At 37.4% G+C, this 72,089-nt stretch overlaps 2 pseudogenes; both read right to left on the bottom strand.

Annotated features, from left to right (window-relative positions):
* Positions 1–21,295: 21,295 nt before the first annotated feature.
* On the bottom strand, positions 21,296–21,805 carry LOC113929400 (annotated as a pseudogene).
* Positions 21,806–24,192: 2,387 nt separating this feature from the next.
* On the bottom strand, positions 24,193–24,982 carry LOC113929330 (annotated as a pseudogene).
* Between the last annotated feature and the right edge of the window lie 47,107 nt (positions 24,983–72,089).

The raw sequence follows: 72,089 nt of genomic DNA, 5'->3' as shown, positions 1-72,089 counted from the left end.
GTCCATAGTCTCTCATGGTTCATCTCCCCCTCCAATTTTCCCCCCTTCATCTTCCCCTTCCTGCTATCTTCTTCTTTTTCTTTTTTAACATATAATGTATTATTTGTTTCAGAGGTACAGGTCTCTGATTCAACAGTCTTACACAATTCACAGTGCTCACCATAGCACATACCCTCCCCAGTGTCTATCACCCAGCCACCCCAACCCTCCCACCCCCCACCACTCCAGCAACCCTCAGTCTGTTTCCTGAGATTAAGAATTCCTCATATCAGTGAGGTCATATGATACATGTCTTTCTCTGATTGACTTATTTCGCTCAGCATAATAACCTCCAGTTCCATCCACATCGTTGCAAATGGCAAGATTTCATTCCTTTTGATGGCTGCATAATATTCCCTTGTGTATATATATATATATATATATACACCACATCTTCTTTATCCATTCATCTGTCGATGGACATTTTGGCTCTTTCCATAGTTTGGCTATTGTGGACATTGCTGCTATAAACATCAGGGTGCACATACCCTTTTGGATCCCTATATTTATATCTTTCGGGTAAATACCCAGTAGTGCAATTGCTGGGTCACATGGTAGCTCTATTTTCAACTTTTTGAGGAACCTCCATACTGTTTTCCAGAGTGGCTGCACCAGCTTGCATTCCCACCAACAGGGTAGGAGGGTTCCCCTTTCTCTGCATCCCCACCAACATCTGTCATTTCCTTACTTGTTAATATTAGCCATTCTGACTGGTGTGAGGTGGTATCTCATTGAGGTTTTGATTTGGATTTCCCTGATGCCGAGTGATGTTGAGCACTTTTTCATGTGTCTGTTGGCCATTTGGAAGTCTTCTTTGGAAAAATGTCTGTTCATGTCTTCTGCCCATTTCTTGATAGGATCATTTGTTCTTTGGGTGTTGAGTTTAATTTCTTTATAGATTTTGGATACTAGCCCTTTATCTGGTATGTCATTTGCGAATATCTTCTCCCATTCTGTCAGTTGTCTTTTGGTTTTGTTGACTGTTTCATTTGCTGTGCAAAAGGTTTTTATCTTGATGAAGTCCCAATACTTCATTTTTGCTCTTGCTTCCCTTGCCCTTCCTGATTTCTGTGCATTGATTTTATATCCTGCCACTTTACTGAATTTCTGTATGAGTTCTAGCAGTTTTGAGGTGGAGTCTTTTGGATTTTCCACATAAAGTATCATCTGCAAAGAGTGAGAGTTTGACTTCTTTTTTGCTGATTTGGATGCCTTTTATTTCTTTTTGTTGTCTGATTGCTGTGGCTAGGACTTGTAATATGACGTTGAATAGCTGTGGTGATAGTGGCCATCCCTGCCATGTACCTGACCTTAGGGGGAAAGCTCTCAGTTTTTCTCCATTGAGAATGATATTCGCTGTGGGTTTTTCATAGATGGCTTTTATGATATTGAGGCTTTTATGATATGTACCCTCTACCCCTACACTCTGAAGAGTTTTGATCAAGAAAGGATGCTGTACTTTGTCAAATGTTTTTTCTGCATCTATTGAGAGGATCATATGGTTCTTGTTCTTTCTTTTATTGATGTATTGTATCACATTGATTGATTTGCGGATGTTGAACCAAACTTGCAGCCCAGGGATAAATCCCACTTGGTCGTGGTGAATAATCCTTTTAATGTACTGTTGGATCCTATTGGCTAGTATTTTGGTGAGAATTTTTGCATCCATATTCATCAAGGATATTGGTCTGTAATTCTCCCTTTTGATGGGGTCTTTGTCTGGCATGGGGATCAAGGTAATGGTGGCCTCATAAAATGAGTCTGGAAGTTTTCCTTCCATTTATATTTTTTGGAAGAGTTTCAGAAGAATAGGTATTCTTCTTTAAATGTTTGGTAGAATTCCCCTGGGAAGGCATCTGGCCCTGGGCTCTTGTTTGTTGGGAGATTTTTTGATGACTGCTTCAATTTCCTTAGTGGCTATAGGTCTGTTCAGGTTCTCTATTTCTTCCTGGTTCAGTTTTGGTAGTTGATACATCTCTAGGAATGCATCCATTTCTTCCAGATTATCTAATTTGCTGGCATAGAGTTGCTCATAATAAGTTCTTATAATTGTTTGTATTTCTTGGGTGTTGGTTGTGATCTCTCCTCTTTCATTCATGATTTTATTTATTTGAGTCATTTCTCTTTTCTTTTTGATAAGTCTGGCCAGGGTTTATCAATCTTGTTAATTCTTTCAAAGAACCAGCTCCTAGTTTCCTTGATCTGTTCTACTGTTCTTTTGGTTTCTATTTCATTGATTTCTGCTCTGATCTTTACTATTTCTCTTCTCCTGCTGGGTTTAGGCTTTATTTGCTGTTCTTTCTCCAGCTCCTTTAGGTGTAGGGTTATGTTGTGTATTTGAGACCTTTCTTGTTTCTTGAGAAAGGCTTGTATTGCTAAATACTTTCCTCTTAGGACCGCCTTGGCTGCATCCCAAAGATTTTGAACAGTTGTGTTTTCATTTTCATTTGTTTCCATGAATTTTTTTAAACTCTTCTTTAATTTCCTGGTTGATCCATTCATTCTTTAGTAGGATGCTCTTTAGCCTCCATGTATTTGAGTTCTTTCTGACTTTCCTCTTGTGATTGAGTTCCAGTTTCAAAGCACTGTGGTCTGAAAATATGCAGGGAATGATCCCAATCTTTTGGTACCAGTTGAGACCTGATTTGTGACCTAGGATGTGATCTATTCCGGAGAATGTTCCATGGGCACTAGAGAAGAATGTGTATTCCGTTGCTTTGGGATGGAATGTTCTGAATATGTCTGTGAAGTCCATCTGGTCCAGTGTGTCATTTAAAGTCTTTATTTCCTTGTTGATCTTTTGCTTAGATGATCTGTCCATTTCAGTGAGGGGGGTGTTAAAGTCGCCCACTATTATTGTTTTATTGTCGATGTGTTTCTTTGCTTTTGTTATTAATTGGCTTATATAATTGGCTGCTCCCATGTTAGGGGCATAGATATTTACAATTGTTAGCTCTTCCTGTTGGATAGACCCTTTAAGTATGATATAGTGTCCTTCCTCATCTCTTATTATAGTCTTTGGTCTAATATCTAATTTGTCTGATCTAAGGATTGCCACCCCAGCTTTATTTTGGTGTCCATTAGCATGGTAAATGGTTTTCCACCTCCTCACTTTCAATCTGGGGGTGTCTTTGGATCTAAAATGAGTCTCTTGCAGACAGCATATCGATGGGTCTTGTTTTTTTATCCAATCGGATACCCTGTGTCTTTTGATTGGGGCATTTAGCCCATTTACATTCAGGGTAACTATTGAAAGACATGAATTTAGTGCCATTGTATTGCCTGTAGGGTGACTGTTACTGTATATTGTCTGTATTCCCTTCTGGTCTATGTCACTTTTAGGCTCTCTCTTTGCTTAGAGGACCCCTTTCAATATTTCTTGGAGGGCTGGTTTGGTGTTTGCAAATTCCTTTAGTTTTGTTTGTCCTGGAAGCTTTTTATCTGTCCTTCTATTTTCAGTGATAGCCTAGCTGGATATAGTATTCTTGGCTGCATATTTTTCTCTTTTATTGCTCTGAATATATCATGCCAGTCCTTTCTGGCCTGCCAGGTCTCTGTGGTTAGGTCTGTTGTCAATCTAATCTTTCTGCCATTGTAGGTTACAGATCTCTTCTCTCGAGCTGCTTTCAGGATTTTCTTTTTGTCTCTGAGACTCATAAATTGTACTATTTGCTGTTTGGGTGTTGACCTATTTTTATTGATTTTGAGGGGGTTCTCTGTACCTCCTGGATTTTGTTGCCTGTTTCCTTCCCCAAATTAGGGAAGTTCTCTGCTATAATTTGCTCCAATTTACATTCTGCCCCCCTCTCTCTCTTTCTTCTTCTTCTGGGATCCCAATTATTCTAATATGGTTTTGTCTTATGGTATCACTTGTCTCTTGAATTCTGCCCTCGTGATCCAGTAGTTGTTGATCTCTTCTTTCTCTCAGCTTCTCTATTTTCCATCATTTGGTCTTCTATATCACTAATTCTCTCTTCTGCCTCATTTATCCCAGCAGTTAGAGCCTCCATTTTTTATTGCACCTCATTAATAGCCTTTTTGATTTCGACTTGGTTAGATTTTAGTTCTCTTCTTTCTTTTTTTTTTTTTAGTTCTTTATTTCTCCAGAAAGGTTTTCTCTAATATCTTCCATGCTTTTTTCAAGCCCAGCTAGTATCTTTAAAATCATCAACCTGAACTCTAGTTCCGACATCTTACCAATGTTCATATTGATTAGGTCCCTGGCAGTCGGTACTGCCTCTTGTTTTTTTTTTTTTTTTGAGGTGGTTTTTTCTGTCTTGTCATTTTGTCCAGAGTAGAATAGGTGAATGAGAGAACAAAATGCTAACAGGGTAACAACGAGCCCTAAGAAATATAAACTAAACAAATCATAAGAGACCTGAAACTGGGGGAAAAGAAAGTGAAAGAAAGAAAAAAGAAAAAAAAAGAAAATATAAAAACAAACAAACAAAAAAACTGAAATATGATCAAATATGATCAGGCTGGTGCATAGATCAGTGCCACACACTAGATTTTGGGCATATTTTGGTCTGTCAGAAGTAAGTACCTCCCAATATTTTAAAGAAAGAAAAACTTATAAATGTACAAAAATAAGGGTAAATACGATGAAGGGATGGAATACGACTGTAAAGATGAAAATTATAAAAGATTTTCTGAAAGGAATTGATAAGAAGTTGGTTGAAAAAAGAAAGAAGAGGAATTAAAAAAAATAGGAGAGAATGTGATCAGGCAGGAGCCTAGAACAAAGCCATACACTAGAGATTTAGGGTATATTTTAGTCTGTTAGAAGTAACTGTATCCCAAAATTTTAAAGAGAGAACAATATATATATATATATATATATATACATATATATATATATATATATACACATATATATATATGTATATATACACACCAAAAATAAGGTTAACTACTGTGAAGGGATAGAATATGACTCTAAAAATGAAAAATAAAAAAGATTTTTTTAAAAAAGGGATTGATAAGATATTGGTTGAAAAAGGGAAAAAGAAAAATTCAAAAAAAGGAAAAGAAAGTTTAAAAAAAATTAACTTTGAAAGACTAATGAATCATGGGAAAAAAGCCATGAATTCTATGTGCAGTATTCTCCTAGTGCTGGAGTTCTGTCATTCTCATTGATCAATAAACTTGGTCTTGGGTAGCTGTTCTTGCTGATCTTCTGGGGGAGGGTCCTGTTGCTGTGGTTCTCAGATGTCTTTGCTGGCAGCAGAATTGCCCCGCCCTTGCTGGGGCGGGGTAAGTCATCTGCTCGGGTTTGCTCTCAGCAGCTTTTTTTCCCTGCAAGCTTTTCGTACAGCTTTGGAGGAGGAGAGTGAAATGGCAGCCTCCCAATCTCCACCCTGGAGGAGCCGAGAACTCGGGGCCCCACTCACTCCTCAGTGAGCCTGCAGAGAAAAGCAGTCAATCCCTCCCATCTCCCCAGTCTCTGGCCACACTCCGTGCTCACCCGGCCTGTGACTGAGCATTTCTATCTCTGGCGCACGACCCCATGTGGAGTCTCCAAACCCAGCAGATTCCTGTGGTGTACTCCTGCGCCGCTCCTCCCGGGGGAGGAAGAGGAGTCTCCCCCATCTGCCGTTTGTTGGGTCCCTGTAGGAGGAGGATTGGCCCAACTGTGCCGTGGATCATGGTTTATGGCAACACCGAACTAAGAGCCCACTCCTTGGCTCTGTCTCTGCAGCCGGCTTCCTCGCTCTGATACCTGGGAGTTCTGCCACACTCAGGCACCCCCGGTCTTTCTGTGACCCCGAGGGTCCTGAGACCACACTGTCCCAATGAGGGTTCCACCCCGTTTAGCCACCAGAGCGACATCCCTCAGCAGAGCCGACTCCTAAAAGTTCCGATTTTGTGCTCCGCAGCTCTATCACTTGCCGGTAGCTGCTGACGGAGGCCCTCTCCCCCGCTGTCTATCCTCCCGAATATCACCTCGGATTCACTTCTCTGCACAACCTACCTTTCAGAAAGTGGTCACTTTTCTGTTCAGAGAGTTGCTGCTATTCTTTTCTTTGATCTCCTGTTGAGTTCATAGGTGTTCAGAATGGTTTGATCCCTATCCAGCTGAATTCCTGGGACCAGATGAAATTTAGGTCTCCTACTCCTCTGCCAACTTGCTCCTCCCCCCGAGACTTAATTTTTATAACAAATATTGGTCTCAAGTGTTTTTTTCTCTGGCTTACTGGAAATCAGATTATTTTGAACCATTTCAGCAGGGCCTACAGCCAAGCTCACATAAAGCACACCTGAGCTTGGCTGCCAGCTCAGAAGGTGAGCCATGGGTTCAAAGGGAAACATGGACAGCACTGCTTTTCCTATATATAATAAATACTCTGTGCCTCTAAAACCTGAAATGTCATTTCCCCCCCTTTTGTATCTGGAGAGCTGCACATTCTTGCTAGTTGGTTCAAAGGTCCTTTCTACAGTGCTTTCTGTGCTTCTCCAGGCATCATCCTTTGTGTTACTACAATTCAGTGTTTACACATCTATTACAGTGCTTCTTACAGAATTTTGTAATAACTAATTGATGTCTATACCTATAATGATAACTATCTACTTCACCGTTGTACTATGAAGTCCATGAAGGCAGAGGCTTTGTGTTTTCATTTCTGCATCCCCAGCAGCTGACAGTGACTTAGCAGGCCATAGTCTCTCTCAGCTTCAGTCTCCTCATCTATAATGTAGAAAGAATAATTTCAGTCTTGAAGGGTTGTTGTAAGGATTAAAAATAATACATGTACAGTGTTGAGAAAGGAAAACCAAGAGGAACTCAAGGCTAAGAAAATGCTTAGTAATCATATTCTACTCTGGGTGGTCATATTTTTTCAGGCAGCTTTAGGAGCAGAGAGAGCGTCTGCAGAGAGAAAATGAATCAGACCTGCAGAGAGAAGCAGGAATGGGAAATGGAGTGAGGTCATCCATGGCTCTCCCTACAGCTTTCTAATTCTAAGTTCCAGCCTTCCTGAGGTCCACTTGCATTCTTTAGTATTAAAGGAATGGGCTTAAAGCATAACATGTTCAAGAAAGGAGTTTTTATTATTTGTTAAGTGATGAATAGCTTCCAAAGAGAAGAACGGAAACAGAAGTAGTAAACTGGGAGGAGCTTATATCAATGATGTTTATATCATAACTTTTGGATGTCTTATGATTATTTATTATGAGATGCCCAAGGGTTCCCTGAAATATACCCACAAACAAAGTGTGCTGGTCCTGTCCACACTCTAGATTGTACATTATGACTTCTAGTAAATACGCTCTGACTTGCCAGCCAGACTGCAGGATCCTAGAGAGGGGAAATTTATCTTCTTCCTTTCTATTCACTACAGAGCCTAACCCACTGTTGAACACAAAATTGATACTCAGTAATTTTACCAATATTTATTCAATGAATAAGTCCAAGTTTAATTAAGCCCTGATACATGCATGAGATTGTTATATAAGATAGACAAGAGACCAATAAATCGAAGATGGACATTTAAGCCTCTTCTCACTCTGCATACTCCTGCTGGGTGATTCAATACATACCCAAAGTTTCAACCACTATATAGGTACTATGGTGTTCACACCTTCATCTCCAACCCAAGCCTGTAGTTGTGCTCCAAAGTCTCATTTCCATTGCCTGCAGTAGCTGAACTTAATGGCCTACAGGCATCAAACACTAATCTTCAAATATCTCCACATACCATGTTTTCCTCCAAACTTGTCTGACTAACTGCATACCTGGACTCAGAATATGGATTCCACTACCTGCTACCCAGTCTACCTAGCTAGAAAACTGCAGTTCATTCTTGACTCCTTAATTTTCTTTCCTCCCTACTCTTAGGAGAGCAATGTGGCACACATAAAAAGACATAGGCTTAAAATCCTGACTGGCCTAGATTTTGGTTCTGCCACTTATTAGTTATGTGATCTTGAAAACACTACTGTCCTGTGATTCATTATCTTTATTTATAAAGTAAGACTATTAATGCCTAACTTAGAAGAGTGTTTAACAACTAGGTATAATGTACACAGAGTTGCAGACTCCAACCCCCACTGAGTGCCTGGACATGAGTTTATTGAGTCATAGAGTAGACAACGGCTTGTTTATTTCTAAGTCCCCACCAGATTTGTGCTATTTGAGAAGGGGATCCTAATACTTCTCTCTGATACTTTGAATTGACCGAATAGTAGTATAGTTTTTCCTAAAAGCTTTGAAACTACATGTTAAAATAGAATCAAAGACACAAGAAACAATGGCAGAATAAATAAGAATCTATCTTATTAGGTTTTACCTGTATTGTTCGTATATATTTGGTATATATATAGAGAGAGATAGATAGCACCTATTTTTTTAAAAGCATTTGCAAAAAGGTAGAGAACATTATAAAAAAGGAAAATTATGCTATACTTTTCAGAGTGGAAGATTACTGAATATCTTGATAGACAATCTAAATCAGACAGAAATCCTGTACACAATCAAAAACATGGTTAATATGGAATGTTTGGGCTGGCTAGCTGGGGGACTGGGACAGCGGAGAAAAGCAGAGCCAAGAATTGCATTTTTGTGACTCACTGCTCCTACAAAAATGGTGGCTTCTGAGAAATACAATTTAAAAGAAAATACCTATAATAAAATGTGTGGTGCCATACCAAGAATAACACTCACTTAGAGGGGGAAGCCCTCAATTAATTTTACTTAGAGAACAGAACCTTGAAATCACAGAATCTACCTAAAGATTTCAGGAGGTTTATGTAATCTTATTTGTTCATTTATTGGTTCATTCATTTACTCGTTCAATAAATATATATTAAGTGCCAACTACAAGCCAAGGCCATGATAGGTATGGTGGCAAACAAAGCAGACACAATTCCTATATTCAGGGAGGTTAGACTTTAACAGAAAAGACAGACAATTAAACAAGCAAAAACAATAACATGTAATAACATGTACAGAATATATTGTCTATTGAGCATTATATTAGAGTGGTTTGGAAACAGATGGGAAGAGCACTTAACCAATCTGGGGTTAGAAGGAAAGGTGAAGAAGTGAAAAGATTATCAAGTAGTGGGGACAATTTATGCAAAAACTTGAAGGCAAGAAGTACCCAAAATGGAGAAAACTTAAAGTTCAAGATGAAACAAAGATTAGGCTCCAGAGGGGGGTGGAAGTCAGGATATGAAAGATCTAATTTTTTTTTAATGAACTGAATTGAATTTACATTCAATAAAATGCATACATTTAAGGTCAAAAAAATTCTGACAAATGTATACATGTGTAACCTACACTCCAATCAAGATATCAAACATTTCCACCTCCTGGGAAAGTTTGCTAGTTCCCCTTTGTAGTCAGTCATCTCCTCTCTTGCTCCCCTCACTTTCTGACTCAGGTAAAAACTGTTCTGCTTTTAATCACTTTTATAGTTTGATTTTACTTATTCTACGATTTCATATAAGTAGAACTTTTTCATATGATTTTTTTTTTTACTCAGCATATCTGTGAAATTCCTTCATGTTTTATGTATCAATAGTTTCTTTTTTTTTTGCTGAGCAATATTTGATTTTATGATGTACTATAATTTGTTTATCCACTCATTTACTAGAACTCATTATTATTTGGGTTGTTTGGCCACTGTAAATAAAGTGGCTATGAACATTTATACTAGTCTCCTTATGCACGTAAGTTTTCATTTATTTTGCAGAAATATCTAAGAAAAGATTTGCTAGGTCATATTATAAGTATGTTCAACTTTAGAGAAATTGGCAAGTTGTTCTTAAAAGTGGTCATGCCATTTTATATCTCACCATAAATGTGTGAAAATTCTTGTTTTCCATCCTTGCCAATACTTCATATTATCAGTTCTTTTAATTTTAGTCATTCTATAGTTATGAAATGGTATTTCATTATGATTTTAATTTGTATTTCCAGCAATGACCAGTAATGTTGAACATCTTTTTACATGATTATTGGCCATTTGTATTTTGTCTTTTATAAAATTTGTTTATTTCACTTGCCATTTAAAAAAAATGGGTTGATTGGGGGTGCCTGGGCAGCTCAATCGGTGAAGTCTCTGACTCTTGATTTCAGCTCAGGTCATGATCTCAGGGTTGTGGGATTAAGCCCCGGGTAGGGTTCCTCCTTGCTCAGTGGGGAGTCTGCTTGAGATTCTCTTTCTCTCCCTCTGCCCCTCCCCCTGCTTGTGCTCACGTGTGTGCATGTGCACATGCTCTCTCTCTCTAAAATAATAAATAAATCTTTTTAAAAATTGGGTTTATTGTTTTATCATTAAGTTGTAAGAGTTCTTTATATTCAAGTGCTTTATCTGTCATATGTGATATGCGTACTTTCTTTTAGTATGTACCTTGCCATTTCACTTTCTTGAATTTCTCCTTTGAAAAAGAATTGATTTGAATTTTTGAGGAAGTCCAATTTATCGATATCTTCTTTTATGGTTACTGGTTTTTCCATTTTCCTATGTTTGCTTTTACAGATATATTAATCTTTGCATTTAGATATACAATCCATTTTGAGTTAATTTTGTATATGGTGTGAAGTAAGAGTTGAAATTCCCATTGAATTACCTTGTAGAAAATCAATTCTGTTTCTATTGACTTCTTTTCTTGACTATATATTACATTTCTGTTTCATTTTTGATTGAATACTAGATATTTTGGATAGTGCATTGTAGAGAATTAGGATTCTACTATCTTTCTCACTTTCTTTTTTGCAACAAATTCAATTACTGGCTACTCCCTCAGAATTTGTATGGGTTTGACTTTATGCTTTATTAGTGAGGAACTGTAGAAAGCCAAAGGTATTTTGCCAGGCCCTCTAACTTAGTGGGACTCAATCTCCAAACTCAGTTGCTTTATGGATCTTGTTAGAGCTTGGTATTAGAATTTCTTAGGACAGTTCTACAGTAGGCTTTACTTTAGGGTATGGTACTTATTCCTAAGATGCCTTTCTGGTGTTTCAGTTGGTTGCCAGGGGTGTTAAAGAGGCTTCAGAGAAGATCTCTCTACTCTAGCAAGGCTGGAACTTCAATGTCTGCAGGTATTGCTTCACCTCCATGATCTCTGTTCAGCTCTCCAACTTATAGCAGTTGGTAGCTATTGAGCCTTGGGTGATTTGTCCTGAACATATACACACAGCTTACCCTCAGTCACGGGCATCAGGTCCATCACACAGATTTCTGGGACAGCTCCCTTCTCTATGATGCCCCACCCACCACGTTCTAACTGCTTCAGTAATTCAGAACTGGGCAATTATGAGACTTACTTTGTGAGTTTCCCTCTTCAAGGATCACAGACTTAAACTGGCTGTTGTGCACTGCCTAAAAAGCAGTTGCCTGACACGTTTCGTACAGTTTTAGAGAAGTTTATGGCAAAAAGTCTAGCTTGGTACCATTTACTCCATGACAGCTGGAAGCTGAAACTCTATTTAGATATTTAAGCAGAGAAGCAGAGTATCCTATTTGTACTTTAGAAGGATCACTCTGACTGTAATCACAAGTAAATTGGTGGGGAACGAGATTAGGGGCAGAAACACAACATGTGGCAGCGGCACAAATCTTGGGGAAAAATTACTTCTTTAATAAATATATATTTAATGCTCATTACATTCTAGGCATCATTCTCATTTTAGTATTAACTCACTTAATCATTACAAATCCTGTCATATAAGTATCATTATTATCTCCATTTTATAGATTGGAAAACTAAGGGACACAGAGGATAAGTAATTTGACCAAGGTACATAGTAGAGCTGGAATTGAACCTAGGTTGCCTGACTCCAGAGTCCATGATCTTTAACATAAACAATGCTATGGTAAAGAAGCCTAGACTAAAGTAGTAGAAATGAGCAACCTTCACTTCAGACACTAATATCAGCAAACATTCTGGGTTTCTAGTGGGAATAGAATAATAACTCAGGCATCTTGGAGGATAAGGAAAGGGATTCAAAGCAAAAAAAATTCTAGCCTACAATCTAGGTAAAGAATCTCAAAAAGACATAAAATCATGAAATTAAGTAATTGTGAAATTAACATACTGCAGGGGAACTCCTGAAGGGCTAAGCAGATGTTGAGGAAAGTGACAATTGCAAGGAGAGGAAAGACTATAAGTTATAAAATCAGTCTGTTTTTATATGGATTACATTTGACAAAAGTCAGTCATAGTCTTAAGAGCAACAACTAGCAAGTCTCTGATGAGAGCTTGCCTTATAGTTTATGAAAAGTCATTTGTCTCTGAACCAACTTCCCCAGCCATAAAATGGGGCTAAAGTTGTAACAATCAAAAGCATACAACACTGAATTAATTTTCATTAAAAAAGGACCATGAAATTCTCTGTGAAAATGAACTTTGGTGCAACTGCTGAGGGAAAGAGCTGAAATGAATTAGGAAATAATAAACTTATAATATGAAAAAAATGATGAAAATTTGCCATTCTTGGGTCAAAGAATGAAACAAAATATCTCTTATTTTGAAATAACTCTATTTGAGAGGTCAGAAAAAAATGGCAGCTAAGGCTAAAATTAAAATCTTCAGAAAGGTTGTGAGCTCAGAACATCTGGGTTTAGGTCAACTTGTCATGTGTACCAAGTTAAGGATGTCTTCTGAATTTTGGTGATAAAGAACCATTAAGATTAAAACATGCCATGTTGGGGTTAATATAGAGCATGAAATCATCCATAATACCTGGCTTGCTAAAATGTAACATGGAGGTCGTTGGGGGTGAGGGAAGTTTTCAGAGAAGGGCGCAGGCCCTTGGAATGCTGAGGCTGAGTGACTTCTTTGCCTTAGGAATGTGATGGGAATTGCCTTCCCCAAAGCTTTCTTAGCCCAAACAGCCGCCCTGTGATCTAAGAAATGTATGCATTGTCCCCTAGACTATGTTTAGCAGAACTCGCTTAACCCGAGAACACAAAGATTAGCATAGCAGATTAGCATATTGTATCTTTCCCATAAACAGATTCTCCTAGTTCCAGTAAGACCCCTTGTCACAGATCACATGCTTGAGAAACAGTGATAAAGATTTATGATTATCCTGAAGGACCAGTAAAGGCAGGAGCAAAGAAGAGCAAAACGTCTTCGTTTCTGAACATTGACCCCCTTGCCTTTTCCTCTCTTTCACAGCAAAGTTTGGAGTAATCTTTCATCCACCGGTACAGGGATTGCTGGCCATTTCCAGCAATGCCATAAAAATTATGTTTTTAAAAGTGCTGTTCACATTCATCTGTAGAAAACTGTGGCCTGCTGATCACCCAAATATATGACTTAAACCATCTGCTGCTTCTGCTGATATGAAAGAGAATGATATAAATGCCACTTACAGCAGTGATTGGTTTGCTGGGGAACTGATGTTCTTTATTAGTGTTTTAATTTGGGATAATTGGGAAAAGTATGCTTCAGGGATATTCTCAAAAAGAGTTCCACTGGCATGTCTCCTGGTAAAGATGGGTTTACGTGGAGGGTCACTAAGATGATAATAGCATGCCTAGTATGAAAAGAGAATGAGATTCACCACATTTATAGATTTCCAACTCTACTCAAGATATACATGCAATCCAGAGCTTCACATAAGAGACAGTGTAATAAAAATAGCACATATTTTGGTGAGAGATTAATCCAGATTAAATTTTGTTTATCTAATCTTGACCAAGTTATGTGAATTTTCTGAACTTTGGTTTCTTCATCCATTAAAAAAACTTCAATGACAGTAGTGGGTTGAATGGTTGTCCCCACATGTCCATGTTCTAACCCCCACAACCTATGAATATGACCTCATTTGGAAAAGGGGTGTTTGCAGATATCATTATGTTAAATATCTTGAGGCATGATTCAAGATTTTCTGAGTCCAATGATGAGAGTCCTCATAAGAGACACACAGAGGAGAGACACATAGGGAAAAGAGAAGGCCATGTGAAGATGAAGGTAGAGACTGGAATTATTCCACAAGCCAAGAAATGATTGAGCCACATTAAGCTGAAAGAGCCAAGGAAAGATATTCTGCTTAGAGGCTTCGAAGAGAGCACAGTCTTGTAGATCTCTTGGTTTCCATGATTTGGCCTCTAGAACTATGAGAGTATAGGTGAGTTTTAAGCCATCCAGTTTATGGTAATTGGTTATAGCAGAAAACAAATACAATGACCTTACAGGATCTTTGTAGGGAATGGCGATAGACCAGTACATAGCCCAAGTAAAGGTTTAATAAATATTAACTACTATGGTAACAATACACAATACTTTAAACACAAAGCAATGTTCCTGAAGTTACCGAGTTTCCCAACATATATTTTTTTTTCCTGCCACAAAAGGCCATATTTATGATGGTTCATCTTGAGGTATTGAAGGTATACATGGTCACAGGATATCTCATGGAACTTACTTTAATATAAGTTTATAAGGTGGGTGTCCAGGTTATTTCTAAGGATGTTCAAAAGAAGCTAAGGAATCTTTAAGTCTAGGGATATCAAGAAACTTCAATTTTCTTGGCAGCTAAGAGAAAATTCATATGCAAGAAGAGGGCTACCTTTATTAAAGACAAGATTTTAAAAGCCCATTTCAGAGGAGAAGCTGTGCTTCCAGCACCTGAATGGAAACAGATGTGTTTTAGGTAAGACAAAAGGAAACACTTATTGATAACTCCAGAAAAATGAAGAAGGAATGAACTGGAAGCTAGAAAAGTCTCCAAGCTCAGAATCTAACCCCTCCTCCATAACCATCTTTAGGAAAACTACACACAATGAAAAATATGACTTGAGTGATTTCCTTCCTTCCTCTTTTCCACCCCTCCTGCCTTTCCTCCCTTCTTTCCTTCCCTTGTCTATTGTTCTTTTGGTAAAAAGTGCAGAGAGACTGGTCTTCAAATCCAGAGTAACATAAAACCAAGAGAGTGTTTGAAAGTAAGTATGCAAAGGCAAAATGATACATGTGTTAATTAGTCTTCAAATTTAGGGTACAAGGGGAGGATGTGTGCAAAGAACTGCTAAAGATTAAGCTGAAGTTTTGATGTTCATTTTCTCTTTGTAAATCTCCATTCACCAAACACACAGTTCTGTACTGAAAACATTTTATCCATAAATTTCAAGATACCTGAAATGGAAATATTTTTCTGAGGTGGAAAATTAACTTCTGAGGTGGAAATATTTTTCACATTCAAAAATCTAGTTATAGAATGTATTTTTTTTTAGGGAAACATATATGTCTTGAAAGATGGTTATTTTTAACTAAGATTATTGCAATTGAAACATGGTTATAATTGGTTAGAATCAGTTGTAGTAAAACCAATTGATCCACTTTGTGTATGTCCAATAAATGATTGAATTATCAGCAAAATTATATTCTATATGTAATATGACATCTTTGAAATTTCTTTTTTTAAAAAAGATTTATTTATTTTAGAGAGTGGGGAGAGAGTGCATGCGAATGGGGGGGGAAGGGCAGAAGGAGAGAGAGAATCTCAAGGAGACTCCCCGCTGAGCATGGAGCCTGACATAGGGCTTGATCGCAGGACCCTGAGATCATGACCTAAGCCAAAATCAAGAGTCAGACACTGAAGTGACTGAGCCACCCAGGTGCCTCTTGAAATTTATTTCTTGATCAATCTATGGGGACTGATCACATCAAATACACATCATATTATTAGAGAAACAGTACATGCTAAAATGTCTCAGTCTGTGGTAAATAAAACACAATTCAGGTGATATAGGGTTAAATATATATTAGAATTGGGAAAGGTGTTATGGCAGAGCAGTAGATTTGAATTAAACATTGAAGAAGACTGAAGACTATCAGCAGAGTTAAATTTCATAAAGCAAGCTAGTTAAACTCCCAGGATTGTAAAGATGAGGATAGGGAAGGGAGAAAGGGATATTAACATTCTCTTGCCTCACTGAGGACTATATTTGGAATGAGAACTCACATGTTTGAATACAAAAATTATATTCAGCATTCACTTATCAAATGTGGGAAATGGCAAATGGATGAATGAAGGCCTAGCAACTATCTAGAGAGAGAGAAGAAAAAAGAATAGGAGGTATATTCTCTGATACACTTAGGCTCACAAGCAAGGAGCTAAACTGCAGTGGTATACTGAGAAATTGGAAAACATTTTAAAATGAAAATGTAGCCTCCTTAGTTTGAAATTTTTGCCCGAGTGGGTAGATTGGTTACTCTGGACCCTTTGGAGACTTTTAAACATTCCGAAATGCCTCCAATGGGTGTAGAATGCCAAGAATGTGCACAAATTTGGTATTTAAAATTCTAGACTTGCATTTGCTAATCCAATTAAGTCTAGCTTTGCCAGACATAGAGGCTGATCTCCACTTCGAATCATGTAGTTGAAACAGAAAGACTCAAAGAATGTCTGAAGAAAACACCATTTTGAGGCCTACAATGACTGTAAATAATTAAGGCCACTAACATTTCTTTGAAATTGATTATTGCTACTACCTTCAACCTCCCCCCCAAAAAAAGATTACATAAAATGAACAAAATAGGTAAGAAACTGTCAGTGTTGCAAATGTACTTTATTTTTAGAACGTTTTTATGTTATATTCATACCTTTATTCATACATTCCCATTCTTCTCAGAAGCACCTACCTTATCTATTCCACTTAATTAAACCATCAACTTTTTTGTTCAAGTCCATTTCTAGTATTTTTTTTCTATTTCTAATGAAATCTTTAACTCTCTCATATGATAGTGTGTGTACCTTATCATCCCAACAAGATGGTAAGCACCCTAAGAGAAGAGACCATATCATATACTTCTTTAATATCCTCTTGATGCCTAGTACTGTCATGTTAGACCCTGACTAATGTGTTGATTTGATTTTCATGAATTCAATTCCTATCTAGCATTTTTATATTAGCAGATGTTACTTTGCACTATTAGGGAATTTGCTTTATAGATAGACTGTATATGGAAATTGAAGCTCTTTAAACAAAGGTAGAAAGATAGGTTTGTTTCTTAAAATTCTGAAATCCTTAACTTCCTGTCAAACATGGCATATTGAACACATATTTAATCCCTGCAATGTCCAGAAATCAATACAAAGAAGTTTCTAAGAAGTATAAACCCCACAAGAAGAAAGAGTGAAAAAGATAAAGAAAACAAGAGATTTAAACATAATTTTGGAAGATGGAAAATAGGTAATTGAGTGGTCTCTAATTTAACAGAGCAGATAAGTTAAAACTTAAGTCCCAACAGCAAGCAATGCCAAATAAGAGCAGGATAATTTATGTTGCAAAATCTAGAAATGGTGAGAAATTAGAGACACAAGATATCTATGAAAACAGGGAATGTCCTAGAACGAGATTAGCTGAGAAGGTGAATAAAGTCTGTCCCTTCATGCTAACTAAACACCAGAATGTAATAACAAATTAGAAATCAAATATCAAATTTCTCAACAGCGTAAAAAGCTAGATGATAACAGAGCAATGCCTTTCTAACTAAGGGCAAAAAAAAAGAGAGCTCTGTAACCCAGAGTTCAAAACCAAACTATGGTGGAATAAATATATTTTCAGATATGTAAGGTAAAAAAAAATTACCTTTGATGACATCTTTCTTAGGAAGCTAATGGAAGATATGGTATAACAACAACAACAACAAGACCCAAGAAATATGGGCTATAATATGAGAGAGCTAAAGGGTATTATTTCTGGGATGATGGTATAATGAAGTGCTAGAAAGATGAGGAAGTCCAAGGGTGACAAGAGCCAACAGGTCTAGAGAACACCCTGTCCAGATTGGAGCAAAAGTACAGAGGGTTCTAGAAGGGATGGCTTTTCAAGAAAACAAATTAAAAAAAAAAAAGAACTGACAGTTTACCTGATGCATTTGACCATATTAAAAAAAAAATGTAGGACTGATTTTAAAATGCATTTGGAGAGTTGGAAAAGAACTAATGATATAGGTACACAGGCAACTACAAAAGAACCAAATAGGAATAAGAAAGAAAGAAAGAAAAAGAAAGAAAGAAAGAAAGAAAGAAAGAAAGAAAGAAAGAAAAAAAGAAAGAAAGAAAGGGAAATGAGAAAAAAGTTATATAAGCAAAGAAAATAATCATAGTATACAACATGGTTCAACAATATTTTCATGGCTATAATAATATAAACACTGAATACTGACCCATCCAAAAACTGATAAAACTATATAGGGAAAAGGTGGAAGGGAAATGAGAACATATAAGTAGCCCACAAGAGAGATACATGATAGAGTTGTATCATTACATTCTCTGGAGGAAATTAACAGATAATATCTAAAACTGGAAAAAAAAATCCAGAATGGCAGTATAAACATATTACTTAGGTATACTATAAACAAAGATAAAAGAATTAAAAGTAATTACCATAGGAGAGCAGGAGTCAGACGTAGGAAAGGGAAAGGAAAAGAACACCATTTCTTCTATAAACTTGTATCAATATTTGTCTTTTAAACTATATATATGTATTACTTTGGAGAATAAAATTATGTTACAAAACAGTAAAATCAAAGAAAAGAAAAGCAGAACAAAATTAAGAAACAAAACATAAAATTTTGAAATCTCCAAATATTGAATATATTATGATTTAGACTTATAGTAAAATAATCCAAAGGTTAGATGGGTTTCTTTAAAAGGAAGGAGGTTTTCCTGATTTTTATAAATTGTCAGATTCCTGGCATTTCCAGAGAAGGGATACCATGATAATCAAAGTTCTGATCTAACACATAAACCAGATGACACTACGCCCAAAGCCTGCAGTCCAATGATTTTCTTACATGGAGTCAAGCCACAGTCCTTGGAATAACCATCACCATTCTGCAAGAACTGCACCCCAACCTCCCTGACCTCATCTCCAAATCCATCCCCTTGCTCATTCTACTCTAGCCCTGCAGTATTCCTTGTTTCTTGACCATACCAAGCACATTCTGCTTCAGGGCCTTTGCATTTGCTGTTTCCTCTGCTTAGAATAATCTTCTCTCAGATATATCTGTGGATCTCTCTTCATTTCTTCCAGATCTCCTCTATGACAGAGGAATTCCCTGGCCATTTTCTATAAAATAGTACTTCCCACCTCCCATACATACGTATCTCCCTTTAATACAGTTTTATTTTTCTTCAAAGCCCTTTATCACCACTTGGGCTGATAAGAATGCCTTGAGGGTTGGAGTTGAACAAATACAAAAAAATGAGAGAACTCCAGGGAAGCAAAGGAAACAAAGCTGAAGAGGCAAGCATGACAAGAAATGTTTAAGGGACGGTGAAGAGACCCATCTGACTGATACGGGAATTACATTTGAGAGGTGAGGATGAGACAAATTAGTAAAACAGTTGTGGTCCAGTTCTGGAGAATCTTTATGTCCTATATAATGAGATACATTTGGAAGTTTTCAATCAGGATTTAATATGAAAATATTTTAGTGATATGAGCTGGTACTAATAAATAAGACAGCTGGTACTAATAAACAGGACAGGAAGGAGGTTGGAAGCCTAGCAACCAGTTAGCAGGCAATGGCTCAGGTAGAGATGGTGTCAAATATAACAGAAAGGATGAAAAGAATCAGGACTTCATGACTCCCTACAAAAAAAGAAAAAGAAAAGGGATTAATCAAAGAACTATGAAGTTTAAACTTTGGTTTTATTAAGAAAGTAATGATGCCAAAGACTGGAATGAGTATGTCAAAAGATAGAGTTATTTTTGATGAGAAAGTTGAAAGTATGGTTCTGTCTTAATTGTATTTTGGGATGACACTGAGGTTTTAAAGAGGAAATGATGAGCTGGAAAATACAAATATAGAAAAAAATCAGGGCTATCAATTCAGATAGGGAAATTTATCTGTTTAGAAATGATAATTATAGTGAGAGAAGACTTCTGAGAAAGACTGTAAAGAGAGTAGAGCATTTCAGATTGCACCCTGGGAAATGTCACCTTGGGAAACAGGGCAGAAAGAAGAGCCAAGAAGGCAGAAAAGAAGTTGTTGAAGAAGTGAATGAAAAAATAGGCCACTGTAATGTTGTGGAAGCTAGAAAAAAAGGAAAATTTCTTAAAGAAGGTGATGCTATGTGGCTTCAAATGCTGCATAAAAGTCAAAGGGAATGACTGAAAAAGTCCTTGAGGTAATCAAGTTTTAAGATACTGAAAAAAAAAGAAAAACAAAAACAAAAATGAATTGCTGCAGACCCTTAACATTTTCTAAGACTTTATTTCTCAGGTTTCCATGATAACATATTACTTATCAACTCTAAAAATTAGGGATTTTGATGTCTACTTGATAGAGTTGTTAGAAGAATTAAATACGTTACTATACTAAAATATAAATGGCAAATCTGTGTTCAGATCAGATTCTAGACAAGTGGATAGACACAGTCATTAGATAAATATTCTGGTTATCTACTGTTTTGTAATAAACCATCTCAAACTCCGCAGCTGAAAGGAAATCCAAATGTTTCATTATGATTCTCCCTCATGAGCCTGGGGGTTGATTGGGCTCAGCTAGGCAGTTTTTGCTCAGGGTGTCTTATTTGGTTATAGTCAGACAATGGCTGGGGACTGGAGTCATCTTACGTATCTGGTAGTTAATGCTGGCCTTTGGCTGAGACTTCAGCTGGGATACTGTTCAAAACACCTAGACATGGACTCTCCATATAGCCCGGAATTCCTCACAGCATGGGGCTGGGTTCCAAAAGAAAGAATCCCAAGAGGAAAAGAGACAGATCACCTTATAGCATTTGGCCTTGGATATAAGGTGATATCATTTCTGCCATATTCTATTTGTTAAAAGCAAGTCATTAAGGCCAGCCCTTATACATGGGAAGAATTAGATTCCACTTCTTGATGGGAAGAATAGCAAAGAATTTATAGATATATTTAAAACTACCACAGTAAGTGACTTTCTTTTTTTTTCCCCAGGAATGCATATTTATTTATTTATTTTTATTATGTTATGTTAATCACCATACATTATATCATTAATTTTTGATGTAGCGTCCCATGATTCATTGTTTGCATATAACACCCAGTGAATGGGGCACTGGGAGTAAGTGACTTTCTCTTAACCACAGCCTGGCATGTTTTTGTTGTTGTTGTTGTTGTTTTGTGGTTTAGGTTTTATTTTATCATCATAAACTGAACTCTGCAATCCAGCTAGACCTGGGGATAAGGAACCATGGAGCCCGCAGAGATTCTGGCGTATTTCGAGCAGGTAGGGGTGGAGGGGTGCTCTCCCCAGCTACAGAAGGAATGGTCTGGTAGTTAAGATAAAACACAGGTCAGATTTATTAGATCTGTCCACAGTCAGCAATGGTGATCTTCTTGCTGGTCTTGCTGTTCCTGGACAGCAATACTCTCCAGCAATACTGGACCCAAAGCACTCCATGGCCTCCATGATGTTCATGCCTTCTTTGACCTTGCCGAAAACCACATGCTTGCCATCCAACCACTCGGTCTTGGCAGTGCAGATGAAGAACTGGGAACCATTCATGTTGGGTCCAGCGTTGACATGGACAGGATGGCAGGACCCGTGTGCTTCAGGATGAAATTCTCATCATCAAACTTCTCCCCATAGATGGGCTTGCCTCCAGTGCCTGAAGTCCCGCACATAAATCCTGGAATAACCCTGTGAAAGCAGGAACCTTTATAACCAAATCCTTTCTCTCCAGTGCTCAGGGCATGGAAGTTCTCTGCTGTCTTTGGAACTTTGCCTGCAAACAGCTCGAAGGAGACGCGGCCCAAGGGCTTGCAGTCCACGGCAATGTTGAAGAACACAAGAACACGGTGGGGTTGACCATGGCTGGGCTGCGAGGGCGGCTCCGGGGCGGTGGCATCTGCAAGGCGCACAGCCCTGCATGTTTAATGTAAATTCATGCCTCAGCAGGATTATCAACTCTTACAAAGACCTTGGAAAATACTTATGAATATCTGAATCTGTGAATATTAAAACTATATATTCAAAGTGTTTACTATATTTAAAAATACAATATTAAGGAGTTGTTGAAGCTCCTTTCTGTTCCCTCCCCTCAGAGGTGGCAGTCTGACCATGAGATGTGGAGGTGGAAGCATGCCCAAGGGCCAAAGAGATGGCAGAGAAGCTGAAAAAGAAACATGAAGCTGAGATCTTGAGGACGTGGCTGGTATGGTTGGAAGACTGGTTAAATACAGGTGAAACTCAGCATGTTAGTAAATATTTTGAGGCTAGAGAAGGGATTTACAAATATAGAAAGCAAGAGTGTTTGAAAATTTTTAGGTCAGTGTGTTAGGTACTGGCTGGGAACTGAGAGTATTGGTGTGCTAGTGGAAACTCATTTTTTAACACACACACATATACATACACATACACATACATAGGTAGTTGTAAAAGCATAGATATATGTGGATGTAAATACATATACAGATACTTTTCCTACCTCTTTCTGCTGAGTGGATCTAGCAACAATACCATCCCAATAACAATAAGCACATTAAACACCAAGATCATCAATTCTAAACATCATCTTTTCCTAAAAGAACCTAGACCTTCTTAGAGAAACAGCTAAATTTCAGTGCTGGGGAAAGAAAGTATAAAGTGAGCCTGGGAGAGCTTGTTATGCCAGAAAAAAAGTCCCTAAAAGAAAAATGCAAGCATGTCAAGTGACACAGATATCAGTTTAAAGTGGCTGTCACAAACCAAATCTGAGACAATTTGAGCACCAAAATAATGATAGTAATGTAAATATGAAATCCATTGAAAAAACAAGAATCTATACATCCGTACTGATATAAATGAATGAGAGAGAAGGGATATAATGGTTAATATTATGTGTCAACTTGACTGGGCCACACGGTGCCTCGATATTTGGCCAACCATTATTCTGGGCATGTCTGTGAGGGCATTTCTGGATGAAATTAATGTTTGAATTGGTAGACTGAGGACTGCAGATTGCTCTACCTAAAGTGTATGGGCTTTATCCAATCCACTGGAGTCCTGACTAGAAAAAGAAAAAGGACTTGGACTGGAACTTACACCATTAGTAATCAGATTCAGGCCAGAATTATACTATGAGTTCTCCTGAGTCTCCAAGCTTACCGAATGCAGATTGCGGGACTTCTCAGCCTCAGTAACAACATAAACCGATTCCTTATGATCTCTTTATATCTCTCTGTGTGTGTGTGTGTGTGTGTGTGTGTGTGTGTGTGTGTGTGTGTGTGTATCTTGCATCCTATTGGGTTCTGTTTCTCTGGAGAACCCAGATTAAAACAGAATTTTAAGGATGATTTTTCTGGGTTGATTCGAGGCTTTCCAGAATCGCATCTCTAACCTGATTAAATTTAGAGACACTAATGATTCTATTTCCAGAAGTAAAGATGGCACTGATAGTCCATGATACTATTGGTCTCCTAATCAACCATTTATAAGAAGCAAGAAGCTGAGAAACTGTGCATATTATACTTTTGAACATTTCTGGAAAACCGAGAAATATATTGAGATTTCTGTTGCTCCCAAGTAGCTGGACAAAATAGTGAAAGAAAAGGATGAACTCAGGGATTCAAATTCTCAGCTCAGGCATAAAAAGCTGAAAGTTTCTTTGGGTGGTCTGAAAAGAGATCCCTATCTCCAATATTGCAGGACTGAGATTGCTGAAAATAAAACACATAATCGCATCCTGCATCTGGCTGAATTACACTATAATTTGAACACCCACTCTCACAGGGTGTTTACTGTTAAAGTGGGTACACTGATGGGGAAAGAATGGGATCCTGTAAGTTGGAATAAAGATGTGTGGGAAGATTGATGAAGCTAGGGACATTTAGCCCCTAAATTCTGATGAGTTTTCTTTGGCAGTGGAAGAAGCCTCTCCACCCCCTCACAATCAGGAGAAATGGCCTCCCCACCCCTGTAGTAGTGGCTTCCCCACTACTAGTGGTAGGAGCAGCTTCTCCACCCACTCCACCCTCACCCTGCTCTGAGTGGATTAACCCTGCATTGTGTGAGGAAATTGTAATGGCCTCCTCTGATGTAGCTGCCATGCAAGACAATGCTGATTCTCCTCATGATCCACTCCCACAAACCCTCTTTGTTTTTTGACCTATAACTAGACTCATTTGTGTGTGTGTGTGTGTGTGTGTGTGTGCTGTATGACCTTTAATTAAGTATAAAGACTTCCAATCATCTTCCAATCACATCACGTCAGGGACCATTTTACCCACTGCTCTGTTTGGCTGCCAGTCTCTTGTCTCTCTCTTCAGCAATGGTAAGGCAGATACCCTTTCCACAAGCAAAAGAAATCCATCATTTGTTGCCATTGCCAATAACAAAAATGTTGGAGAGTCAGGTGGCAAAGCTGTTGCCACTGGCATCTTTCACATGAACTACATCAAAAGAACCAGGGTGTCTCTCTCTGTTGGTGATCACACTGATTCTTCCCAGGTTAGCACCTCCAGTTACCATACACAGATTACCAGTATCAAACTTGATTAAATCAGTAATCTTTCCAGTGTCCAAATCAATTTGAATGGTGTCATTCACCTTGATGAGGGGATCAGGACAGCAGATGGTGTGAGCATCATGAGTCACCAGATGAGGGATTCCTTTTGTCCCCACAAAGATCTTTCTCACTTTGCACAACTTATACTTGTCCTCCTCAGGTGTAATCCAATGAACAGCAAAATGACCCTTGGTGTCATAGATCAGATGGAAATTCTCCCCAGTCTTGTCAATGCTGATGACATCCATAAAACCAACAGGGTAAGTTATTTCAGTTCAGACCTTGCTATCAAACTTAATAAAATGCTGCACAGATCTTCTTTACTTTATCTCCTGTTAGGGCATACTTAAATCTGTTCCTTAGGAAAATGATGAGAGGGAGACATTCTCTCAGCTTATGGGGACCAATAGATAGATGAGGAGCAAACACACCAGTCAGTTTATCCAGCATCCAATGCTTCGGAGCTGCTACGTGCTTCAGATGCTTCTTGGGACCACAAGCCATGGCTGCACTAGGCACGAAAAGAGGCTATAACTAGACTCATTGCAGCAGGCCCCTAAAGGTGAGGTATGAAGTATAACTCATGAGGAAGTATACTATATTCCAAAAGAACTACTTACGTTTCCTAATTTATGGAGACAGAAATTTGTGGAGCATGTGTGTGAAACAATATTGAGGGTGTGGAATAATGTTGGAAGGAACATAAATTTGGATCAGGGTAAATTTATTGATAAAATCTCACTAAGCAGAGATTCTGCATTTAATGTTGCAGATTGGGGATTTAGGAAAGACTCTCACAGTTTGGTTGGCTGAAACATGGACTAAAATGCGGCCTATAGCAAACAAATTAGAAATGCCAGACCTGCCTTAGTTTAATGGAAAAGGATTCAAAGCCTTAGCAAAATTGGAATGTTGGAGTAAATTTGTCATTTAAGACCTACTCACTCACACTGGGACGGTTTTAAAGGTTTGCCTTTCACCATTACTGTGAGAAATAAATTGTTAAGGAGAATCCTGGCATCCTTGAAGAACTCGATGATAGTTCCTCTCTATAGGTTAGACCTTACAATGGGAACTAGTCACTGAATTGGGAAATCAAAATGCAATGGGAGTAGTTGAGTTTCAGGCAGGTAGGGGCCAAGTAACAGCACTCAGTCACCAAAGACAAGGTTGGCATGGTTATGATAATGGGTGACAGAAACAAAGCAGCAATTAGAATAGTCTGATTTACATAAACCTATGGCATTGAGTATTTGATTGTGGTGTTCCTAAAAGTGGAATAGATATTAAAAAAAAAAAAACTAAATTCTACTTGATCTGTATAAGCAGAAAAATTCCAGGTCAAGTGAACCAAAGTTTAACCTGAACATAAAAACAGAGTCACAGCCCCTCAATCAATTCCCAGACTTGAGCCAGTTTACTGACCCAGAGGCTGAATGAAGGGGAGGCCGGACAAAAATTTACACTTGTAATATTTCTTCCATCCCTCTTCAAAGGGACCTACAGCTTTTTATCAGGGTAGCTCATTGGGGAAAAGTAAATAATCAAGTCTTTCTGGACTATTGGACACTGGCTCTGAACTGACATGAATTCCAGGAGACGTAAATGTTATTGTAGACCACCAGTCAGCGCAGGGGTTTACGGAGATCAAATGATCAATGGAGTATTAGCTCAAGTCCATCTCATAGTATGCTCTGTGGGTCCTCAAACCCATCCTGTGGTTAATTCCCCAGTTCCAGAATACGTAATTGGAACAGACACACTCAGCCACTAGCAGGATTCCCACATTATTTCCCTGACCTGTGGAGTTAGGGCTATTATTGTGGGAAAGGCCAAGGGAAGTCTCTAGAACAAAGTGGCCATGGTGGCAGGGATGGAGGTTATGCATGGGCCACTTACCAAGGTCAACCTGGCCACAGCTGCAGCTGAGTGTCCAATCTGCCAGCATCAACAACTAACACTGAGTTCCTGATACGGTGCGTGGCAGCTTGATTACACTGGGCCACTTTTATCATGAAAGGGGAGCATTTTATTCTTACTTGAATTGACACTCTATATGGATTTGCCTTCCCTGCATGCAATTATTCTGCCAAAACTACCATCCATGGATTTACCGGATGCCTTATCTACCATCATGGTATTCCACATAGCATGCTTCTGATTAAAGAACTCACTTTAAAGCAAAAGAAGTGTAGCAATGGCCCATGTTCATGGAATTCACTGGTCTTACCATCTTTCTCACTATCCTGAAGCAGCTATTTTGATATAATGGTGAAATGGCTTTTTGAAGACTCAGTTACAACACCAGTTAGGTGGAAATACCCTGCAGGGCTGGAGTAAGGTTCTCCAGAAGGTTATATATGCTCTGAGTCAGCATCTAGTATATGGCTCCAGGAGTCAAGGGGTGGAAGCGGGAGTGGCACTTCTCTCTATTACTCCAAGTGCCCCACCCACTAGCAAAATTTTTACTTCCTCTTCCCATGATATTATGCTCTGCTGGCCTAGAGCTCTTAGTTCCAAAGGGACAGGTGCTTCTATCAGGGGACACAGCAATGATTCCATTCAACTGGAAGTTAAGACTGTCATCTAGCCCCTTTGGGCTTTCTCATTGTGAATCAACAGGCAAAGAATAGGCAGTTACTGTGCTGTTTGGGGTGACTGATCCTGATTACCAAAGAAAAATTGGACTGTTAGTCCACAACGGATATAAGGAAGAGTATGTCTGGAATATGCAAGACTGCTTGGGGCATTTCTTAGTATGACCATTACTTATGAGTAAGGTCAATGGAAAACTATAACAACCCAATCCAGGCAGGACTGACTAATGACCCATACTCTTCAGGAATGAAGGTTTGAATTACTCCACCAGGTAGCAAACCATAACCAGTTGAAGTGTTTGCTGATGGCAAAGGCAGTGGACTGGGTAGTGGAAAAAGTTAATTATAAATATCAACCATTACCATGTGAGCAGTTATAGATATGAGGAATGTAACTGTCATGAGTTTTTCCTCCTTATTTTATTATATATTTGTATATAAAATCTTTCTTTTCTTCCTTCTCTTATGCCCTTATAAGATTTATTTTTATATCATAGCAATTAAGTATTATTAACTTTGTATAGTAATACTTTGTTAAGTATTGTTTTTTTTTAAAGATTTTATTTATTTATTTGTGAGGGAGAAAGAGAGAGCATGAGCACAAGCAGGGGGAGCAGCAGGCAGAGGGATAAGCAGGTTCTCTGCTGAGCAAGGAGCCCAATGTGGGACTCCATCCTAGGACCCCAGGATCATGACCTGAGCTGAAGGCAGACGCTCAACCAACTGAGCCACGTAGGAGTCCCCTTCGTTAATTATTGTATTTAAATTACTCATTATCAAGGAGAAGATTAAACATCACTCAAAGACTCTACCTCCTCTTCTGAGAAAGGGGTTAGTGTGGTTTTGGTTGTGTGCAGGACAGGTGTACTATGTTAGGTGGGATTTTGACCTTGTTATTGCCTTTATTTGGAGATTCAGTAGAGTTTAAGGAGATTTGCCTGGGTTCCAAGTTGACAAGGGTTGGACCTAATGATGGTTAACTTTATGTGTCAACTTGGCCACAGTGTGCCCAGATATTTGGTTAAACATTACTCTGGGTGTGTCTGTGAGGGTGTTTCTGGATGAGATGAACATTTGAATCAGCAGAATGGATAAAACAGACTGCCCTTCCTAATGTGGATTGGCTTTATCTGATTTGTTGGAGGCCTGATAGAACAAAAAAAGGCAGAGAAGGAAGGATTCACTTTCTCTGCCTCTTTGAGCTGGGACATTGGCCTTCTCCTGCTTTTGGATTCAGACTTAGACTAGAACTTATACTATTGGATCTTCTGGTTATCCAGGCTTTGAACTCAGGCTGGACCTTATCCCATTAGCTTTCCCAGTTCTCAGGTCTTTAGACTCCAACAGGAACAATATATACCATTGGTTCTTCTGGGTATCCAGATTGCTGACTGCAGATCAGCAGACTTCTCAGCCTTCATAACCACGAGTCAATTCCTTGTAATAAGCCTTTTTACGTGTATTTACTCTTGTCTTAATCTGTTATTTGTTATAACAGAATACCATAGACTGGGCTGCTTAAATAACAAATGTTCTGGAGGCTAGGAGTCTGAGATAAGGATGCCTGTATGGCTGGGTTCATGGTTAGGGTTCTTTTCCTGGTAAAGTCCTCACATGCCCTTCCTTGGTGTGTGCACAGAGAGACAGAGATCCCATGTCTCCTCCTCTTTTTATAAGGGCACTAATACCATCATGAGGGCCCTACCCTTATGACCTAATATAACTGTAATTACCTCCTTAAGGCCCCACTTCCAAATACTATAACAATGGGGATTAGGGTTCCAAGATATGAATTTTGGAGGGATACAAATATTCAGTCTATAGCAGCTCTGTTTCTCTGAAGAAGCCAGACTAACACAAAGGAATACCTTACCCTATGATGCCAAATAATAAATATAGATTTGCAACATAGTGGTGGTTTATTCAGAAGAGATTCTTGAGTTAATACTAAGGTTTCTAGATGGAGCTTTGCTTTAGAAAAAGATATTAACATAAACTTAGAATGCCTCTTCAAACCCCAAATACTTGGAGGAATTATCAAGGGGGGAAATGGTGACTTTACAGTGGAGCAAAGTGGCAGACAATAACCTGCTTGATGAGGGATGGGTAGGTACTGTGCATACCCCTAATGTCATACACACAAAAGAGCATAGCCTTACTTCTGTAGTATTTCTGCCAAGAAAGATGGACCTGATACTGATCCCAAGGAAACATCAGATGGCCCCAGGTTGAGCAACACCTTTCAAAATGAAAGTCCTTACTATTTTAAAAGTCAAGATCAGGGGCACCTGGGTGGCTCAGTTGGTTAAGAGTCTGCCTTCAGCTCAGATCGTGATCCTGGGGTCCTGGGATTGAGCCCTGTGTCGGGCTCCCTGCTCAGCAGAGAGTCTGTTTCTCCCTTTCTCTCTCCCTTAGCCCCTCCCTCCTGCTAGTGCTCACTATCTCTCTCTGTTCTCTCTCTCAAATAAATAAAATCTTAAAAAAAAAGTCAAGATCATGAAAACCAGGGAAACATTAAGGAACTGTTCTGGGTTAAAGAGCCTAAAGAGATATGACAACTAAATGCAGCTTATTAACTGAATTGGATGCTAGACCAGAAAGGAACAAGAGATACAATTGGTACAGCTGGTGAAATCCAAATACAGCCTGTGGGTTGGATAACAGTGTTGTATGACTATTGATTCTTTAGACGTTGGTATTTAGTAATGTAGGAGAGTATTCTTTTTTTTTTAATTTTTTTTATTTATTTATTTGAGAGAGAGAGAATGAGAGATAGAGAGCACGAGAGGGAAGAGGGTCAGAGGGAGAAGCAGACTCCCCGCCAAGCAGGGAGCCCGATGCGGGACTCGATCCCGGGACTCCAGGATCATGACCTGAGCCGAAGACAGTCGCTTAACCAACTGAGCCACCCAGGCGCCCTGTAGGAGAGTATTCTTGTTTTTCGAAAAATACACACTGGAGGATTAAAAAGAGAGAGAGAGAGAGAACAAATGTGGTAGAATGTTAACATTTGGAGAACTTGTGTGAGAGAATATGGAAGGGTTTTTTTGTGTTTTATTGTAATTTTTCTCCCAGTTTGAAATTATTTCAAAATAAATAATATAAAAAGGGGTTCTTAGAAATGTATATCTTCTACCAAAGTTTCCTGATCCACTACAAAATTAATCTACATATTCATTTATCTTTGTTCCTTTCTCCTTATTCCACCACTAAATCATCCATGCTTTCCCCCACAATTTCCATTTATCTCTTTCAAGAAAATCCTGAGATTCATTAAACCAGACACAGAAAAAAAGATGCACCCTGATTCTTGGCAAATTGTCTTTATGAATATCCTCCCTTTGTCCCCTTCTTAACTTTGGGAGTAGTGCCTGAAACTGAGCAGAGACTGTATACATCTGTATCCAATTTCTCATTTTCAACAACTACATAGGCCAGATTCAGTATACACATTTAATTCAGGGAACTCCCAAATATTGGGGGTTGAAGTATAACCAAGTATATCTATAATCACACTGAGCAACAAAATTATTCCAGTATAAGAACATGCCACTGACTCAAGGAACCTAGTAGCTTCAAAAAGCAAGAAGTTAAAATATGGAAAAATATCACATTCTTCTCAGATGCCCCTAGGTCTAAAACTGGTGATGTCCGGTGGCATTTGCCATGACCACAAAAAATGTTCCTTCTTTCCAGAAATGCACATTCTTTTGATCCTTATGAAACTGCAACTCTCCAATCCAAATCAGAACCCAGACCGTGGGCTTAGGAGACTGTTTTGATAACAACCAAAAAATTCAGAATGTTTTACAGACACCATACTGGGAAGGATCCAATAAAGGAAATAACTTTACTCAACAGAAGATCCCCCAGGAGGACCCATATTATGATTTAGTCAATACCAATCAAGAAGGTGGGTGGTAACAAGTGAGGTTCTTTACCCAGGAACCAATTGTGCACAGAGGTAAAGAAAACAGTTAAAACAGATTAAAGCTAGACAAATTCACAATTATATTTTGTCACTGGATCATATTCTACCAAAGGCTGCACCAAATATTTTTAATTCCTAGTACTAAAAAAAAGTAAGAAAGTAAAAGAAGAAAGAGACATTGGCATAGAATATAAAGAATTCTTTCTCTAAGCAAATGGTGCACATTTTCTTCATATTTCCTCTAACAATTTTACAATTGGGAAAACACCCCAGCAGGCTACAAATATTTATGTATAGTCTAACCTCTTCAAGTGTTTTCCTATTACCAGGCCTGATGCTTCATAACACATGATGAGTTGGTGGTGATTGTTTGATGGGTCTTTTCCAAAATTAAATACCAAAACTCCCTGGTGGTTTAGAGTCAAATGTACATGTGTTTCGTTCATCCGTATCGCATATTGTTACAAGAAAGAATAAATTTTTTTCTAAGAAATCAAAAAAGAAGAGTGTTATATCTACATTTTAGCTTATTAGTTGGTAAAGATGGGAACATACAGCATTTGGCTTTTCAGGTCTTCTAGATAGTTATGTTTCATTCATTAAGAAACTGGATTTGCTATCTGTATAGGCCATAGGAAGAAGACTATAAGAATTTCAATCTCAGAAGCAGCATCTCCTATAAACCAGTTACAATATCAGGTGGAAAAACACTTACATGCCAAACTTGTTTCACCCTGAAACATTCATAAAAATGGCAGCATCCCATTTTTTGTGCATAGTGCAATTCCGAGTCATTATAGCCAACAGGGTTGGATAAGCCTAATAAAAGGGTGTGAGGGGAGAAAATAGGAAATAAAAGAAAATTGAATATGTATTTAAGTCATTACTGATAAATCCAATGACTAATGAGGTTTCTAGTTTTTATTGGCCTTATGTCAGCATATGTTGCTCATGCTTATCATTCTCAGTGACAGTGGGAGTATCTTTCACTCCTGCTGAAAGAAATCTGGATCACAAGGAAGAGTACTATAATAGTAATCATGATGCTGGCACAGTTGTTGTGATAGACAGATTATACCATCTGGCAAAAAATATAATACCAGGCAGTAAAACAGGAACACATTACTAGCTCCCTGCAGCTTTCCAGAAAGACTAGGCACTTGTGGAAAAGTTATGTTTACTTGGACAAGCTCATTTTTCTATGACCAGGAGAAAGATCATAGAAGTTTAGTTTGAGAATCTTGGTCAGCTAGCCTAACCTATTTTTACTCCCCTAATACCACACCAGCCACTCAAGATGAGGCACCTTAATAATAATCATAAACCTCACACATACACATTCTTCAGGGGAACCTGGAATCCACATGTAAAAAGGAATCTATATTGAGAACATACTATAAGAATAAACAATGGACTGCCCACAATCTCTATGAAGCTGTCCTCAAGGAGGACCAGAATTTATATTGCCTCTTAAAGGATATGCAGAATTTAGATAGAAGGATAGGAGGGGTAAGGGGGAAAGCAAGGGAAATATTCTAGATGGGGGGAACCATCTCTAAATTGTGAGAAAGTAAAATTTTGGGCAACAGTGAGTAGGGCTATTTGATCAGATCAGGGATTCTTGTAGATAAGTAGTAAAAAGAAAGCAAGAAAAGCATTGTGAAGGACATTGAATACAAGTTGAAGAGTTTGAACTTTATCCTTTGCGTTAAGTGTCACCAAAGGAGACATTTCATCAGCAATTGAGGAAAACCACATGTTGTGATGAATTTACCAAGGCTGTATGAGTGATAACTTTGGGCCACCTTTTTATGTGATATAAATAGCATGAGCTCTCCTAATAGTGACAGAATCCTGTTCTATTTTTCACAACTGGATGTTGATAGAGCTGCCAGTTGTGGCGAGGTCTTTTGGGCATGCCTTTTGAGCCTTCAAGTTAGTAATCTCTGAGCAGACATTCCAGACACTTAGAATAAAACCAAAGCAGTCATAAATAGCATCAATCCAATTTGCACAGCACCTTTCCTCCAAAATGGTTTCAATACTAAATAGAGCCTGGCTCTTCACAACAAGGCTATGCCAAAACTCATTAAACTGCTTGCTTAAAAGGGATAAAATCCTTGAACACATGCGTCCGTAAACACCACCATTCTCATTATAGCTTACACAGGTTAGTGTCATAGATCAGAAAACAGGCAGCATCAGAATATTTCCAACTCCTAAGTAGAAGCATAAAGGGTGCCTGTGGCAAGTGCCACTGCTCTCAAGGTCTGTAGCACTGACCTAGCTAGGGAATGCATCCTGATAACCCTTGGCTAGCATCTCTGAACCAAAGAAATGAACCCCTATATTTGACCTCTGGCTTTCCACATTGCCCTGACAGACTTATTTTCAGCAAATCATCTTTTTTTTTAAATCACTATTGTATATTACTCTTCCATACTTCTACAATGCCTGAAAAACCAAGTTCAGACACATTAATCAGATGTTTGAGGTCTGAAGGTCTTTCCTGAGTACTCATTGCCAATATTTTGTTTCATTCCACTTCCCCGCTCTTCTATACACAGTTGTCTTCTCTCTATCCCTAAATATGTTATACTTATTTTCACCCACATATGTTCACTAATGGTAGATCTCTTGCCTAAAACATCCCTCTGTGTAACTTATTCAATCTCCATGAAACCATCCATAGCTATATAAAGTCTTTACTGCTTTCTGAGGAGGGGAAAAAGATGGCGGAGGAGCAGGGGACCCTATTCCAACCAGTCCCCAGAATTGAGCTGCATATCTACCAGACCACCCTGAACACCCAGGGAATCAGCTTGAGATGTAAGAAGATAGATCTGGATCTCCACTAACAGAATATTGCAGGCGGTTGGTTTCGAGGTACGAAGGGGGGAGCTGTGATTCCGTGGGCAGATATTGGAGGATAAATGGCAGCAAGAGGGAGCCTGGCCATGGGGATCTTACACCGCTGTGAGCTTATAGCCTCCCGCACTGGGGACAGGGCACAGACTCGCACACTGGTAGCGGCGGGGAAAGGACTTTAAGGCAGCCCCCAGATGGAAACCCAGGGCGGTGGGGCCACTCACACAAACTGGGGGCAGCTGGCGGTTTCAGAAGCACAAAGGGCAGAGACATGACCCGACCTGGAGGCGAGGACTGGGAACGCTGCGGAGGGGCGCACTACCCAGGACGCTGCAGTTTATAGCAGCATGGACAGAAATGGAGATAGTGTGGCCTGGAGAGCTCATGGAAGAACAGACTGCGATCTCTCTGCTCTGAGGCAGAGGGTTGGAAATGGTCTTTTCTGCTCTGACTCTCGGAAGAGACGTGGAAAGCCACTAGGGAAAGCTGCCAGAGAACAAAAGCGCCAGAAAACCAGTTTCCACCGAGTCCATCCCCACCACAGGGGGCACAGAGTTGCCTGAGTAACAGCACGGCAGGCCCCTCCCCCAGAAGGCAGGCTGGGAAAACAAGAGGCCAGCAGCCCTAAGGTCCCTAGAAAACAGGTGCATCTTGCTTGGGTTGTGGTCAATAATTTGGATTCTATACATTCCCTCAACCACCCCTCAACAAAATGAGTAGGAGGAGGAACCCCCAAAATAGGAAAGACTCAGAGCCTATGACTAATGCCACAGATTTACAAATGGATTCAGATATTATCAAGAAGTCGGAGATGGAATCCAGGTAAACAATTGTGAAGACAATAGCTAGAATGGAGAAATCAATTAATGACAACACAGAGTTTCTAAGGGCAGAAATGAAAGCTGAATTGGCAGAACTTAAAAATGCTATCAATGAGATCCAATCTAATCTAGACAATCTAACAGGTAGGGTAAACCAGGCAGAAGAACGAATTAGTGACCTAGAAGACCAATTAATAGATAAAAAGGGAAAAGAGGAGGCCAGGGAAAAACAACTGAGAATCCATGAAAATAGAATCAGAGAATTAAGTGACACCATGAAACGTTCCAATGTCAGAATTATTGGAATCCCTGAGGGGGTGGAGAGAGAGAGAGAGAGAGGACTAGAAGATATTGAGCAAATCGTAGCTGAGGACTTCCCTAATCTGGGGAATGAAATAAACATTCGTGTCCTAGAGGCAGAGAGGACCCCTCCCAAGATCAAGGAAAACAGGCCAATGCCCCAACATGTAATAGTAAAACTTGCAAATCTTAGAACAAAGGAAACCATCTTAAGGGCAGTTAGGGGGAAGAGATTCCTTATGTACAGAGAGAGGAACATCAGAATAACATCAGACCTATCCACAGAGACCTGGCAAGCCAGAAAGGCCTGGCAAGACATATTCAGGGTACTAAACAAGAAGAACATACAGCCAAGAATACTTTATTGAGCAAGGCTGTCACTTAGAATGGATGGAGAGATGCAGAGCTTCCAAGACTGAAAGAAACTGAAAGAATATGTGACCACTAAGCCAGCTCTGCAAGAAATATTAAGGGGGATTCTATAAAAGGAAAAAGACCCCAAGAGTGATATAGAAAAGAAATTTACAGGGACAATCTATAAAAAAAAGGTCTTCACAGGCAACATGCTGACAATAAAATCATATCTTTCAATAATCACTCTCAATGTGAACGGCCTAAGTGGTCCCATAAAATGGCATAGGGTTGCAGATTGGATAAAAAGACAGGACCCATCCATATGCTGTCTACAAGAGACTCATTTTGAACCTAAAGATACATCCAGACTGAAAGTGAAGGGATGGAGATTCATCTTTCATGCCAACGAACCTCAAAAGAAAGCTGGGGTAGCAATTCTTATACCAGACAAATTAGATTTTAAACTAAAGACTGTAGTTAGAGACACAGAGGGACTCTATATCATTCTTAAAGGGTCTATCCAACAAGAAGATCTAACAATTGTAAATATCTATGCCCCCAACATGGGAGCAGCATCTACATAAGCCAACTGTTAACCAAAATAAACAGTCATATTGATAACAATACGTTAATTGTAGGAGACCTCAATATTCCACTCTCAGGATTAGACAGATCATCTAAGCAGAAAATCAATAAAGAAACAAGAGCTTTGAATGACATACTGGGCCAGATGGACCTCATAGATATATACAGAACATTCCACCCTAAAACAACAGAATACTCATTCTTCTCAAGTGCACATAGAACTTTCTCCAGAATAGACCACATACTGGGTCACAAATCAGGTCTCAACTGATACCAAAAGATTGAGATTATTCCCTGCATATTCTCAGGCCATAATGCTTTAAAACTGGAACTCAATCACAAGAAAAAATTTGGTAGAAATTCAAACACTTGGAACCTAAAGACCATCTACTCAAGAATGTTTGGGTCAACCAGGAAATCAAAGAAGAACTTAAACAATTCATGGAAACCAATGAGAACGAAAACACATTGGTCCAAAACCTATGGGATACTGCAAAGGCAGTCCTAAGGGGGAAATACATAGCCATCCAAACCTCACTCAAAAAAATAGAAAAATCCTGAATTCACCAACTAACTCTACACCTTAAAGAACTGGAGAAAAAGCAACAAACAATGCCTAAGCCACACATTAGAAGAGAAATAATTAAGATTGGAGCAGAGGTCAATGAATTAGAAACCAGAAACACAGTTGATCAGATCAACGAAACCAGAAGCTAGTTTTTTGAAAGGATTAATAAGATCGATAAACCACTGGCCAGACTTATCCAAAAGAAAGGAGAAAGGACCCAAATTAATAAAATTATGAACGAAAGGGGAGAGATCACGACTAACACCAAGGAAATAGAAACAATTATGAGAAATTATTATCAACAACTATATGCCAATAAGCTGAGCAACCTGGATGAAATGGATGTCTTCTTGGAAACCTATAAACTCCTAAGACTGAAACAGGAAGAAATTGACAAGCTGAATAGAGGCCAATAACCAGTAATGAGACTGAAGCAGTGATCAAAAACCTCCCAAAAAACAAGAGTCCAGGGCCTGATGGATTCCCTGGGGAATTCTACCAAACATTTAAAGAAGAAATAATACCTATTCTCCTGAAGCTGTTTCAAAAAATAGAAACAGAAGGAAAACTTCCAAACTCATTTTATGAGGCCAGCATTACCTTAATCCCCAAACCAGGCAAAGACCCCATCAAAAAGGAGAATATCAGACTGATATCCCTGATGAATATGGATTCCAAAATCCTCAACAAAATCCTAGCTAATAAGATCCAACAGTACATTAAAAGGATCATCCACCATGACCAAGTGGGATTTATCCCCAGGATGCAAGGGTGGTTCAACATTCACAAATCAATCAATGTGATAGAACACATTAATAAGAGGAGAGAGAAGAACCATATGGTCCTCTCAATTGATGCAGAAAAAGCATTTGACAAAATATAGCATCCTTTCCTGATTAAAACTCTTCAGAGTATAGGGATAGAGGGAACATTCCTCAAGTTCATAAAACCCATCTATGAAAAACCCACATAAAATCCATCTATGAAAAACCCACATAAAATCCATCTATGAAAAACCCACAGTGAATATCATCCTCAATGGGGAAAAGCTGAGAGCCTTTCCCTTAAGATCAGGAACATGTCAAGGATGCCCACTCTTGCCACTATTATTGAACATAGTGCTAGAAATCCTAGCAACAGCAATCAGACAATAAAAAGAAATAAAAGGTATTCAAATTGGCAAAGAAAAAGTCAAACTCTCTCTTTTTACAGACATGATACTTTATGTGGAAAACCCAAAAGACTCCACCCCCAAATTACTAGAATTCATACAGCAATTCAGTAATGTGGCAGGATACAAAATCAATGCACAGAAATCAGTTGTTTTCTTATACACTAACAATGCAATTGTAGAAAGAGAAATTAGAGAAACGATTCCATTTACAATAGCACCAAAAACCGTAAGATACCTCGGAATAAACCTAACCAAAGAGGTAAAGGATCTATACTCTAGGAACTACAGAACACTCATGAAAGAAATTGAAGAAGACACAAAAAGATGGAAAAACATTCCATGCTCATGGATCAGAAGAATAAACATTGTTAAAATGTCTATGCTACCCAGAGCAATCTATACATTCAATGACATCCCAATGAAAATTCCAATGACGTTTTTCAAAGTGCTGGAACAAATAATCCTAAAATTTGTATGGAATTAGAAAAGACCCCGAATCACCAAGGAAATGTTGAAAAAGAAAAACAAAGCTGGGGGCATCACGTTGCCTGATTTCAAGCTATATTACAAAACTGTGATCACCAAGATAGCATGGTACTGCACAAAAACAGACATATAGACCAATAGAACAGAATAGAGACCACAGATATGGACCCTCAACTCTATGGTCAAATAATCTTCAACAAAGCAGGAAAAAATATGCAATGGAAAAAAGACAGTCTCTTCAATAAATGGTGCTGGGAAAATTGGACAGCTATATACAGAAGAATGAAACTCTACCATTCTCTAGCACCATACACAAAGATAAACTCAAAATGGATGAAAGACCTCAATGTGAGATGGGAATCCATCAAAATCCTAGAGGAGAACATAGGCAGTAACCTCTCCAACATTGGCCAAAGCAACTTCTTTCAAGACACAGCTCCAAAGGCTAGTGAAACAAAAGCAAATTGAACTTTTGGGACTTCATGAAGTTTAAAAGCTTCTGCACAGCAAAGGGAACAGTCAACAAAAGAAAGAGGCAACCCACAGAATGGGAGAAGATATTTGCAAATGACACTACAGACAAAGTGCTGATTTCCAAGATCTGTAAAGAACTTCTCAAACTCAACACCCAAAAAAGAAATAATCAAGTCAATAAATGGGCAGAAGACATGAACAGACACTTCTCAAAAGAAGACATACAAATGGTTAATGGACACGTTAAAAAATGTTCATCATCATTAGCCATCAGGGAAATTCAAATCAAAACCACATTGATATACCACCTTACACCAGTTAGAATGGCAAAACTTGACAAGGCAAGAAACAACAAATATTGGAGAGGTTATGGAGAAAGGGGAACCCTCTTACACTGTTGGTGGGAATGCAAGTTGGTATAGCCACTTTGGAAAACAGTGTGGAGGTGCCTCAACAAATTAAAAACAGAGCTACCCTATGACCCAGTAATTGCACTACTGGGGATTTACCCCAAAGACACAGATGTAGTAAAAAGAAGGGCCATATGCACCCCAATGTTCATAATAGCTGCAATAGCCAAACTGTGGGAAGAGCTGAGATGCCCTTCAACAGATGAATGGATAAAGAAGATGTGGTCCATATTTACAATGGAATATTACTCAGCCAACAGAAAGGATGAATACCCAACTTTTACATCAACATGGATGGGACTGGAGGAGACTATGCTAAGTGAAATAAGTCAAGCAGAGAAAGTAAATTATATGGTTTCACTTATTTGTGGAACATAAGGAATAGCATGGAGGACTTTAGAAGAAGGAAGGGAAAAATGAAGGGGGGGAAATGGGAGGTAGTGATGAACCATGAGAGATTATGGACTCTGAGAAACTAATTGAGAGTTTTAGAGGGGAGGGGGTTGGGGGCATGTGTTAGCCCGGTGATGGGTATTAAGGAGGGCATGTACTGCATAGAGCACTGGGTGTTATACGAAAACAATGAATCATGGATCACTACATCAAAAACTAATGATGTATTGTATGGTGATTAACATAACACAATAAAATAAAATTAAAAAAATAAATAAAGTCCTTACTGCCTTCTGATATCTAGCAGCATTTATAACTCAAAAATGTTATGCTGGGACTTAATTATGTACTGCCACATTATTATTTAATTCCTTTAAAAATTAGATTACAAACTTCCAGAAGCAGAGTTATTTTTGGTAAATTCTTTTATATTCCCCCAAATGACTATCAAAATACAAAATATAATTAGGTGCTAGCTAGAGACCATTTAATTGAATTATCATAAACATCCTTTGGTCATTGGTCTATGAGATCAATAGTCAAAAGTCAGTACGTTATAAAAGAAATAGTACAGGTCTGGCACCATAAACACCAGAGCTCAAATCTCAGTTTACAGCTTACTAACTGGGGGACACTGAAGTTGTTCTCTCTTTGCTTTAGTTTCCTTAGATGTAAAATAGGGATACTTCACAGGATTATTATGAGAATTGAATAAATGAACCTCATATTCCATCGCACATAGTAAGTACTCAATAAACTTCTTTATTGAGTTCTTTAGTGAGTACTCATGCAACAACTAATTACTATAATAATTGTAAATAAGAGGCAGAGGTGTCATTTTGGTAAACTAGTTAGTCCCTCTGGCAGTAACCTGTAGGGTAAAAATTTGATTAAAGGGCCATTATCATCCTCAACTTTTCACATCCAGAAGAATCAATATTTTAAACAGATCAATGCACCAAATGTCAATTTATAATACGAATAAGAACAATTTCTTAGACCAGAACATCCTAATAAGGTAGTCAGCATATCCGTTTCTTATGGAAACACTGTATGAAAAGGCAAATTATAATCAATTTGCAGAACATGAGTTCAGGATAAGGAAAATAAATCAATATATCACTAAATAAATAAGTTTTTATTTAGTGATTATAATGGCTTGTGACAATAGGCTATGATATAGTTCCACTAGGGAAGTAACACTGCCAAGGAAAAGGGAAATTTGAGGGCACTGGTCATGGTAACCTATGTTCTATACAGTATTGAAGGCATACAGCCAAATTATTATCTTTGGACTCTAATTTCCAGGTTCCAGTGCTGCTACCTCTAGGAAAGGGTTTAGGCTGGTTAGTGTCCATTTGCATCAACCATCAACCACTCTGCTCCTCCACCAGGTCCATTCTTTACCTTTCTCTTGTTGCTTTGTGCCCTAAGATGCTGATCTGTCTAGAGTGCATTCTCTAAGTTCTCTTGCTTTATGGGTTTTGCATCCCCCCAAAAAGATATACTGAAGTCCTAACCTCTGGTATCTGTGAATGTGACCTTATTTGGAAATATGATTTTTGCACACATATTTAAGTTAAGATGAGATCATTAGGGTGTCCCCGAATCCAATATGACTGGTGTCCTTATCAGAAATGACATATGAAGAGACAGACACATAAGCAACAGAGTGAATACAATATAAAGATTAGGATTATGCTGCCACAAGCCAAGAAACAACCAGAAGCTAGGGGAGAGGCCTGGAACATATCCTTCCTTAGAACCTTCACAGACCTGAATGACACCTTGATTTCAGACTTCTGATCTTCAGAGCTGTGAGACAATAAATTTCTGTTGTTCCCCCAGTTTATGGTACCTTGTTATGACAACCCTAGGAAACTAATACACTGCCACAATAAATCACCTGGAGCAGTGGGTCAGAAATTTTACCTAATGAGAAAGCAGCCCATGACAACAGTGAGCTTTGAAGCTATCCCCAAAAGAACTAGCTTTATTTAAAACAGAGTATGAGGAAATTCAAGCCTAAGGGAACTCTTGAAAACAATGGGAATTTTGATGGTAAGCAGTTAAGAGGAGCATGATAGTTCTATAAAAGCAAGAAACTAAACCTTAAGCTAGTTAGTTTACCAGAGAAAAGTAGGAAAAGAGATAGCTAAGCACCTTCCTGGGTCAGAAAAAAACCTCACACTGGTCTCAAAAATAGCCTTCCCCAAATATAATTGAATAAATTGAGCAATTTATGCCCTGGAACATTCTTGAAAAAAAAAAAAAGAACAATCTGCCTGAGATGAGTGGAGCCAAATAGCTGAGTGTGGTATCATTTGAGACAGACAGCTTAACAATAAAGCAGGGAAGGAGATAGTCAAAGAGAACCCTCCAAAGCCAATGTCATCCCAGGGTGACTGTGTATATGCTCAAGGCAGTACCCTCTGCAGAGTGTCATCAGAATTTTCACATTGCAGGGTAAATAGACTTCACTGAAATAGCTTGGCCAAGTCCCTAAACAAGTAAATGAAAAACAACAACATAAAGAAGCCCTGTAGAAGATGGAGGGAAATAATGTCTGAATACAATATACTACCTAAAATGTCCACTTTGAATAAAAATTGAGACATTATAAAGCAACAGGAAAGTATGATTCCTACACAGGAAAAGAGCAGGAGGGCCAAGATGTTAAACATAACAAAGACTTCATGACAACCACTATAACTATTTTCAAAGAACTAAAGGAAACCATCCTCAGAGAAGTAAAGGAAGTTCTAGTGACAATGTCTTATTAAATAAAGAATATCAATAAAAGGTGGAACTTCTACAAAAGAACCAAACAGGAAGACTAAAGCCAAAAGTACAAGAAGCATTATGAGAAATTCCTGAGAGAGCCCAAAAAGTAGATTTGAATTGGGAGATGAAAGAATTGGTGAATTTGAAGAAATATTAATAGATATTATGCAATCTGAAGAACAGAGAGAAGAATGAAGGAAAAAGAATAGAGCTTTTGATAAATATGGGACACCATTAAGCACATCAACATATGCATAATGAGGGTACCAGAAAGAGAGGAGTGAGAGAATGGAGCAGAATAGTCCAGGAAATTTTAATTGAAAACTTCCCAAATTTATTGAAAAATATTAATTTACGCATCCAAGAAATTCAACAAACTCTAAGTAGGACAAAATGAAAAAGACCCACATGTAAACACAATATAATCAAACTGTGTAAAGAAAAAGAGAAAATCTTGAAACAGCACAAGAAAAGAATAGTAATCTGTACAAGGGAGCCTCGGTATGAATGACAGATGGCTTATCATAAATAGTGGAGGCCAGAAGGCAGGGGGAAGATATATTAAATGAGCAGAAAGGGAAAAATAGTCAACCAAGAATTTTATATCCAGCAAAATGATCTTTCAAAAGTGAAAGCAAAATAATGATATTCCCACATAAACAAAAACTGAGGGGATTCAATGTTAGCAGTTCTATCTTACAAAAAAATACTAAAGGAATTTCTTCCAACTGAAAGAAAGTACTCCAGTGGTAACTTGATTTCATATGAAAAAATAAAGAGTGCTGGTAAAGGTAATAATGTAGCTATAAAGGTAATAAAAACTAATATAAAAACTGATTTAGAGGGGAGGAGCAAGATGACGGAGGAGTAGGAGACCTAAATTTCGTCTGGTCCCAGGAATTCAGCTAGATAGGGATCAAACCATTCTGAACACCTATGAACTCAACAGGAGATCGAAGAAAAGAATAGCAACAATGAAACTAGGAGCTGGTTCTTTGAAAGAATTAACAAGATTGATAAACCCCTGGCCAGACTTATCAAAAAGAAAAGAGAAATGACCTAAATAAATAAAATCATGAATGAAAGAGGAGAGATCACAACCAACACCAAAGAAATACAAACAATTACAAGAACATATTATGAGCAACTCTATGCCAGCAAATTAGATAACCTGGAAGAAATGGGTGCATTCCTAGAGATGTATCAACTACCAAAACTGAACCAGGAAGAAATAGAAAACCTGAACAGACCAATAACCACTAAGGAAATTGAAGCAGTCATCAAAAATCTCCCAACAAACAAAAGCCCAGGGCCATATGGCTTCCCAGGGGAATTCTATCAGACATTTAAAGAAGAATTTATACCTATTCTCCTGAAACTGTTCCAAAAAATAGAAATGGAAGGAAAACTTTCAAACTCATTTTATGAGGCCACCATTACCTTGATCCCAAAACCAGACAAAGGCTCCAACAAAAAGGAGAATTACAGACTGGAGACCGGCCACCAGTCTGTTTTTTAACAGATCAAAATATAAGGTATTACAGACCAATATCCTTGATGAACATGGATGCAAAAATTCTCACCAAAATACTAGCCAATAGGATCCAACAGTACATTAAAAGGATTATTCACCATGACCAAGTGGGATTTATCCCTGGGCTGCAAGTTTGGTTCAACATCTGCAAATCAATCAACGTGATACAATACATTAATAAAAGAAAGAACAAGAAACATGTGATCCTCTCAATAGATGCAGAAAAAGCATTTGACAAAGTACAGCATCCTTTTTTGATCAAAACTCTTTGAGTATAGGGATACAGGGTACATACCTCAATATCATAAAAGCCATCTATGAAAAACCGACAGCGAATATCATAAGGTCAGGAGCACGGCAAGGATGTCCACTATCACCACTGCTATTCAACATAGTATTAGAAGTCCTAGCCACAGCAATCAGACAACAAAAAGAAATCAAAGGCACCCAAATCGGCAAAGAAGAAAAACTCTCACTCTTTGCAGATGATATGATACTGTATGTGGAAAACCCAAAAGACTCCACCTCAAAACTACTAGAACTCATACAGGATTCAGTAAAGTAGCAGGATATAAAATAAATGCACAGAAATCAGTGGCATTCCTACACACTAACAACAAGACAAAAGAGAGACAAATCAAGGAGTCGATCCCATTTACAATTGCACCCAAAACCATAAGATACCTAGGAATAAATTTAACCAAAGAGGCAAAGGATCTGTACTCAGAAAACTATAAAATACTCATGAAAGAAATTGAGGAAGACACAAAGAAATGGAAACACGTTCCATGCTCATGGGTTGGAAGAACAAACATTGTGAAGATGTCAATGCTCCCCTGGGTGTTATGAACAAACAATTAATCATGGAACACTACACCAAAACAAATTATGTAATATATGGTGATTAACATAACAATAAAAAAATTAAAAAAAAGATGTCAATGCTCCCTAGAGCAATCTACACATTCAATGCAATCCCCATCAAAATACCATCCACTTTTTTCAAAAAAAATGGAACAAATAATCCTAAAATTTGTATGGAACCAGAAGAGACCCCGAATAGCCAGAGGAATGTTGAAAAAGAAAAGCAAAGCTGGTGGCATCACAATTCCGGACTTCCAGCTCTATTACAAGCTGTCATCATCAAGACAGTATGGTACTGGCACAAAAACAGGCACATTGATCAATGGAACAGAATAGAGAGCCCAGAAATGGACCCTCAACTCTATGGTCAACTCATCTTTGACAAAGCAGGAAAGAATGTCCAATGGAAAAAAGACAGTCTCTTCAACAAATGGTGTTGGGAAAATTGGACAGCCACATGCAGAAGAATGAAACTGGACCACTTGCTTACACCACACACAAAAATAGACTCCAAATGTTTGAAAGACCTAAACGTGAGACAGGAGTCCATCAAAATCCTAAAGGAGAACACAGGTAGCAACCTCTTCAATCTCAGCCGCAGCAACTTCCTCCTAGAAACATCGCCAAAGGCAAGGGAAGCAAGGGCAAAAATGCACTATTGGGATTTCATCAAGATAAAAAGCTTTTGCACAGCAAAAGAAACAGTCCACAAAACCAAAAGACAACTGACAGAATGGGAGAAAATATTTGCAAATGACATATCAGATAAAGGGCTAGTATCCAAAATCTATAAAGACCTTATCAAACTCAACACCCAAAGAACAAATGATCCAATCAAGAAATGAGCAGAAGACATGAACAGACCTTTTTCCAAAGAAGTCATCCAAATGGCCAACAGAGACATGAAAAAGTGCTCAACATCGCTCGGCATCAGGGAAATCGAAATCAACACCTCGATGAGATACCACCTCACACCCATCAGAATGTCTAAAATTAACAAGTCAGGAAACAATAGATGTTGGTTGGGATGTGGAGAGAGGGGAACCCTCCTACGCTGTTGGTGGGAATGCAAGCTGGTGCAGCCTCTCTGCTAAACAGTAGGGAGGTTCCTCAAAAAGTTGAAAATAGAGCTGCCCTATGACCCAGCAATTGCACTACTGGGTATTTACCCCAAAGATACAAATGTAGGGAATCGAAGGGGTACGTGCAACCCGATGTTTATAGCAGCAATGTCTACAATAGCCAAACTGTGGAAAGAGCCAAGCTGTCCATCGACAGATGAATGGATAAAGAAGAAGTGGCATATATATACAAGGGACTATTATGCAGCTATCAAAAGGAATGAAATCTCGCCATGTGCAATAACATGGATGGAACTGGAGGGTGTTATGCTGAGCGAAATAAGTTAATCAGAGAAAGACATGTATCATATAACCTCACTGATATGAGGAATTCTTTTTTTTTTGAGATTTTATTTATTTAGTTGATAGAGAGAGACACAGCGAGAGAGGGAACACAAGCAGGGGGAGTGGGAGAGGGAGAAGCAGGCTTCCCGCCGAGCAGGGAGCCCGATGTGGGGCTTGATCCCAGGACCCTGGGATCGTGACCTGAGCCGAAGGCAGATGCTTAATGACTGAGCCACCCAGGCGCCCCAGATATGAGGAATTCTTAATCTCAGGAAACAAACTGAGGGTTGCTGGAGTGGTGGGGGTGGGAGGGATGGGTGGCTGGGTGATAGACATTGGGGAGGGTATCTGCTATGGTGAGTCTGTGAATTGTGTACGACTGTTGAATCATAGACCTGTACCTCTGAAATAAATAATACATTATATTAAAAAAAAAAAAAAGAAGAAGAAGATAGCAGGAAGGAAAAATGAATGGGACTTTGGAGGGGAAGACGAACCATGAGAGACTATGGACTCTGAGAAACAAACTGAAGGTTCTAGAGGGGAGGGGTGTGGGGGATGGGTTAGCCTGGTGATGGGTATTAAAGAGGGCACATACTGAATGTAGCAGTGGGTGTTATACACAAACAATGAATCATGGAACGCTACATCAAAAACTAATGATGTAATGTATGGTGATTAACATAATAAAAAAATAAAAAAACTAATTTAAAAGGCAACTTTATAAATGAATATGTATATTGTTGAGTCTATAACATATAGAGATACAATTATTGACAATAACTGCAAAAAGGAGGTAGGTGGGACCAAAGCTGTATTGAATTAAGGAAATAACACCAGATGGTAACTTGAATTCATAGGTACTAATGGTAAATAAAAGGTCAACATAATAAACTCTATAAATATATACTTTCTCTTCTTTCTTTTCTTTTCTCAGCTTTTCTCAGTGGTGCTTAACTCTGCGAGCTTTAAAAATCAGCAGGGCTTAACTCTAGGAGAGTTGGAGGGTGAGAGGAAACCAATTTCCTCTGCCCTTAAGGGCCAGCACACTAACTGACTCTGCCTGAGACACAGCATACAAGAAGCAGTTTGCAAAGCACTTGGGGTATATAGTGAATAAACTGGTGGTTACTAGAGGGGAGGTGAGTGGGATTATGGGTGAAATAGGTGAAGGGGATTAAGAGTGCACTTATTGTCATGAGCATTAAGTAATGTATACAATTGTCAAATCACTATATTGTACACCTGAAACTAATATAACACTGCACATTAATTATACTGGAACTAAAAAAAAATAAAAATTAAAAAAAGTTTAAATATAAAAAAAGCACCTGGGGTGAAAAGAGATTTAACTAAGTCTTAGGATGTATGCCAGAGGGGCAAGGATCAGCAGATTTCTCCAGTAACAAAACTGCTTGTAGGTACCGTTTTTCTTGCCCTCTCCCAGCTTAGATAACAGGATGCTTGTGGGAACCAGTTCTAACATTCTCCATCAACCTTGCTAACATGGCATGCCCCACTGGGGTATTCCTCCATAGATCCTCCCCATCCAATCCACCTGCCTCAACAGGCAGCAAGAAATCCCCAAAGTGGCTCCTGCCCTGTCACACCCAGCAGGCAGCCCTGGACAGAACCATTATCCCTCCAAAGTGACTTGCCCTGAAGAAGGGAGGAGATAACCCCCACACCAGCATGCAAAGAGTTCTTGTATCTGGGACTTTTAGCTGGCTTCTCAGAGCAAGCCCTAACATCTGGTGTGCCTGCAGCTGTCACAAGGCTAACTGTAGACAGTTAGGCACAGTGCCTGACCCACACACCAGTGTGCCCAAAGCAGTGCCTAGAGTGCCTGGTTCTGGTAACCAGGGGTCATTGCACTACAGGGCATCACCGGAACTCTTCTACACAAGGTCACTAGTTTCATGACCAAGGAGACATATCTGACCTACCTAATACAAAGACACAAACACAGAGAGTCAGACAAAATGAGACAGAAGAATATGTCCCAAATGAACCAGTAAAACAAAGTCACAGAAAAAGAGCTAAATGAAATGTACATAAGCAATATGCTTGATAAAAATTCAAAGTAATGATTATAAAGATACATGCCACTTTTAAGAAAAGAGTGGACAGATTCAGTGAGAACTTCAATAAAGAGATAGGAAATATAAAAAAGAACCAGTCAGAGCTGAAGAATACAGTAACTGAAATAAAAAAATACACTAGAAGGAATCAATAGTAGATTAGAGGATGCAGAAGAATGGATCCGTGATCTGGAAGACAAGGTAATGGAAAGCAACCAAGCCACACAGCAAAAAGAAAAAAAGAATAATAAACAAGGAGAATAGGTTAAGAAACCTGCAACATCAAATGAATAACATTTGCATTATAGGGATCCCAGAAGGAGAAGAGAGAGACAAGGGGGCAGAAAACTTGTTTGAAGAAATAATAGCTAAAAACTTCCTTGATCTGGGGGAAGGAAACAGAAATCCAGTTTCAAGAGTCACAGTGAGTGCCAAACAAAATGAGCCCAAGGATCCATACCAAGCACATAATTAAAATGGCAAAAAATAATAATAATGAATCTTAAAGGCAGCAAGAGAAAAGCAAACAGTTACATACAAGAGAAAATCCATAAAGCGATAAGCTGATTTTTAAGCAGAAACTTTGCAGGCCAGAAGGGAGGACCATGAATATATTCCAAGTGCTGAAAGGAAAAAAACCTTTGACCCAAAATACGCTACAGAGCAAGATTACCATTCAGAATAGAAGGAGAGACAAAGAAATTCCCAAACTGAAGTTAAAGGAATTCACTATGGCAGCCTTAGTAGAAATGTTAATAGAAATTCTCTAGTGGAAATAAAATGACATCACTAGAAGTAAGAAAATTATGAAAGGAAAAAATTTCACTGGTAAAAGAAAACATATAGTAAAGGTAGTATATTAATCACTTATAAAGCCAGTATGGAAGTTAAAACACAAAACTAATAAAATCAATTATATCTACAAGAATTATTCAAGGGATATACAAATAAAAAGATGTAAAATATGAAGAGGGGAGTAAAAATTTACTGCTTTTAGAATGTGTTCAAGCTTAAGTGACCATCAATTTAATATAGACAACTATACACATAGGATGTTATAAAAACACCCCACTGTAATCACAAATCAAAAACCTGTAATAGATACACAACAAATAAAGAGGAAGGAATCCAAGCATAACACTAAAGAAAGCTCTCAAACCACAAAAGAAGAGAGCAAGACAAGATGAAAAGAACAGAGAAGAAATACAAAAACAACCAGAAAACAATGAACAAAACGACAATAAGTCTATACTTTTCAATAATTACTTTAAATGTAAGTGGACTAAGTGCTCTAGTCATGACCAATGTCTATGCTGCATATGAGAGACTCACTTCAGACCTAAGGACACATACAAGCTGAAACTGAAGGGCTGTAAAAGATACTCCATACAAATGGAAGCAACAACAAAAAGGCGAGGTAGCAATGCTTATATGAGACAAAATAGACTTTAAAAGAGACTGTAGCAAAAGACAAAAAGGGCATTACATAATGATAAAGGTATCAATTGAACAAGGGGATAAACAATTGTAAATATCTATACTCCCAACATAGAAGCACCTAAATACATAAAGCAAATATTAACAAGCATAAAGGGAGAAATTGACAGTAATACAAAATAATAGTAAGGAATTTTAACATCCCACTTACATTAATGTATAGATCATCTAGACAGAAAACCAACAAGAAAACAGTGACTTAGAACAACACATTAGACCAAATGAACTTAACAGGTATAAACAGAACATTCCACCTAAAAACAGCAGAATACTCCTTTTTTTTCTTTCTTTCTTTCTTTCTTCTTTCTTTCTTTCTTTCTTTCTTTCTTCTTTCTTTCTTTCTTCTTTCTTTCTTTCTTCTTTCTTTTTTCTTTCTTTCTTTCTTTTCTTTTTTTCTTTCTTTCTTCTTTCTTTTTCTTTCTTTCTTTCTTTCTTTCTTTCTTTCTTTCTTTCTTTCTTTCTTTCTTTCTTTCTTTTCTCTTTCTTTCTTCTTTCTTTCTTTCTTTTTCTTTCTTTCTTTCTTCCTCCCTTCCTTCCTTCCTTTCTTTCTTTCTTTCTTTCTTTCTTTCTTTCTTTCTTTCTTTCTTTCTTTCTTTCTTTCCTTTCTTTCCTTCCTTCCTTCCTTCCTTCCTTCTTTCTTTCTTTACTTCAAAGAGAGAGTGTGTGCATGTGGTCAGGTGGGGAGACAGAGAAAGACAGCATGAGCAGGGGGGCAGAGAGGGGCAGAGGGAGAGAGAAAAGCAGACTCCCCATGGAGCAGGGAGCCCGATGCGGGGCTCAATCCCAGGACACTGGGATCATGACCTGAGCTGAAGGCAGACGTTTAACTGCCTGAGCCACCCAGGTGCCCCAAGAATACACATATACATATTCTTTTCAAGTAAACATGGAACATTTTCCAGGATAGATCAGATGATAGGCCACAAAACAAGTGTCAATAATTGTAAGAATGTTGAAATCATATCAAGCTTCTTTTTTCCCTGCAATAGTGTGAAAGTAGACACCAATTACAAGAAAAAAAACTGTAAAAAGCACAAACATATGTAGGTGAAAGAACATGCTACTAAACAACCAAAGAGTCAACAAAGAGACCAAAGAGGATATTAAAAAACACATGGAGACAAAAGAAAAAAAAAGTGCAAACACAGTGGTCCCAAATCTTTAGGATACAGCAAAAGCGGCTCTCAGAGGGATGTTTATAGCAACCGAAACAAAGAAAACAGAAACAGACTCATAAATACAGAGAACAAACTGGTGGTTTGCAAAAGGAAAGGGATGGAGTAATGGGCAAAATAGGTTAAAGGGTTAAGAATTACAAACTTCTAGTTATAAAATAAATAAGTCTCAAAAATGAAAAGTACAGCATAGGGAATATAGTCAATCAATTATATTGTAATATGTTGTATGGTGACAGATGGTGACTAGACTTATGATGAGCACTGAGTAATGTACAAAATTGTTGAATCACTATGTTGTATGCCTGAAACTAATGTAACATTGTATATCAACTGTATTTCAATAATAAAAATTAAAAATAAAGAAAAAATTAAAAAATAATTTTAAAACTTCATTTTAGTATATACTTCTACTTAAATGTTACCAGTAAATATTAATACTCTTTTCTAAAAAATAAGGAAGGAAATAATAAAAAATTATAGTGGAAATAAGTAAATTCAGAATAAAGAGATAGTAAAATCAACAAAACCAAAGTTGGTTCTTTGAAAAGGTAAACAAAACAAAATTGAAAACCTTTAGCAAAACTGACCAAGGAAAAAAGACAAGACTCAAATTATAAAATTAGATGTCAAAGAAGGGCATTGCCACTGATGCCTCAGAAATAAAAAGATTATCAGGAATTACTGTGAATAGTTACATGTCAACAAATCAGATGACTTAGGTGAAATGGACAAATTCCTAAAAAACATAAAGTACAAAACTGACTCCAGAAGAAAGGAAAATTCTAAATAGATCTAGAACAAGTAAAGAGATTGATTTAATAATATAAAAATCTACTATAGAGAAATGCCCAGGCCCAGATGAGATCATTGGTGAATTCTACCAAACACTTAAAGAAAAATTAGTAAAAACTTTTCACAAGTTCTTCCAAAATTAAAAAGAGGAAGAACATTTTCCAACTCATTCTTTGAGGCTGCTCTTACCTTGATATGAAATCTAATCAGACATCATAAGATAAGAAAACTACTGACCCTTACATCACTATAAATATCATACTTTTATAAACTACTGACCTTAATATCACTTATGAATGTAGAAAAATAAAAACCTATAACTAATATCATACTAAATGGTGAAAACTAAATGCTTCTCCTTAAGATGAAGAACAAGACAAGGATGCCAGCCCTCCCCATTTCTATTCAACATTTTATTCAAAGAATGCCCTGCAAGAAAATGAAAAGGCAACACACAGAATGAGAGAAGAACTTTGCAAATCATGTATTTGGTAAGGGATTTCTATTTGGAATATATAACGAGTCTTACTCAATAATTAAAAAAAAGACAAAAACCCAATTAAAATGGGCAACTATTCTGAATACAGATGTTTGCAAAGAAGATATAGAAATGGCCAATAAGCACAAGAAATAGATTCATCCATTTTTTTTTTGCTTTTTCCTATCTATGTGGTCATGAATTTATCTGTTTTGTTCATTGCTGAATATCCACTATTTTAACAGTGCTTGCATATGGTAAACATTTAGCAAGCATTTGTTGAATGGATTAAATATTATGTGAATAAGTAGCAATACCTTTGGCCATAAGCATTTCTGTAGTTAAGAAAAGAAATTGATAATAGTCTGGAGATAGACAATTGCTGTCATTGATAGAAGCTTAATTAAGCTAACATTTGGGGAGCTCTCTTGGACCTCATCTCGTGGTTGTAAGATGGTTGGAACAGCTCAAAGTATCACTTCCTAATACCATATAGGAGGTAGGAGAAAATGGAAGGCAGTGCAAAATAGACCACTTATAGTTTATCAGCTAGACCTGCGTGTTAAGTAAAATCTATCCTTGGTTCTGGGCTAACTTTAACTGAGATCAAGTTACTCTGCCTGGTATCTGAACAAAATCAGGATCTTGTTAGTATACAAAACCATGACATCAAGGGGAATGCCTTTTGAGATAGGTAACAGGCGGTGGCTGACACAATATGTAAACCAAAAACAATATGAGTGGGAAAAAAAGTTAAAATTACACACACACACACACACACACACACACACACACACAGCTGATTCTTGTTATTTATGGCACTTAAGTTAAATGAAGTCCCCATGAACATGAATTCAAGATTGAATTAGCAAATACTGAACCACTGCTCCTAGGAGAAATATAGGGTTAGGTTTTTGTGAGCCTCTGGTAACATTTTTGTCAACCAATCAATACACAATCTTGTTTTATTTGAGTTTCTGTTTAAAGATACCTTATTTAGTACATATTGTTGACTCATTAACATTGACCTCACAGCCAACAGCACTATAACTCATACCTAAACCACGTTTGCCTAACACATATACTTTCTCCTCAAGGTACATCATATCCTTCTTATGCTTAGAACACTAAAGAGCACTTCAGAACTATACTTCAGGGCCATTTGAAACAGTGAAATGAAAAAACTTTGATACTAACCAGACTGTAAAAAGGACACTTGTTTGTAATAGGAGGGCTGAAACAAGAAGACAGAGCATCACCTTATTTAGCCTCAGCTGGTGATGTGCAGAATTGGGTGACTCACATTTTTTGCTGCTATGTACATGTCCACAAATGACTGTGAAAGCACTGAAAATTTCGATTTTGGGGTTACATGCAAATTTTAGTAAGTAGGCAAATTTATAAATATGTAATCTGTGAAATGAGAATTGGTAAGTTTTTCTTATTCTTTTTTTATCAGTGGATTATAGCATTGTCTACCATACCCATTTCCTTTTCCTTATAATAGACTACATTTCTAGTAACAAACTATAACAGTGATTCCTGAAAGGATAGTCTTTGACCACATTTCTACCTTTACTTGGAGTTAGGCATGGCCTTGTGATGATAACCTTTTTGCCAAAGGAATGGACACAGAAGCAATATGCACCATTTCCAGACTTGGCCCATAAAAGCCTCCACACAAGATTCCTTGTGAACTTCTCCTTTTCTCACTGCTTGGGATGGAGACAATCCATGTTGGGTTGTCTTGGGAGACCTATATTAATCTTGGGAGTCCTATGTGAAATTTCCAGAGTTACAGGATGGGAGAAACCACTGAAAGAAAGCCAGGACAACATTATCCCTCAATTATTATTTGGAGGTGAACTGCCCAACATGAGGAAAAATATACACTTTTGGGTTAAATGATTGAGATTTGGAAATTTATTTGTATACAGCAGTAGAGCTATCTTAAGTAATATTCTGACTAACTACCATTCCAGTTAGTGTAAGAAGAGGGTTTCCTTATATCTTGTCTATGTCTCTATTGCCTAATTCTCTGGAGGATGTATAGCAATTGCTCTGTAGAGTTTTATGAGGATATTATTTTACTCACCTATTTCTGGTCAGCTTCAATATCAAAGCCAAAATGATAAGAAGGAAATCTGACACTGACAACACATTCAAAGTGTTCTGTGCAAAGATTCATGGTGCTGTTTGTTACTGTCTAATGCTAGAAAATATAGGTCCTGGATTATTTTATTAATTCAAAAACATTCATTGAACTGGTAGGGATATATGATTATTTTTCTATCTGCTACATTAGACAGATAATTTGGCCTGAAAGAGAGAGCCTCTACAGGCAAACCCAAGATATAAGTTCAATAGGTCAAGCTATATTAAATGCATGTAAACCCAGAAGTGAGGGAGAAAGTTACACATTTTAATTCTTGTAACATTTCTGGACTGTCCTTAGCTTCTGGCTTGGTATTTTCCTTTCATTCAATCTCCTCTCTCTTTGAGCTTTCTCTTCACAGAAAGTGCAATTTAAGAAACTAACATATTAAAATGCTCCAATTTTTTTCCCCTTCAATAATAGCACTTTGGGGTAAAGAATTAAAGTTACCCTGAAATCTTCCCTCATGGGACTGATCTGTGTTCCAGACTAATTATTAAAGCCCTGGTCATGAACTGAGAGCCTCCTGTCTCTTGACCAGGTTTCCAGCTCTCAGAGAAGTTTTTCTTGCATCAACAAACATTTACCGAGAAACTGTGTTTCAAGCTACATGTTAGGTACTACAATAAGAATTCAAAGATGACAAGGACCCTATTCTGGTAAACTAGATTACTGACTAGGATATTAAACAATGTAATAAATACTATAGTAGAAGTGTGTATAGAATTCTACGAGAGCACAGAAGAACAATGAATTCTGTGAAGTTGGGGCAGTAGAATAAAGGTAGGTAAGACTCCACAGTGAAAGAGATACTTGAACTAGCCCTTAAAGCATTTATGGGATCTTGATATGCAGAGCAGAAGAAGGCTTCTGGGCAGAGGATGTACTCTTCACAAAGGCTCAGAAATAGGAAGAAACCAAAATGTGTTCAAGGTATGGTGAGGAGTTCAGCATGATTGGAATATAGGAGGCAAGAAGGGAAAAGCTAGAAATAAAATTTTTTAAAGTGGAAATGAGCCAGCCACAGAGGTCTTTCTTGTATTAGGGGAAAATGTAATTTATGATCCCTCACTGCTTTCTGAGGGTGGTGTAACCAGCAATTGCAGGGTCTTTATTATTTTCTTGAATGAGGTGATGAGTGTGACCATGCATGTTTGGTATATTTGGTTTATTATAAGATATATAAGAAAGGGAATGGGTAGAGAGAGTTACAGGCACAGAAGAGAGGAACTAGGAAGATTTAGGTACTTCATGCTAGAGGGGTAAAAAAAAGGTAAAAAAATGGTAAAATGGTAAAAAAAATGTGACTGTAAATGGTCACATAGCTGAAAAAAAAGACTAGAATAGAATGAAAATTCTGATGAGGATTTATTGAGTTGTTTGCCATACAGTGAATGATCTCTACCTCTCCCATGAAATCATAGGTAACTTCTACATTGCTTGTTAAGGTTTGATAAGATAGAATTATGTACTGAAGAAATCAAAGAATTGATGGCTTCACCTGTTCTTCAGTGTTATTCCTGGATGAAAACAGAAGCTGTCTACATGGACATCATATGCTAAATTTGATGTTGAAACTGTAAGCAATCAGGAACATAGATTTTAGGCATATAGTTAATATCACATTGAATTTTTAGGACTAATAACTCTAGATTAAAGCTTGTTAAATAAGTGATGGGATAGCAGAGATTATAAATTACTCATCATAATCAATGTTATCCAAGTCAGGAAATGACAGATGTTGGCGAGGATGCAGAGAAAGGGGAACCCTCCTACACTGTTGGTGGGAATGCAAGCTGGTGCAGCCACTCTGGAAAACAGTATGGAGGTTCCCCAAAAAGTTGAAAATAGAGCTACTCTATGACCCAGCAATTGCACTACTGGTATCTACCCCAAAGTTACAAATGTAGTGATCCAAAGGGGTACATGCACCCGAATGTTTATAGCAGCAAAGTCCACAATAGCCAAACTATGGAAAGAGCCAAGATGTCCATTGACAGATGAATGGATAAAGAAGATGTGGTATATATATACAATGGAATATTATGCAGCTATCAAAAATTGAAATCTTGCCATTTGCAACGATGCAGATGGAACAAGGGTATTAGGCTAAGCAAAATAAGTCAATCAGAGAAAGACAAGTATCATATGATCTCACTGATATGAGGAATTAAAGAAATAAGACAGAGGAGCATAGGGGAAGGGAGGAAGAAAATGAAACAAGATGAAACCAGAGAGGGAGACAAACCATAAGAGACTCTTAATCTCAGGAAACAAACTGAGGGTTGCTGGAGTGGAGGGGGGTGGGAGGGATGGGGTGGCTGGGTGATAGACATTGGGGAGGGTATGTGCTATGGTGAGCGCTGTGAATTGTGTAAGACTGATGAATCACAGACCTGTACCTCTGAAACTACATTATATGTTAAAAAAAAAAAAAAAGAAGATAGTAGGAAGGGAAAAATGAAGGGGGTTAAATCAGAGGGGGAGATGAACCATGAGAGACGATGGACTCTGAAAAACAAACTGAGGGTTCTAGAGGGGAGGGGGATGGGGGGATGGGTTAGCCTCGTGATGGGTATTAAAGAGGGCACATTCTGCGTGGAGCACTGGGTGTTATGCACAAACAATGAATCATGGAACACTACATCAAAAACTAATGATGTAATGTATGGTGATTAACATAACAATAAAAAATTATTTAAAAATGTCAAAAAACTAATGATGTAATATATGGTGATTAACATAACAATAAAAAATAAAAAACTAATGATGTAATGTATGGGGATTAACATAACATAATAAAAAATGTGTAAAAAAAACTAATGATGTAATGTATGGTGACTAACATAATAAAATAAAATTAAAAAAAATCAATGTTATCAATTTTTTTTCTTGTCCCCACAGCTAAAGCTACATTTTCTAGGCTTTCTTGCATGTATCTTGTAAGATACATGTAAAAAAAAAAAAGGCAGAAAAGCCTCCATCAGTCTGGGTCCCTGAATGGCTATGTGGAAGGAGGATCCTCAACTACCTATTGATAATAGTGCAGAAACGTGAGCAAGAAGTAAACCTGTATTGTGTGTTTTTTTTTTTTTTAATTTAACCTGTATTGTGTTTGAAACACTGTAAATTTTGGATCAACCGCTTATAGCTATTGGGCTACCCTAACTAATGCAGGTGGGAAAAAATAGGAAGCTTTTAAAACAATCCAGAGAGGCAGGATAGAAGCTTGAACTGAGGCAGATAGTGGAAACAGAAAGGAAGATGCTACTAGATCATGACCTAACCATTTCCTACAATATGTATGCATTAGTCAGGTGTTGCTGCAAAAATATCAAGTCCCAAATAATGCCCTAATTCAGTGGCTTATAACAACACTTATTTTTCTTACTCACAAGTCTGTAGGTCAGTTGAGGTTTGGCTGATTTCTGTAGGCTCAGGTAGGTTTAGCTTCAAGTTGCCAGGTGTTCAGGTCTGTCCTAGATGACTCATTCAGCCTTCAGTGGACTGTTCTTCTCATGGCTATGGCAGAAGCACAAGACAGTAAAAAGAAACACATGATTTCTCTTCAGGCCTAGTTCAGAACTAGCACTAAATCAACCACTTCTGCCTACATTTCAGAGTGAAAGAAATTAACATGACAAAGGGATATGTCAATGGGACATGTAAGTATAATCCTGTCATAGAGAAGAGCAGGATTCATGGCGAAGGGAAGGGAGGAAGGAAGAATTATGTACGAAGAATACAACATATTCCAAAGTGTATCTCAAAATTGTTCCCCTTTGTGAAGCTTTCCACATTATTCCAACCTACCTTATTCCTTTTATATTTATTGTCAGTTATTACATCACTCAGCTCACTTTACAAAAGGAGCCTGCTTTTTTATTCTATTCACTTAAATGGTTAAGAAGGCTGCTATATAACTAGACATAGAAGTAACTAGCTAGCTAATGGTCTTAAGGCAAACACCCTAACATATTCTCAAAGCAAAAATAACATTACCTATTTCTTGTGGCTACATTACACAAGGGAGAGATGAGGCAGCTGAACTCAACAAGAAGTGCATGATGAAGTTTAAAGTACATAAATGATAAAGTCAGGATGGTTTCAGTTGGCACTACTCTTGGAAAAGGGAGAAATTAGATTAGATTAACCTAAAATTAGATTAGGTTCTCAGAGAAAATTATCAACAGGGTATTCTGCAACTACAAAGATCTGTATCTAGAGACTGAATATATAAATATGAATTTTGTGACTTACAGGCAATAGACTTAGAGTGCATACCTGCAAAGGCAGAAGGACAATGGGTCTCTGCCTAGGACCATGAAAGCAAAAAGCTTAATGCTGTTTAATAAGCTGGGCTATGACAGAGAAAGAACAAGAAGCCTCACTATCCACAACCAACCCCAGATAATACAAATGGGACTGAGAAAGAAAAGCAAGCTCAATGAAACTTTAGTAATGAGCAGCCTGAACACAACACTGCCAAGAGAACCCAGAAGAGGCCCCAGTCTGGAACCCAAACAGTAAGATCACATGATAAGGATCTCAGATGAATCTAAAACAGAAGCATATGTCTAGGATTTTTAGCAAAAGTAACCATAATAGTTTATTTTAAATACTAATAAGGTTTGTGAGTCTTAATCATATAGGTTTAATATATGTTGTAATATATTGATAAAATAAAATTAATAAATTTAAAAACATTTGATTAGCTCTACAAGCAGCTATCTCAATACTTATCACCTAATTTAAAAAAATTCCAAATAGCACTGCCCAACTATAATATTGATGTTATTCTCAATATTAGTATCAAATAGTTTTTGCTTTTTTCCTCCATATGAAATCTTCCTGTCTAAAGATCCAAATAAGTATTTTAAAATAATGAAAATGCCAAGATTAAAATAATTATTTAAAAATTAAAATTTTATGCTAAAATATAGCATAAATATTACAAAAAGACAAATAATATTAGTTAAGGTAACTGCAACACATGTACACTTTGTATACTATGTATTCCTTATATACTATGTATACTTTGTATACTAGCCTTAACATATAAAATCTTCCAATAAATAAAGAAAAAAATTCATCAATAGAAACATGTGTAAAGATGCTAATAGGCAACTGAAAGAAATAAAATGACCAGTAAATATAAGGTTAACCCCATTAATAATAAAAATAAAGAGCTCCTGAAAATGAAATAGCATTTTTTTACTTCCTAAACTATTAAAAACTTTAAAAATAATATTTAAATTTAGCAAGGGATTAGGTAATCAGGCATACACTGCTGAAGGGCAATTTATATGTATCCTCTTTGTTTAGCCAATTTTACTTTTAGTAAAGTTGGTTTAGGGAAATAATTTTGGTGGGAATGAAGATTCCCTATAAGCATGTTCAGCCTAGTGCTCTTTCTAACAGAAAAAAAAGAGAAACAATGTGTCCAACAATAGAAAATGGATTAGATAAAATACATTATATCTATATAATAAATTGCAGATATGGGTAAATAATTCAAAACAATATCACAGTATGATCCCATTTATAAAAAAGAATTATCTTTCTCTTAAAAAGTAGAAGAATATAAACTAAAATGTTCAAGGTTACTATTTCTAGGAGATGGGAAGATAGATGATTCAACTTTTCTCATTTTGCTTATCAAAGTTTCAAATATTCCATAAGGAATTTACATCTCCATGGCACTAGAATATACTGCATATTGTTTTTAAATAAAACATTTCAAGATGTCTAAAAGACAGTCTGAAACATGACCTGGCGAATCATTTTGAACAGTGGAATAAGGGTATAATTTCTAAAAATGACTATCTTGAACAACACTCATTCAAAAATATAAGTTCTATGATGATAAATAAGATTATATTATTTGAGAATCAAAAAATTTTTTTAAGATTTTATTTATTTATTTGTCAGAGAGAGAGAGAGAGAGAGAACGGCAGGCAGAGGGAGAAGCAGACTCCCCGCTGAACAGGGAGCCAGACATGGGACTCGATCCCAGGACCCTGGGATCATGACCTGAGCCAAAGGCAGACACTTAACCGACTCAGTCACCTAGGCATCCCGAGAATCAAAATTTCTATTTAAATGACTAGCTAATTAAAAGCTGGGTATTGATGAGTTGAAGTAGTCTCCTTGCTGAAGAAAAACAAGCACACTGCCTATGTCGGAAAAAAAAAAAAAAACAGTTCAAAAGCCAGGGGATTCCCATAAATGTTTTTATATTTATTATATAAATACCTTCTCTTTTTAAATTTAAATTTAATTAGCCAATATATAGTACATCATTATTTTCAGATGTAGCATTGAATAATTTATCAGTTGTGTATAACACCCAGGGCTCATCACATTACATGCCCTCCTTAATGTTGTGTAATAACACCCAGTGCTAATCACATCACATGCCCATCACCCAATTACCCCATCCTCTCACCCACCTCCCCTCCAGCAGCCCTCAGTTTGTTTTCCAGAGTTAAGAGTCTCTCATGGTTTGTCTCCCTCTCTGATTTCTTCCCAGTTTTCCCTCCTTTCCCCTATGATCCTCTGTGCTGTTTCTTATATTCCACATATGAGCGAAACATGTAACTGTCTTTCTCTGATTAACTTATGCCGCTCAGCATAATACCCTCCAGTCAATGTAAATGGTAAGTATTCATCCTTTCTGGTGGCTGAGTAATATTCCATTGTATATAAATACCACATCTTCTTTATCCACTCATCTGTCGATGGACATCTTGGCTCTTTCCACAGTTTGGTTGTGGACATTCCTGCTATGAACATTGGGGTGCAGGTGTCCCTTTGGATCACTACATTTTTAAAAATTTTTTAAATTATTATTATCAATTAGCCAGCACATAGTATCACTACATTTTATAAATACCTTCTCTTGCCTGATTATGTCTATTAATTTTGGTCCCTGTTGTGCATCTGCAGAAAAAATGATCACTCTGGGCAAGTCTCTGAAATTAGTCTAGCACTGTTGCATTAAAAAATGTAATAGATAATGTTTGTAAATATTGATCATGCCATATATTTGCATCATATTTTATAAATCATAAAGCACTTTTACATATACTTCATATCCCCCAAAGCAAATTTTAAGCCTGGAAATGTAAGAAAGAATAACAGATTTCAGTTAGTGCTTAGTTTCAATATCATAAGCATCTATAAATATTTATTGACTATTTTCTGTAGATAAGATACCTTACAAAGCAGTATCTCCTCTTGGACTGATTCTTTTGCATGAAATAAACCCTGGCCTTTAGTCTTCTGGGCAAGTCTCTAACACTGCTTTTATTGCAATTATTTTCTTTTCTGTTTCCTCTTTTGGACTATGAGCTCTGTAAGTCTTATTCATGTTTGTTTCCTAACATTTAGCAGAGTATTGTGACCATAATAAGTATAAAACCAATGTTTTTTTTTTGAATGCTGAATGAATCACACATGTTTTGAAAAGTAAATGTTCTCTATGTAATATTCAACTATGTCTCAAAGCTGGAAAAAATTAATGTTTTAGCAATTGCTGTTAATTGATTTAGCAATTGATAAATTTAGTCTTTGATAGATGGGCTGTTTGAATTTCAGTTCTGAATATTCTTTATAAACTACTAATTATCAGATGGCTCCATAGGTTCATTTGCCAAAAATAGGTGGTCGAAGTTATTCTAATCAACTTCATAAGCTCCTTTTTCTTTTCTGTTTTTTTAAAGACTTTATTTATTTGACAGAGAGAGAGAGAGTACAAGCAGGGGAAGTGGGAGGGAGAGGGAGAAGCAGGCTCCTACTGAGGAGAGAGCCCGATGCAGGGCTCAATCCCAGGATGAGCCAAAGGCAGATGCTCAACCGACTGAGCCACCCAGGCACCCCATATGAGCTCCTTTTTCTTAATAATCCACCTGTTGCTTAGAGAAGGATTATTGACCAGAAAGGCTACCACATTTCTATGAGAATCCAAACTTCTTTTGAAATGATGTGAATTCAGAAGAATAATTTTTTAAAATAATAAGTTAAAATATAACTTCTATTTGTATTTCTAAATATCACAAATTTAGAAGCATGATTATCAGCTGTAGCTAAGGGAGAGTGTAGCTGCTTCTCTCCTACCCAAATTTTACTTCAGTTTAAACTAAAAATGTTGATTTCTTTTTTCAAGTGAAAATGCTCTAGCAATCATTTGGGCTTCAGTTTGTTGAAAGAGTTTCAGATCATTTCCTAAGAATAATTTTTAATAAAGAAAGAAACGACTAAGAATACCTGGGTGGCTCAGTCAGTTAAGTGTCTGCCTTCAACTCAGGTTATGATCCAAGGGTCCTGGGATCAAGTCCCGCATTGGGCTCCTTGCTTCCACGTTGGGGAGTCTGCTTCTCCCTCTGCATGCTCTCTCTGTCTCTCTGACAAATAAATTAAATTTAACTTAATTAAATTTAAAAAAGAAATAACTAGGCCCTAATTATTCAACCTATGGAAATTATGAAAGGGGAGTCCTACTCTACCAAATCTGCAGGTTTGTCCATGGCAGGCTGAACTTCAAAGTCAGATAGTCATGTTTTAAATCAGCTGTAATCAAGTTATTACTGATCCCTGTCTCACAAAATCAGAGGGATAAATTTTTCTAATTATTTTGGTAGGAAACCATAATATTCTAGAGCTTTGTCCATAGAAATAAAGCTTGCTATTTAAATGAATCCACTTTGACCACTCTGCCCTGATTGAAATGAGGTGAGAACTTTTAACACAGTCCTGTGACTCTTCCTATTTCAGGAGGAAAAGTCCCCCCAAATTAGCTGAAAACATAACTTCAGTCATCTACAAAAAGATTTACCTTATCTGTATTTCATCTTATAGATTCCCAAGGGACAGAGAATTTACTTCCTTGGACAATATCATGGAAAGCTGATTCTCCCCCTTTAAGATGTGGTACTTGTATCTGATATAAATATAAACTAAGATTATAACTTAATAGATTAATAAGATCTATTAGAATGCTTTTGATTTAGAAATGTATTCCTGTTCTTACTTCATATACACACTCCAACAGGAAGTATTTCTGTTCAAGTCAAATGAATTACTTGATGTAATAATTCAACCTTAAAATGGAGCGCATTATGTTGAAGGAATGCTGCATATCTGTTTGGTACAGAGTTTAGCATAAGGAAGGGGATGTCAAATATGATCTTTCCCATGAAGTAGTCTACTGTGGAACATGGCTGTCCTCCAAATTATTTAAGGGGAAAAAAAACCCTAATGAACTAACACAGGAGGAAGGCTGTTTCCATGGCAATTGAACTATCAGAAAACCCAAAGAACAGAGATTCTTTCTCTAGCTAGTTTACGTAGTTCCATTTTTAACTCCTTGCTACTGGCAGTCAGAATCAACAGGCACTCAGGCTAGCCAAGTAAATATTTACTTTCCAAAACACCAAGAAATAAATCATGATCCAGTTATTATTTCTTGAAAAGATGATCATTATCCCTGAGAAAAGGGAAGAGAGGGGAGAGATGAGACAAATGTTTACAAAGAACTTTGGGCAGAGGACAATGAATACTAGAGAAGATTGAACAGAATTCATCATTTGAATTTAAGAATCCTGTACTGAGGCCACAGGAGGCCATCAAAAGAAAATTCCAATTCGCTTGTAAAGTCTATGATAGTGATGCAATCAGGGCACTCGTGAGTATTGAAGAGAGGCACTAATCCCACTTTGGGTGGAGCTGGGAGTCCTCAGACAGGTAAAACCTATACAGGTTTTTAGAGGATGACTCAGTGCAAGATAAGCCAATAAGAATGGAAAGGATACTGCAGGAATTGGGATAGATAACAGCAAAGTGGAAGCAGAATGGTTTGTATGGGAAACAACTCCAAGCAGTTAGGTTACTAAAGCAGTTAGTATTACTGTATCGAGGGTGAAAAAGCTGCCAGAGATGAGACTAGACAGAAAATGGAAAAACCGAGAGCTTTACTCCTAAGGTCAGGAACATGGCAGGGATGTCCACTCTCACCACTGATGTTCAACATAGTAGTGCTGGAAGTCCTAGTCTCAGCAATCAGACAACAAAAAGAAATAAAAGGCATCCAAATCAGCAAAGAAGTCAAATTCACTCTTTGCAGACAATATGATATTCTATGTAGAAAATCTGAAAGAACCCACCAAAAAATTGCTAGAACTGATACAGGAATTCAGCAAAGTTGCAAAATATAAAATCAAACACAGAAATCTGTTGCATTTCTATATACCAATGATGAAGCAGCAGAAAGAGAAATCAAGAAATTGATTCCATTTACAATTGCACCAAAAACCATAAGATATCTAGGAATAAGTCTAACCAAAGAGGTAAAAGATCTGTATTCTGAAAACTATAGAACATTTATGAAAGAAATTGAGGAAGACACAAAGAAATGGAAAAACATTCCATGGTCATGGATTGGAAGAACAAATATTGTTAAAATGTCTATGCTACCCAAAGCAATCTACACATTCAGTGCAATTCCTATCAAAATAATATCAGCATTTTTCACAGAGCTGGAACAAACAATTCTGAAATTTGTATGGAACCAGAAAAGACCCTGAACAGCCAAAGTAATGTTGAAAAAGAAAACCAAAGCTGGAGGCATCACAATTCCAGACTTCAAGCTGTATTACAAAGCTGCAATATACACAGTATGGTACTGGCACAAAGCAGACACATAGATCAGTGGAACAGAATAGGGAACCCAGAAATGGACCCTCAACTCTATGGCCAACTAATCATTGACAAAGCAGGAAAGAATAGCCAATGGAAAAAAGACAGTCTTTTCAACAAATGGTGTTGGGAAAATTGGACAACCATATGCAGAAGAATGAAACTGGACGACTTTCTTACACCATACACAAAAATAAACTGAAAATGGATGAAAGGCCTAAATGTTAGACAGGAATCCATCAAAATCCTAAGAATATAGGCAACAACCTCTTTGACCTAGGCTGTAGCATCTTCTTACTAGACATGTCTCCAGAGGCAAAGGAAACAAAAGCAAAAAAATATTGGGATTTCATCAAGATAAAAAAGCTTTTGCACAGCAGAGGAAACAGTCAACAAAACTAAAAGGCAAACTATGGAATGGGAGAAGATATTTGCAAATGGCATATCAGATAAAGGGCTCATATCCAAAATATATAAAGAACTTATCAAACTCAACACCCAAAAAACGAATAATCTCCTATCTCCAAAGAAGATATACAAATGGCCAACAGACTCAGGAAAAAATGCTCCACATCACTCATCATCAGGGAAATACAAATTAAAACCTCAATGAGATACCACCTCACACCAGTCAGAATGGCTAAAATTAACAGCTCAGGAAACAAGGTTTTGGCAAGGTGTGGAGAAAGGAGAGCCCTCTTAAACTGTTAATGGGAATGCAAGCCGGTACACCACTCTGGAAAACAGTATGGTGGTTCTTCAAAAAGTTAAAAACAGAACTACACTAAGACCCAGCAATTGTCCTACTAGGTATTTATCCAAAGGATCCAAAAATAGTGATTTGAAGGGGTACAGGCACCCTAATGTTTATAGCAGCAATGTCCACAATAGCCAAAATATGGAAAGAGCCCAGATGTCCATTGACTGATGAATGGATAAAGATGTAATATATTCCAATATTCCATACATATATAATATATAATATAATATTACTCAACCATGAAAAGGAATGAAATCTTGCCATTTACAATGATGTGGATGGAACTAGAGTGTATTATGCTAAGTGAAATAAGTCAGAGAAAGACAAATACTATATGATTTCACTCACATGTGGAATTTAAGAAAGAAAACTGATGGATATAGGGGAAGGGAAGGAAAAATAAAATAACATAAAAACAGAGAGGGAGACAAACCACAAGAGACTCTTAGATATAAGGAACAAACTGAGGGTTGCTGGAAGGGAGGTGGGAGGGGATGGGCTAAATGAGTGATAAGCATTAAGGAGGGCACTCAATGTAATGAGCACTAGGTGTTATATGCAACTGCTGAATCACTAAATTCTACCCCTGAAACTAATAATACAGTATATGTTAACTAACTTAAATTTAAATAAACTCTAAAAAAGAAAAGAAAAGAAAATGAAAAATCTGTGACACAGCAGAATCTGTGATTTTGGATTTTATCTAGAGGAGAGTCTATGGAGGGTTTGTATTATCTTTTTTGGTACTGGTAATAACAATATAAGAAATGCCAATGATAACTATAGCTGTCTCTTATTCAGTACTTTCTATACAATAGGCACAGTTAGCACTTTATATAACATTATCTAATTTAACATTTATTAACCTATCAGGTATAGTCTATTATACGCCTTTGTAACATAAATATTTAACTGACTCACCAACATTTGAATCCCCTTGGGAGAGTTAAATACTTTTCTCAAATTTCTTAGGTAGAAGTGACCACATGACAGAGTTCTAGGAGTAGAAATCTGGGTTCCTAGAGAAGATTTTGCTTTTCTGATAACATAAAAATGACCCTCTCACACTGTGGGAATGACTGTTACTGCCACTTCCATCTTCTTCCGGCTTTGAACACAATGAATGTCTGGAGTTACAGCAATCTGTTACCCTAAGGTAAAAGAATTTGGGACTGGCCTAGAGAATGGCTGAGAAGCTGGCCCTGAAATCCTCAAGCTTGGGCACCAAAATCAGCAGTTGCTTACTGATGGGTGGGGAAATAAGCCTATTGACAGTTCAAAGTTTTGTTACAACAGCTGTTAAGTACTACATTTGATACACTTATTTTATAAAAGAGGAAAATAAGGTTCCAAATCATTAATAACTTGCCTAAGGTCATGCTTTTAGCAAGTGGTTTGAGTCAGGATTCCAAATCAAGTCTGACTTTAAAGCTTGGGCTCCTAAACACCTTGACATATCAGTACTTCTTCCTTATTCTTTTACTAAAAAGGGGCAAAGTAGAAGATAAGTACATTCCTAGGTTAGAGAAAAAGAAACTTCATGGCAAAGAAAGGGAAAATTTAAGAATAGAAAAACCAAAAACTCACTTTAATAACCTAATCTGGTTTTGGCCCCTATATAAGGGGGAAAAAAAGATAAAAATGAATAGAGGAATATCTCCCAACCCCAGAGTGCTTTCTTCTCATATATCCAAAGCTTTTTCCACTAATTAAGCTTCCCTCACCTCTCAATGAGAAACATATGACTGCTAGCTTAAGGTACTGCTCTTCTCTAGGAAATTAGACATTTAATGAGTATGTTGGCAATGTCTTGTAACACAACTACAACCATGATGCTTAAGTTATTTATTTATTCCAACATTTAGTGAATTATTCTTTTTATTTTTTACAGTAATGAACAAAGAACTTAGAAAGCTGGTGAAGGAAATGAAGAATTTTCTTATCACCTCACATTGTTTTATATATTTATAATACATACCCTACCACTCCTTTGGTAAATTGACTATAGTTTGCTGGGTCAACCCAGCATACTGAGTGCCATGAAGGGAGCTCTTATTCACAAGATATATGCACAAAATTGTGATATAAATGAAGTACAGGATGATGGTTAAGAGTGCAGGCACCAGTGTCAGACTGTCTGGACTGGCATCTCAACAATTTACCAATTATGTAACTTTGGGAAAGTTACTTCATCTCCCTGGATTTCAGTTGCCACATTTTTAAAATGGATAAGAATAGTATCTACCTTACAGGTTTGTTGAGGTGGGTTAAAGGAGATAATCCATTTAAAGAGCTTAGAACTTCCTGGTATATAATGGGCACTCAAAAATATTAGATAATATCATTTTATTTGTCTTTGGAATCTCCACCTACCTTTTATTGCATCTTCCAAATCCTCTTCCCCTTCATACAACTGGTACCCAAGTAATTTATCCTTCCCATCAATCATCAACAAAATTTGCTTTTACAATGCATTTATAGTACAGTATAAGTATACAATGCCTCACCTCAGGGCATTTCTACCTTAACTTCATCTCTAATTGTGGAATGATTTGTTTACCAGTATATACTGATAAATAGGAAACTATATTGCTGGTCAGGAAGTTCTTTGTAGCATTCTTAAAATCATAACAGGTAGACAGTTTTCTAATTGGAGGTAAGTAAAGCTCTGGAACAAATCATCATTTGAGTGTCAGTAGAGTATTTCACACTATAATGTAAGAGATTATTATACTATGACATCATCTCTGTGACTCCAACATGGCTACCCAGTCTAATTTTGTAAGATATGCCTTGCCCTGCCTGCTCATAGATTTTTTCCTTTACTCTTTTTTATCCAGAGTAACAAAAATCTTTGTACTATAAAAGATAAAACCAAAATCTTCTGTGTGGCATATAGAAACCTTCACAGTCCAGTCACAGCTTATCTCTCAAGCCACTCTTCTCATAGTTTCTGGGTCAAATGGAAAAGCAGTTAAAACTTCAGCCATGCTGAACAAGTTGCAGTTCCCCAAACAAGCCATACCTCAGAGATTTTATTCATAATTTTCCCTCTGTCTAGAAGTCTTATCCTTTTCTTGACCATCTGGTGAACTTGTATTCATCTCACACTTCAGTTAAAATACTGTCTCTTCCAATGTAAAGTGTCCCCCAGAGGACTTAACTTCTCTTTATTCTTAGAATCTCATTGTATTTTGTATGTCACTTTATTACTATAGTTCTGATACTGTATTGTAATAATTGTTTCTATATATGTCTTCCAAATAGACAATAAGCAACCTGAGTACAAAGGCCTTATCTTTTTATTTTTACATTCTCTAATACCTGGTATCATATCTCACACACACTAGGTACATAACTTACATCGGTTAAATGAATGAACCTTTAGAGTTCTTATTAACCATTTTTGGTTGTGTATTAGATGTGTTTACTATATACATTTGTCAAGAATCAGGAAGGGTCTGAGATTTTACCCTATCTGCAAGGTAATAAGTTCATTCACTGGTCTCACAGATGCTGGTGGAAGAAAACAAGAGTCCAGGGCAGAGAAGAAGTGCAGATTATTACAGCAATAGCAGTAGCCAGAGTACCAGCACTTTTTGCATTGGTTTCCCCTACCTCAAGTCCCACAAGGGCAACACAAATGGGTCCCAATGGATGCCCATGGGTTGCCTTAAAGGAAGGAAACCCTGAGCTTAGGAAACCCAAAGTTTTTATACTGGGGAGTAAGCATGCCTGCCCTTTGCTCCGGAGTGAGACACATATCTTTCTAAGGCTATTCACTGTACAATTATCTTTGGAGAGATAGTCCAGAATAAAAGAAGTTAGTTCTCTTTGCAAGATATGCAGAAACATAAGAAACCCAAGGAGAACTGCATACCAACAACATTCATGAAAAAAGGAATACACATCTTATGGATAGGACTCATTTAATCTCACTTAAATATTCAGAGGGAACCTCTGATCACATTCCAAGGATGTTGTAACATAAATAAATTCCTTCATTTAAACCTCTTTTTGTATCTCCTAATAATTACCTTGGATGAGTTTAGATTCTATTACAGCCATCGCAGAAATATTTATAGCTCACTGAATATTCATGTGCTCTCCATATTTCCCAGCACCATTGCAGTTAGGTGGGGACACATGATGAGTTCTGCCCAATGGACTATAGAGTAGAAAAGATCCTTAACACTTCTAAGATGGAGCAAACAAGAGAAGACATGAGTTCTTTGTTCTCTCATTTCTAATGTAAAAATTATGGAGGTCCTGTACTGAGATGTTAGCATGTGTTAGCCTCAGACTCTGAGTGACTATGTGGATCAGAGCTCTTCTAAACAGGGTTAGACATGTAACGTGAGAAATAAAATTCAATTATGTTAAGCCACTTGAGACTTCAGAGCTAATCTGTTTCACAGTGTATCTTGAATAGTATAGCAGGCCTTTGTCACATAAAAGTACAAGTATTTGAACAAAAATTTTATTATTTTGAATTAATTTGCATAGACTCTCCACTGATAAAAAGAGCTTTCACTGAGCTATGAAAATACTGATGAAATATTGATGAACTCTAATTGACTTGATTAAAAATATAACCACTTCTTTTACTGACATCAACATTCAATACTTGTTAACTCTGTGAAAGTTGTTGAAATGCCTAAGAAAAATGTTTCTATATACTATAAGAGCTCAAATGTAAAATAATAAGTCTGCTTTTCCATTTGACCCAGAAACTACACAGATGAAGGTTTCTGTTCTGAATTTATTCATCAATATGTTATTCAATTTTCATTCTCTCATTCACTCAATCCCCTCAAGTAATTGTTCTGTGTGCTTACATCATAAAGGCCTACACAAAATGCTATAAGAAATGTTAAAAGAAGGGTGTCTGGATGGCTCAGTCATTATTAAGTGTCTGCCTTTGGCTCTGGTCATGATCTCAGGGTCCTGGGATTGAGCCCCACATTAGGCTCCCTGCTCAGTGGGGAGTCTGTTTCTCCCTCTTCCTCTGCCTGCTGCTCCCCCTGCTTGTGCGTTCTCTCTCTCTCAAATAAATTAAAAAAAAAAGAAAAAGAAATGTTAAAATCCAGTAGTTTTTCTATTTATTGACTGGATGGTTTATGGAAGTTCTACTTTTCATTCATTAAGTTCAGAACCTGTGTTTGGGCAGGATCCACAAACTTCCTTTAATTCCCTATCTGATACAAACTTTTAGAAGTCTCCCTTTGTGGAATCACAGAGAAAGTATCAAATAAATTTGGAGAAAATGAAAAGGAGGGATTAGAAGAATTAAAAATCTCAATGTTGTTTCCATTGGCCTACAGAAAAGTTAAGAAAATGACATCCTTTCAATTTTATAGATTAAGAAACTGAGGTTAAGAGACATTTAAGTCATTTTCCCAAAAGCTAACAAGTGGTAGATTGGGATTTGAACCAGCCTTTCTTATCACAGCATCTTTCTCTTTCTTGAAATTATACTGCCTGTATAAAAAAAAAAATTGTGATTAGTCTGGGAGGATTTCAACAGAAGACACTGGAGGAACAAAAAGAGGCAGGAGAGCATAGCATCAGATGGACACCATCACACAGGATAGAGTATAAAGTCTTTAAAGGGATATAAAAGAATGTTGAAGCTTAAAAAGCTAGATCAGAACTATTCCAGTGAAGACTGGAAATGCTTTGCTACAAAGGATAGAGTATCTTCACTAGTAAGAATGAGGAGAGGGGAAAGACTACATGATTTAATCTGGTGTTTGTAGATTATATCATTGTGCCTAATACTTCGCCCTTTCTGTAGTATACCATTTGTCATAAGTTCTCACAAATGGGGTGATACTTATTTCCCCATTCCTTGAATTTGAATTTTACTAGATAACTTCCTTTGACTAACAAAATGAGATGGATGTGACAGTGTACTATATGTAAACCAGGCCCTAAGAGGCCTTGGATATTCCTGAATATTACTCAAATCTCAGCCATTGCTGTGAGAATAAGCCTGGGTTATCCAACAATCTAATGAAGATGAAAGACAAATGGGAAACTGTCCCAGATAACCCAAGCCTAGAGCCAAACCCCAGGGAACCTGCTGACATAGAAGAAATACTAAATTATTGCTATTTTAAATAACTGAGTTTTAAAGTGAGTATTAGAAAACTAGCTCTGATTCCATTGTGACAGAAGAAACAGAGATTTCTGACTTTTTGCTTAACAGAACTCAGATTTCTTTTATCTGAAAAATTTTATGAATATATATAAATAATTAAGAAGTCGCTATAATATGCAGAGAAAGAGAAAACTATGACCTAAACTTGAAAGAAGGCACAGAAAGTTGAAAAACCAACCAACCAACCAAGCACACCAATATTAGAATCAATTGAAATGGATGCTTACTCTTAATAATTTCAGTTTTTAAACTTTAAAAGTTTT

The sequence above is a fragment of the Zalophus californianus genome, chromosome 5 (genome assembly GCF_009762305.2).
Source record: "Zalophus californianus isolate mZalCal1 chromosome 5, mZalCal1.pri.v2, whole genome shotgun sequence".
NCBI classification, from domain to species: Eukaryota; Metazoa; Chordata; class Mammalia; order Carnivora; family Otariidae; genus Zalophus; species Zalophus californianus.
This window is presented reverse-complemented; position numbering and strand designations above follow the sequence as displayed.